General features: G+C 44.7%; 1 protein-coding gene across 1 annotated transcript; it reads left to right on the top strand.

Annotated features, from left to right (window-relative positions):
- The first annotated feature begins 33,930 nt into the window (after positions 1–33,930).
- LOC148161564 (synaptosomal-associated protein 47-like) lies at positions 33,931–54,603 on the top strand. The gene is made up of 4 exons (XM_088020740.1): positions 33,931–34,415; positions 51,359–51,849; positions 53,475–53,550; positions 54,528–54,603. The coding sequence occupies exons 1-4, from the start codon at positions 33,931–33,933 to the stop codon at positions 54,601–54,603; spliced, it is 1,128 nt and encodes a 375-aa protein (XP_087876866.1).
- Positions 54,604–72,089: the final 17,486 nt, after the last annotated feature.

Below are 72,089 nucleotides of genomic sequence, written 5' to 3'. Positions count from 1 at the left end.
GTGTGGACGCGGGGAGGAGCCGCGGGGCCGAGGCGGGGGAGCCGGAGCACAGCGGCGGGCGGCCGGCCCGGACCGCAGACCGCGGGAGCAGCCCCAGGAACCGACTCCGGGTGCGCGTGGACACGGACGCGGGGGCCGCCGAGTGGATCCGAGGCCGGAGAGCGGAGCCCCGACAGCCCCGCGCACGGCACCGCGGGGACCCCACGTCACCGCACACAGAGCCACGGACACCCCACGGTCTGCGCACCCGCCCTTCCTCCGCTGCGTCCCGTGAGCTCGGGCCCCCTCCGCGGTCCCCGCTCAGACGGCTTCTCCTCACCTTCTCCTCCCGCGGCGGGGCCTGAGGAGGCCGGGCTCCTGTCAGCGTGGACGCGGCCCCACGGCCCCCAGAGCGGGGCCTGAGGAGGCCGGGCTCCTGTCCTTGCGGACGCCGCCCCGTGTCCTCTAGAAGCCTCCACAGCGGGTCCTGAGGAGGCCGGGCTCCTGTCAGCGTGGACGCACCCCACGGCCCCCAGAAGCCTCCAGAGCGGGGCCTGAGGAGGCCGGGCTTCTGTCCTTGCGGACACCGCCCCGTGTCCTCTAGAAGCCTCCACAGCGAGTCCTGAGGAGGACGGGCTCCTGTCAGCGTGGACGCCGCCCCATGTCCTCTAGAAGCCTCCACAGTGGGTCCTGAGGAGGCCGGACTCCTGTCAGCGTGGATGGGCCCCACGGCCCCCAGAAGCCTCCAGAGCAGGTCCTGAGGAGGCCTGGCTTCTGTCAGCGCGGACGCGACCCCCAGAAGCCTCCACCTCAGGTTCTGAGGAGGTCTGCCCCTGTCACGACGGCTGCGCAGGCCAAGCTCTGGGCTCCTGGCGGGAGCTGGGGTCGTGCGCCCTCTGCAGGCGGGGGAGGCAGTGCAGGACAAGGTGAGCTCCCCGTTCAATGGAAGCACCTGCTCGCTCCCTGGGTCCAGCTGAAGCCATTAAATTCTGAAAATTCAAGCTGAATGGAGCCCAATATCCCCCCAACTTCTCCAAAAATAGCTAAGAAACAATTAATTGGAAACAATACGGAATGACAACAGTCCTGACTCAAAAAGTGCCCTGGTCCTGACTGAACATGATTCCGACCCAAACTTGATCTCAAGCTGGTCCTGACCCCAGCCCAAGACCCTAACCCTAGCCCCCAAACCCGAACAATGTTCACGATAATCACAAGGCAGAAACCGTGCAAATGTCCATCCATGGTGAATGCATAAACAAAGTGTGGTCAAGGGTTTGGTTCTGGGTTCAGGTTCAGGTTTGGGTCATAGTTCTAGATCAAGATTTGGGTTTAGGATCAGGGTGAGGGTGAGGGTTTTGGGTGAAGGTGAGGTTAATGGTTAGGATGAGAGCTTAGGTATTTAGGCTTATGATTTAGGGTTTAAGACTTAAGGCTTAGGGGATAAAGTTTAAGGTCACATTTGTGTTTGGGTTCTTGCTGGGGTTTGGGTTCAGGGCTCATGACTCAGAGTTCTGGTTCAGGGTTTGGGTTCGTGGTTCAGGGCTGGGATTCAGGACTTGGGTTCAGAGTTTGGGTATGGGGTTCAGTTTCAGGTTTGAGATTCAGGGTTCCAGTTTGGGGCTTAGGGTCACGTTAGCTTTTAGGGTTAAAGTTAAGGGTTAGAGTTCGGTTTAAGGATCACACGTGTTCTTTAGTTGTCATCATGGACACAAAATTTCTATCTGAAGTTTCTAAATCTGAACTCTATTTAGTCTGGATGTCAGGAGCTTGTTCAGAATTTAGGATCACAGTAAGAGTGCTTACCAACAGCATTCTGATCCTAGAGTCTCCCAGTCACCCAGAAGCTGCTTTTTTCTCGGTTGAAACATACCCTTTGCACAGGAGGGTGAGCTGGTGCCAAATCTGGGATGATTTCACAATGGCAGAGGTGTGAAACCAAATATTGTGGAAATGTTCATGGATAATGAAACAGGAGACAAATAATTTTTCCACTCCTGATTCTTCTACAATAACAGAGACCAAGTTCCCATTACAGTCTGATAATGTTCCCTAAGAAGGACTATGATACTCATTACCAATACCACAAAAAGGCCCCCTCCCCTGGTTTAAACTAAGAATCACAGGAGGATACTTCCTATTTTGTTCTCAAAAATACAATTTTATTCTTTCGATGTTCCAGTGTGCAATTTGTAGAGGCATTGCCAACATTTTCCGTTCTCAAACACTCATCCACACACGAATAAAATGCAGGCAACATTGTAATGCACTGCTCATTGGGGTACCAAGAAGAAGGAGGGCTATTAAAAGTAATAAAACTATATCTACTATTAAACTCAGAAAAAGCACTCTTTAGGGGCACTTAATGAGGATCCCTATCCATAGGAACTCACATCTCATCATATGGAACCCACTCATAAATATCATCAACAACAATAGCCTGCCGACCACTGTAGCCCCCCTGCCATTTCCCTATGGGATTGTAATGCATACTCAAACTGCTAGAGACAACGTCAACAGTAGAACAGGAATTGCCCACCCCCGAGGGACCAACTATTACAGTGACATAAAAAATTCCCACTCCCTCGGCATCATGATTCCGGACTTCCAGCTCCATTACAAAGCTGTCATCAACAAGACAGTATGGTACTGGCACAAAAACTGACACATAGATCAATGGAACAGAATAGAGAGCCCAGAAATGGACCCTCAACTCTATGGTCAACTTATCTTTGACAAAGCAGGAAAGAATGTCCAATGGAAAAAAGACAGTCTCTTCAACAAATGGTGTTGGGAAAATTGGACAGCCACATGCAGAAGAATGAAACTGGACCTTTTGCTTACACCACACACAAAAATAGACTCCAAATGGTTGGAATACCTAAGCATGAGACAGGAGTCCCTCAAAATCCTAATGGAGAAGACAGACAGCAACCTCTTCGAACTCAGCCACAGCAACTTCTTCCTAGAAACATCGCCAAAGGCAAGGGAAGCCAGGGCAAAAATGAACTATTGGGATTTCATCGAAATAAAAAGCTTTTGCAGAGCAAAAGAAACAGTCCACAAAACCAAAAGAAAACCGACAGAATGGGAGAAAATAGTTGCAAATGACATATCAGATAAAGGGCTAGTATCCAAAATCTATAAAGAACTTATCCAACTCAACACCCAAAGAACAAATAATCCAATCAAGAAATGGGCAGAAGACATGAACAGACATTTTTCCAAAGAAGACATCCAAATGGCCAACAGACACATGAAAAAGTGCTCAACATCACCGGCATCAGGGAAATCCAAATCAAAACCTCCATGAGTTACCACCTCACACCCATCAGAATGGCTAAAATTAACAAGTCAGGAAATGACAGATGTTGGCGGGGATGCGGAGAAAGGGGAACCCTCCTACACTGTCGGTGGGAATGCAAGCTGGTGCAACCAGTCTGGAAAACTGTATGGAGGTTCCTCAAACAATTGAAAATAGAGCTACCATACGATCCAGCAATTGCACTACTGGGTATTTACGCCAAAGATACAAATGTAGGAATCCGAAGGGGTATGTGCAGCAATGTCCACAATAGCCAACCTGTGGAAAGAGCCAAGATATCCATCGACAGATGAATGGATAAAGAAGATGTGGTATATATACACAATAGAATATTATACAGCCATCAAAAGGAATGAGATCTTGCCATTTGCAATGACGTGGATGGAAGGGAATGCTGTCATGCTGAGTGAAATAAGTCAATCAGAGAAAGACATGTGTCATATGATCTCACTGATATGAGGAATTCTTAATCTCAGGAAACAAACTGAGTGTTGCTGGAGTGGTGGCGGTGTGGGAGGGATGGGGTGGCTGGGTGATAGACTTTGGGGAAGGTATATGCTATGGTGAGCGCTGTGAATTGTACAAGACTGTTGAATCACAGATCTGTACCTCTGAAACAAATAATGCAATATATGTTAAGAAAAAAAAAAAGAAGAAGATAGCAGGAGGGGAAGGATGAAGGGGAGTAAATCGGAGGGGGAGATGAACCAATATTTTACTAAAGAAGAAATGAAAAAGCCACAAGCTATTCTGTTTGCCACAAATTCCGACACCAAAAAGGAAAACACGACCCAGTTGCATTTATCCATGTCCTGGCACCTCAACATCAGTTTTAGATATTTTCCTATATACTTTGTAAATGTCTTTAGTGCAAACAGCTCATTAATTTATGCAAATTAGGGAAACTGATTTATAATATCATCACCTTTAAAGGTATCTTCTATACACTTCTTCCCCCCGCCCCAAGACGCCCACCAGATCTGTCGCTCAGGTGAACGATGATACAATCAACTGTTTCAGGAGCCCAAAGCAATCAGTAATCTTAGCTTCTAAATATGCAGTGATCTCAAACTTCTACCAGTGTAAACAAAAAGACTCAAGTGATCAAAAATCACATCGTTGTGGCACCTGGGTGGCTTAATCCATTAAGCGTCTGCCTTCAGCTCAGGTCGTGATCCCAGGGTCCTGGGACCAAGAGCCCCATGTCGGTCTCCCCACTCAGCGGGGAGCCTGCTTCTCCCTCTGCCTCTGCTGCTCCCCCTGCTTGTGCTCTCTCTTTTTCTCAAATAAATAAATAAAATATTTAAATAAAAATCACATAGTTGAAGAAAAATGTATCAGTATGAAGATTTTTTAACTACAATTTTATTATGCCTTTCTTTCAAGCTACAAGCTCTCTTTAAAATGACATCAAATTACAGTGCATACACACCTATAACAGCTTAGACTTGCTTAGGAGCAAATCATTACATTAAAATAAATAACCTTCTAAATATTTCATAATTTAATTGGCTCTTAAATAGTTTTCCCAGGGGGAAAACAAGCATTCTGTGTTCTTTGAGTTGGATATATAAGTGAACTGCTATTTATTCATTTAAATCCCGAAGAAACCTAAAGACAAAAGTTTTTTTTTTTCTAATCAATACAGATATACATGATCATCATCATTAATACAGTGAAAGGATGAAATGGTATAAACAGTCAATCTCTCATAACTATGGTTGCAAAATAATCTAAATGGACAATGACTGACCCTGACAGTCATTTCAAGGAAAGAAGAACCTAAGTCAAGAAAATGTTGAAGAATATGTACTCTGACAAAGGAGTGAGAAGTATTAACACAAAAATGAGAACTATGGAATGAAAAAGTCATTTTACTTTGTCTTAAAAAAATGGAGGGTTGCCTGGGTGGCTTGGTTGTTAATCGTCTGCCTCCAGCTCAGGTCATGGTCCCAGAGTCCTGGGATTGAGCCCCACATCTGGCTCCCTGCTCCGCGGGAAGCCTGCTTCTCCCTCTCCCACTCCCCCAGCTTGTGTTCCTTCTCTTGCTTTGTCTCTCTCTGGCAAATAAATAAAATCTTTAAAAAAATATATATGGACAAAACTTGGAAGAAGGAGGGAACCTAGACTATTTAGAATTGATGTAGATCTATACCAACATGGACAGTGGTACAATGATTTGTTCTTTTTTTTTCTTAAAGAATTTATTTATTTATTTGACAGAGAGAGAGACAGCGAGAGAGGGAACACAAGCAGGGGGAGTGAGACAGGGAGAAGCAGGCTTCCTGACAAGCAGGGAGCCCGATGTCGGCCTGGATCCCAGGACCCCGGGATCATGACCTGAGTCGAAGGCAGACGCTTAACGACTGAGCCACCCAGGCGCCCTGGGGAATAAGAATGTTCTAAAACGGGTTGTGGTAATGGTTGCAGAACTCTCTGCATCTACTGAAAGCCATTGAATTACACAGTTTAAACAGGTAAACTGTATGGTATGTGAATTATTTTATCAATATAACTGATAAAATATATATAATCTACAAGAAGTAGACAAATTTACAATTATATTCAGAGATTTCAATAACCTTTCTCAATAATTTATAGAACAAATGTACAGAAGATCGGTAAGGATATAGAAAATGTGAACACTATCAACTGTCCTGAACTAATTGGCATTTATAGAATATTCCACCACAAACAGAAGAACATACATCTTTTTCAGGTATACCAAGAACATTGATGAAGATAGAATACATTCTAGGCCATAAAACAAGTCTAAGAAAGTTTAAAATGAATCAAGCTATTCAAAATATGTACTCTGACCATAATATGCAATTAAATTATAACTCAATAACCGAAATATTCCCAACTATTTGGTAACTAAATGACATGCTTCTCAATAATTGATGCATCAAATATGAAATCAAAGGGGAAATTAGAAATTATTTTGAACTAACTAAAAAATGTATAACTAACATAAAATGTGGGATGTCACTACTTGGGGAGAAATTTATAGTGTTCAATATATTAGAAGAAAAAGAAGATTTCAAATCAATGACCTCAGCTCCCACTTTAAGGAACTGGTAAAAGAATGAATTAAGCCCAAAGTAGAAGAAATAACAGAGAAGAAATCAATGAAATAGAAAACAGCAAAAACAAATAGAGAAAGTTAATGAAAGTAAAACTGGTTCCTTAAGAACCAGTACAGCTGACTTTAGTCAGACTAACCAAGGGGGGAAAGGAGAAAAAATTAAAAATTACCAATATTAGGGATTAGAACGATGGCATCAGCACAAATGCAGCAGACGGGCAGTCATTAGAAAGATAATAAGGGAAAACTATGAACAATCTTGTGCCTATAAATCTGACTAGCTAGATGAAAGGGATAAATTCTTTGAAAGATAAAACCTACCAAAGCTCATTCAAGAAGACAGATGGCCCGAATTGCTTACTAAATACCTATGAAAGAAACTGAATTCCCAATCCCATGCCCTTCCACAAAGTGAACTCAAGGTCCAGAGAGCTTTACTGGCAAAGCCTACCATGCAAGGAAGAAACAATAGGAATTTTACACTAACTCTTCCCAAAAGCTGAAACATGGAACACACTTCCCAACTTATTTTATGTAGCCAGCATTATCCTGAGAGTGAGATTAACACAGAGATGTTGCATGAAAAGGAAACTACAGACCAATATTCTTCATGGACATAAATGCACCGGTTTATTTTTAATTTTAGCAAATGAAGTCCAGTAAGATAGGGAAAGGGTAATACACTATAATAGTAGTGGAGTTTATTCCAGGAATGCAATGTTTATTAAACATTCAAGAATTGGGGCGCCTGGGTGGCTCAGTCAGTTAAGCATCTGCCTCAAGTCATGAGCCCAGGGTCCTGGAATCGAGCCCCACGTGGGGCTCCCTGCTCAGTGGGGAGCCTGCTTCTCCCTCTCCCCCTTCCCCTGCTTGTGCTCTCTCTCTCAAATCAGTCAATAAAATCTGGAAATTAAGAAAAGAGTTAAACATTCAAAAATTATTCAGTATAAGCAAGAAGTGAAGGATAAAATGAACCCTGTGGTACTGGATATGGGTTGGAAACAGCAGTATGAACTTCTGTTTAATATATATGCAGATGGATAGATACAGAATCAGTACAGGCATGCATGTCCACGTGGGTTAGGATACATGCCTGCATTGCCTGGTTTTGTCTTATCTACCTCAGGGGGCCTAAAAGCAATGACATCTCAGGAGCAACAAGGATGCCTTGTGTCTAGATCTTGGTTTCCAATTAACATTCTCCAATGTAAGGAACTAGGTCATCTTCGAGAAATGCAGGACTGAGCTAGGGAAAATACAAGATAAGCCTGGAGCATTTTATAATATGAAAGTAAAGATATATTTAAAAAAAAAGGTAGGGTCACATGAAACAGACACAGTAGCCATGTGAAAGCACTCCCAATGGCCAAAGCTAGAAAAAAACAGCAAATTAAATAATACAGTATTGGAGTATCATCCAAAGTATAAAATAAATGTATGTGAGTCTATACTGCAAAAATAATAAATAGGGGGAAAGAGGCAAATACTCCCTACAGAAGAATTCTATTTTTTTTAAGATTTATCTATTTATTTTAGAGAGAGAGAGAGCACAAGTGTGAGGGGCAGAGGGAGAGAATCCTCAAGCAGACTCACCTCTGAGCACAGAGCCTGACAAGGTGCTCGAATCCACGACCCTGAGATCACGAACTGAGCCCAAAACAAGAGTCGGACGCCCAACCAACTGCACCACCCAGGCGCCCCAGAAGAATTCTAAGTAGTATATGTAGATACTACACCTCGCAGGAGCTGACACTTCATCAACACCACCCCCAAGTGTGCGCTAAACAGAGCAACTCAATTTCAAAGAATAAAGGATGGAGAGGGAACTGTGAATAAACCTGGAAAACACTACCCTGCCCAAGGGACCAAGGTTTAGTTTCAGCCCTGATGTCACCTGTACACCATGGACTCCCTCATAGGAGTGAGGAGAAGGGTACTTCATCTCCACGGAATTCTTTGAAAAACTCATAATCCCAATAACCATGAGAAAAACATAAGACAATTCAAATTGAGGGACATTCAACAAAACATCTAACCAGTATTCCTCAAAACTGTCAAGGCCATATAAATGCAAAGCAACACTGAGCAACTATCACAGAGCACAAGAGACTAATGAGACCTGAAACTTAGAAGTCATCAATGTTTTTTTGCCTGGATCAATTATTATTGATTATTATTAATTAATAATGTTATCATATATTAATATTAATATTTATTATAATTATTAATATAATAGTAATGTTATTATTATGGTTAACAAATGGGGTTTTTTTGATTCTGTCATTACTTTTACATTTATTAATTGGCATCATCAATGTTTTTTTGCCTGGATCAATTATTATTATAATGGTTAACAGATGGGGAGAAAGTGTAAATTCATATATTCCTTTATTGCTTAATGAATTATAATCCACTGCTGTCATTACTTATTTTGATGCCCAGGTTGACCCAGACTTGATTAGAGGAAGCCCTTCAAGAAGGCTTTTGTTTCTTTATTACATAGCCCATCATTCTGTGAGCACTTCCCTACTTTCTGATACAAAAAGGTATTCTAAGTTGCTCTTGTTCTTTTCACTGCCCAGCCCTAGAGTCAGCCAATTCTTTAGGTAGTGTTTCCTTTCAGTGTTTTAGTGGAGAGTGCTATTTAGAAACCAAGATCTGTCCATTGCTACCAGGGCATTCACTGCTACTGGGTTCTTTTTTGTGTATTGTTGTACTGTTTAATTCTAGCCACGGCTCTGAACAGTATTTTAGTTACTACACAATATAGATTTATGCGGGGAAATGTGTGCCTTTTGTTTGTATTTTTTTTACTATGGATGTTGGCCAGATCTAGGAAATATATGTACATATATATATACACACACATATGTGAATACATATACACATTTAGGTGTATACATATGATGCGTGTATATATGTGTGTGTACACACGCACGCCATGAGTTCACACAGATATATCTGGTTGCCCTCCAACCCCATCGGGTTCACTCTAGCTCTCCCCTTTCCATATCTGTACCTTCTCCAACAATAACAAACCTGGCTCCGGGTGCCACCAGTATATTTACTCATTTGCTTAATCCCCCTCATGGAGCCAGTCTCTTGCTACCAGGCTGCCTCTTCACAATCTCCTTGTGTCAACCCCAGCCCCACAAGGGCCCCCCAACCCCTAAAATACTCAGCCATGAGAGTTCCAACCTCTGTCCAGTCACCTTCCCACCCTGCCTGAAAGGAAAAAAGGAAGGAAGCTAAGCAGGCAATTCAACCACTCTCTCCATCAACCTTTGTCCCATCCGCAAATATTCCCCATCTCTCTCTCTCTCTCTTTTTTTAAATTTATTTTAGAGAGGGAGAGAAGAGAGAGAGCGCAAGCGGGTTTGCATGCGCTTGTATGAGGGGGAAGGGGCAGAGGGAGAGAGAGAATCTCAAGCAGACTCCCCACTGAGTGTGGAGCCTGACCTGAGCCAAAATCAAGAGTCTGATGCTTAACCGATTGACCCACGCAGGCGCCCCTCCCCATCTCTTTCGTTAGCACCACCACCATCCAGCAGCTCAAAGGAATTCTGGAATCATCCTTCAGTCCTCTCTTTTTCTTGCACCATTTCCTTCTAAATATTTGCGGAGTCAACCTACTCCTCACCATCTCCTATTCTCCTGCCACCATCTCTCACCTGGATTGTTGCAAAATTCTCAGAAGTGATTTATCCACTTCAATTCTTGTTCCCCTGAAAATATTCCATTTTTGGTTCAGCTTCAAACATTAGGATTCTAAAAATGGATTAAATGTGCCAACAATAAGGAAGTTTAGTATCCTTGCCATGCTAGAAATAAATTGCTTTTCAATGGGATATACTCTCCAATAAACTGCTTTTTCTCATGTTTAAACAGTTCCATGCAGTTAGGATAAGAACCTAAAAGTAATGGATCTAAACAATAATACAGCTCCCAAAATGCAACTGAAAAATATCTGTTCATAAAGTAATACTAAATGTGTATATCTGTTTTAAGAAGCCCATATTAAATATGGCAGGATGCAACCTTTGTCTCTTATGCTTAGGCCTTCTTATTCATGTTTATTTAATCCACTAACTTCTTGTTTATTCGATTCAAGTGTGCAATTATATGAAAGGAAAGGAGAAAGGATCATTTATCCAAATAACAGAAGATCTGTCAGTTTCTTACTCTTCCTCAATTGCAACTCCTTTTATCTCAGAGAGTGGTTTGGAAGTGAGTGCTACTCTTTGGAATGGAATAGATGGCCAACCTAGGTGGGTAGAACATGCACTTATAATTTCCTTTTTCAGTACAAGCATCTTATTTTTAGTAAAACTCCAGAACAGCTTCCTTCCTCCTCTGAATGGTGTTGCAACATTTGCACTATTAGACTTGTCATCTTATGAAACAGCCCTTCCCAGACAGTATTTATATCTCGCAGCATGATGACTGGGATCAGCGTTTAATTAATTAGGCGTATTAAACATCTGCAATCACACACAGATTCTATTAACCTGGAAGCCTGCTGGGTTGCCCAGAATAAAAGGAATGCACAGATGTCCTGTGGTATTACCTGATTTTCAAAGATAACATTTTAAGTACTTTTAAAATTTGCTAGAAGCACAATTTGTGAAGTCAGATCAATTTTGCTTTTATACTGACTGAAACATAAAAAGAAAAGAAAAAAGGAATTTGGAGCTCCTGGAATACAAGCTGAGAGCTGTGTATAATATGAACATAATTCCTTACCACACATATCCCTTGCCTTTACCTCAAGATCTAAAATGTTATTCAAGGGAAGAATAGAGTCCTTCCTGAGAGGGCATTTTAAATTTTGTCAAAATACCAAGTGTTTTTCAGTGGTTATGGCAATGGCTTTCTTACCGCATGCAATTTCTCTGAACAGCCACATAAGCCTTTATCAACGCTTTCAGCAGATATTAAACTGAATTACTATAATTCCCTGATGTTTTGTCCTCCACAACATAATTGTGCTGAGTTATATGATTGTTATATGTGTTAGCAAGTGGTCTCCTTTCGGATCAGGCTAGGACTTGAGCAGACAGAAATTTGAGCAGTCATCTATCCATTGCTGGGGTAGAACCAGGTAGAATCAGGAAAACCTTCTTGTAGGTATTGAGGATCAGAATCCCATGCCTCTAAGGATAAAGACTGCAATCTTGAGTCAAGAAGCAGACAATAGGCATGGGCAGAGGAGACTAGACTACACACATTTTTCCCTTTCTCATTTAGGGCAGTTATGAAAATGCTGTATGATAATATCAGCTTTGACCCTGGAGCATCCAATCCATTCTCCACACTGCAGCCTGGATGAGGTTTCAGAACAGATGCAATCATGTCCATCCCCAGATTAAAATTATTCTCTGACTCTCCACGGTCCTCAGGACAAAGTCCAAATTCTTTATCACTGCTTGAAAGTATTTTACCATTTGGCATTGGCCTATATACCTGGCCTCAACTCTTCTTGCCTCTTCATTCCAGCCAAACAGAACAACCTGGGGTTCTTAAACCTAGCCAGGTCGGCTTTTTACCCAAATTATTCATGCCATCTGGATATGCTTCCTACAATCCCACGTCCCTTGCCGGGATAACCCCTATTTATTCTGCACATCTCAACTTTTCTTGACTTCCCAAGCCTGAGTTTGGGGGTTCTCCTCTAAAATCTGTGTTTGTCCTTGTAAGAGCATGGACCACATTGTATGTAATTAAACCTGTTAACTTTTCCATATCCTTGATGTGTTTCTTGTCTTGCCTAATATAGCCTAGTATAATCTCAGTGTATAACAGGTCCTTAGTCAGTGTTTACCGAACGAACAGAAGGATGACTTCCAAACCCAAGAGTGTGCCCATCAGTAGAACCTGCAGTTATAGACATAAGGACCTGTTCTTCATTTCCCATTCAAAATAGTCCAGTTCCTCCATCAGAACGCTGATGTTGAATAAATGATTTGCTGACCAACTCTCCAAAGTTTACCAAAACTAAAGATATTTTCACCTGAAGCCTTGAACTCTCCCTTCTCCCCTTCATTTATCCAAACTGTCTCTGACTTTAAAGGATTTCTAAAGCACTCTCTCCCCTCCATGGAGCCACCCCTGACTATTGACGCCATAGAGTCTGCTCTCTTTTTTTGTTTCCAATCTTCACAGGTTTTCATTCTGCATCTGTATCTTAGCTCTTTATATCCTATTGCTTTCTCATAGTATTATGTTTAGTTCATCCCCGAATTAAACTGTGATTCCCTAAGCACAGGGATCAGTTCTTATATTTCTTATTAAACATATCATGACTCTAGAATAATGCCCACTAAAGTGGCTATCCCTGTATCTCTTACCCTATATCTCTTACTGTATAGTACTTTCTGTTGAAATTTCTGTGTTATTATCTTTGTAGTCATATTTAGCTTCCCCTATTACAATCCAGAGTTTTGCTCTTCTGTGGTCTAATCCGGGTAATGTGTGTGTTACACACAAAATAAGTTTTTGTAGTTGATGACAAGGACGATGATGGTTTGTCTTCAGTAAATATTTGTTGATTACTTGGTTGATTTTCTGTGGCAAATACACCTTCAATCTGAAAAGAGAATACCCATCTTTGTGCCCAGTCATCTGATTAGTGGAGCCCCAGGGACCTGAAGATTTCATGTCCCATTTCTCTTTCACATTTGAGCTTGAGCATCTCCATTTGGATATCCAGGGACCCCAGGGATGGCACCCTCCCTGATAAGTTTCTTCCTTTGGCAGAAGGAACGTCATTTCTACTGTGGAACATTTATCTGTAAAGAATTGTTCTGTAATGAAGAGCACACATTTTGCTTAATGCAAGTCTCTGCATAGCAGAAGGCAACTAGCATTTAATTGCCCCAGCTGCTGATGCTTCCTTGTAATTATCGTATTTCTTTTGAGATTTACAGCTGTAATGAAGACATTAAGAAATGCAATCCTGGAACTCTGCTGCAGTCCCAAGATATTCAGGATTAAGTTGATGATTAATAATATTCATGCACAAGCAGCCCAAGATGATAAACACCATCATCCCTCTATTGTTAGGTTATCTTGGGATCTAAAATTACTTGTTGTACACTGATAATGAAGACTTAAAATCTTCCTCTTCCCATTGTGAAGACCTCACCTTCTCTAGATATATAAGCCCTTCTGTGAAGGAGACAAGCAGATGCAGGACATGCAACCCCATGGAACATGACAGCAATGACAACTCTAACCTTTAATGATGAAGGAAAAATTTCCCAGAAATCCTTGGTTAGTATTAATATCAGTATATTATAATGGTAATGTCTGCTCTGAAAATAATGTTGACATTATTTTATATAGCATATATAGCATTGATAATTGTTTCATTTTTTTTGCTAATTACCCTCTAATCTTTAAGGACCTCAAAACCTAGGTTCATGGTCTTGCCTAAAATGAAGAACAATTTGTACATATCTCCCTACCCCCCCGCCACCAATCATAATATCAATGAGAACAGCAAGTTATTCAAAGGACCCTTCACACTGTACTGTTGGTGTAAAACACAGGATACTGTATGATGTGAATCGAACCCCTCAAATTGAGGAACGTGGCAGATGTGGACATCTCTTTCCTCCAGAGAGGTGAGCCTCAGGCTGCTTACATTGTAATTTGGAACCAGACCCTGAAAAGGTAAGCAGGATAAGCTCTCCAAATTCTCTTTGTTTTCAGGTTAACAACTGCATTTCCCATGTATTCTTGCTAGGGGTATGAGACTTAAAGCAACAGTAAGAGATAATAGAAAGATTATATAGAGCTGGCCTACAACAATGGTGAGTACTGGTTGGTGCAGTGATACTAATAGACTGGCAATGATGGGTGGGAATGATGCATGTGGTATGTTTGTGCTGGCCCAGAAAGTTGAAAAAACCCATACTTACCCAGTACCTACAAAGTGTCAGGCAGCTTAATGTATATTACCTTATTAAACCACCTGTCAGGAAGGCACAGTTACCCCTAATTCAAAATCAAGGAAACAAAGCTTCCAAAAGTTTAAGGAACTGGGACAAGTTCTGAGAACCCTTTCCATGACTGCACACTGTCAGTCTAGAAAACAGAGACATTTCAAGGGGATCATGAGTACACTCTATAACAGAGCTTCCAGTGGAGATATAATGCAAGCCATGTATGTAATTGTAAACTTTCCAGTAGTCACATTTTTAAAAGCAAACATAAATGGGTGGTAATTTTTATATTTTATTTAACCCAGTGTATTGCAGGCATGATAATTTGCACATGTAAAACAACTAACTACTGAGATTTTTTTTTCATCCTAAGACTTCAAAGTACAGTATATATTTTATACTGATTGCACATTTCAATTTGGACCAGTGTACATTTTGGACTTAGACCTCATTTCAAGTGCTCCACAGACACATGCGGTTGGCGGTTACCATGTTGGACAATGCAGCTCTATATTGTGCATGGTATGTTTCACAAAAGGAATATTAAACAACATTAATAGTAAGTGGTGAGAGGTTGCCTTTGCTGGGTTTTATTCATTCACCCATCTGATCTTGGCTAAGCACCCAGTGCACAAGCAACCGTAGGGGATAGGTGGAAAACTAATCATGCTTTCAGGGGATTCAGAGTCAAGCAGGAGAGAGAAGAGAAACAACAAAGAAGAATAAATGGGGGCGCCTGGGTGGCTCAGTCGGTTTGATTTCAACTCGGGTCATGATCTCGGGGTCGTGGGATTGAGCCCTGTGTTGGGCTCCGAGCTCAGTGTGGAGTCTGCTTACCCTTCTCCATCCACTCCTCCCTCCACCCCCTCTAAAATACATAAATAAATACAATCTTAAACAAAAAGAATAATTAGGGTGGGGAGGGCAAAAAGTGCCACAAGAAAAGCACAGGTAGAAAAAATGCTATGGGACTTCAGCAGAGGGAGAGGCTGCTTCTGGCTGGGAGACCAAGGAAATTCTGGGTCATTAAAAAAAAAAAAAAAAGAAGACTAGAGAGCAGGCAGACAGAGTTCTGGAGAAGGGCACTGCAAGCAAAAGCAGCAGCTTGAGCAAAGGCGTGGAGGTGGGTCAAGCATGGAGTGTCTGCGAAAAATGGAGAAAAGTTCTGTAAGCTTGCAGCTTAAAAGGAGTCAAGAGGAGGAGGAAGGGGAGAGCTTTGAGGAGTAGGCGGTGGGCAATCATTATAGCTTATGAGCAAGAGACTGGTTCCATGTTCTGGCAGCACGGTATGCCATTTGGAACAAATACTTGGAGATGGTGAGGGGCCTTCTGCAATCATCTGAGTGAGAGGTACCGAAGTCCTCAATGAGAAGGAGAATGGAAATAAAAAGGAGAAGGCCCAATAAGTAATATTGGAGTTTCCATGGACTGGATTGGCAGCTGTGTAGAATGAGGAGGAAAGAGTCCAAGATGCCAGGGTGCCTAGTGTCGTGTCAGCACCAGGAACAGCAAGCACGTGGAAAAGAGAACAGAGAAAACAGATTTGGGGAGGAAAGATGATGGTCCAGGTTGGGACCTACTGAATTTTACTGATAACCTTTTATTGGATTGATAAATAAGTAAATAATAAAAAACAGATACTTGATCTCTGCAAGCGCAACTTAGAGAGGAAATGAGCTAGCGTTTAGGGAAGTAGGAACTTTTAATTTTCCACATCTGTACCCTCAGCAAGGAGCCTCACGTTTGTGTGTCTCATTATCCTCGAATGTAAATGATGATGATGGAAACTCCGTCTTGGCGTTGAGTGACAACCCAATGAGTTGGGACAGGTAAAAGTTGAGAACAGTGCGTGGTCCACAGTAAATACTCAAGAAATGTCAACTATTATGACTATTATAACAATTCTTCCATTTGGGAGATAAGTCAAGACCCACTGCACCTGTGGCAGTGAAGGTTTCCATCATTTCATTTCTCCGTGGAAGGCAGAATCAGCAAGAGCTTCTTAGATGGACTCACGGCCTAGGATTCCCTACACTCTCTCTAGTTTGCGGACACTTCTAAGAGGTAATTCCGTTTCTATGGTAGAAGAATCAGTGTTGAGGCGCCTGGGTGGCTCAGTTGGTTAAGCGTCTGCCTCCAGCTCACGTCCTGATCTCAGGGTCCTGGGATTGAGTCCCACATCAGGCTCCCTGCTCAGGAGGGAGTCTGCTTGTCCCTCTGCTCCTCTCCCTGCTTGTTGTCTCTCTCTGTCTGTCTGTCCCTCTCAAATAAAATCTTTAAAAAAAAAAAGAAGAAGAATCAGTGTTGGTGGGGGAATATCAGAGTCAAGAGCTGCAGTATCGCTAGAATAAGTGCTTGGGAAACCAGCTTGTACCAACTTGCAGAAGCCGATTGTTAAGTTTTTGAGAATTTTGCAAGTTGGTTGTTGCCATTATTAAAAATGAAATCATATAATCATACAAATAAGTGAATAATATAAAAGTAAGGTAATAAATACTTAAAACTCAGCATTTCAAATTATTTTACTATTATGTATGCTCTTGAGGTTATTCTTACCTGTTTTATCTTTGGGGTGGAAATACAATATAATGTCGTGCTACTCCTCATCTCTTCCCAACATTCAGTGGTGCCACATTGGTAGCTTGAAATCAGCCATAGTGATAATCTTTATACCACAGGATTGGCAAATGCTGCAAATCAGAGCTTAATTTACTATTCTGTGGCCAGACAAAATTAAGGGAATGACAAACTACAGCTCATAAACCAAATCTAGCCCACTGCCTGTTTTTGTATGGCTTATGAGCTAAAAATGGTTTTTATATTTTTAACTGTTGAAAAAAAAAACAAAAGAAGAAAAATATTTCCAGATATATAAAAATTACATTGAATTCAAAGTTTAGAGTCCACAAATAAAGTTTGGCTGGAATACAGCCACACTTATCTGCTTACATGCAGCTTCTGGCTGCTTTCATACTGTGATGGCCGGGTTGTACAAATAGAGATAGTTAAGATAGAGACCTTATGAACTAAAAAACCGAAAATGTTACTATCTGGCCCTTTGCAGAAAACGTTGGCCAATCCCTGGTTTGGACTTCAGAAAGTGGTAGAGGAAATTTAACTAATACAGATTAAATTTTTTAAACATGTCGTGTCTGGTTATTACATTGTGAATAAAAAATTGAGGAGATATTCTTCCAGTTTTCCTCCAGTACTCAAATCATTGACAAGTAAGTTCCGAGATATATGTCTTTCTTGTTTTACTTAGTCTCACTCACTGACTTAAAGGAAAACATTCACTAACATTCATGTAAGAACCACATCTGTTTCTCAGTGGCAACTGTAGATTGGCTATAGGTATAAGAGTTTGGCACAAATTAACAAAAACATTCTGTAAGAATCAATTGATTTACAACAAAGAGTATTATGTATTTTATTATTATTAATAAATTGTGTGCTACATATCCTTTACACCAGTATGGTTTATAATAAACTTATGTCTGTAAATAGAGGCATACTCCCCCACCCCCCAACCCCACCCCACGGAGCCAGTTGTTAAACACTTAGTAGCACATCACTGACTAAGGTCCTTTTTTCACCTCCTCACATTCTTACGTCTCCTAAGAAATAGTGGGAAAATCCCAGCAATTATCAGTCTGGTAATCTACAGTGACAACAAGTTAGGAGACCAGGGACAAGTCGAGTCTAAAATGAAGCTTGGATCGGGGCTCCGCTGAGAGTCTTTAAGACTACGCATAACAACAACCTATTATTCATACTTCAAACAGATTTCCTGAACTGTACTGTTGAATTCCCAACAGAGTTTTAGCTTCGATTATTTTCATTTGGAATTCTTTTTTTTTTTTCATTCTTTGTTCTCCTTTCTCCAAATTGGACTAGAATCCTGCCTTCCAGAACCCCTGAAACATGGAACTCTTTTGATAGTCTCCCACGTGACTTAAAAGCTTGGACATCTCTTAAACCTGGAGTGCTTCCTCCATCTTGCTCTTACCTCAATCAAAATTACATAAACGGAGACCCCAGAAGCTATCACTCAAATTAAATCTGGCCTCTGGGCAAACATTAGGTAAAAGACCACCAGAAGGATGTCAAGCAGTTCTTGTTCTCATTGCAAATTTATCTAACCACACACTCAAAGAAGGGCATGTTCAAGGCCCGATGGCAGAACTCGGGTGTTAATGTTTTCAGCATTTCTCTTCTTGAGACTGAGGGTTGTTGGAGTCACTCACAGAAAATAGACAACTTTCTTTTCTTTTTTATCATACTGCAGCTAATCCAGTATCAGAAATTAGGTGATAATAATAGTAACGTAAAGACAAACGTAATAAAGCTTTGGGTTGCTAGCATCCATAAGAGAAGAATGTATTACCTACTTGTTTTCTAAAGTGAAGACAATGTACACTGCACATTTAAAAACTGCTCATTTCACCTCAGTGTGCTTTCTGAGGAAATGAGTCTCAGATACCAAATCAATGCTTTTATGTAAACATTTTTAAATTGGAGGCCAGGTTAAATTACGACCATAATCAAAATTAATAGCGTAACATTTTTTGAAACATTAGGTGTCTGAGAAAATTATCCCTTGTCTTCGCCATGGGACTGTGTTACCAATTGATTTTAAAACTACTCTGATGATCTCATGGTTATCTTGGGCTGTCATTGACTAACATGTCACATCACACCTTTCATCAGCTAACCATGCTTTTGCCAAATAATGTGAAGTCAAACTGCTTATCTTTTCTCAAACTAAGGAAATGCAGGGGGTGTGATGTTTTAAATTAAGCAAGATTATCATTCTCATAAGGATAGAAGAATTTAAAAATAGTTGTACCAATCCAGAAAGCCTTTATTTGTATTTCATATATTAATTTAGCTCTAAATAATATATTCCATCCTTTTAGAAGTTTCAAATTGAGCAATCACTGTTTGTTTGTTTGTTTTTTCTTCTCATGGATGACTTGCAAAAATAGTAGAAGCTATTTTTTCAATATATTGTCCAAAGCAACAAGATTTCTAGTATGGAAGAAAAAGATTGCTGATACTTGTTTAATGAATTGTTTCCCTGAAATACTGCCCTAAACTTACAAAATTCCTCCTTAAAATTGCTGAATTTATTAGAATGGCGATCCATTTCATAAATGACTAATGGTCACATCCTTCAGTGTGTTGTATACAACAGCAGTAGCTAATGCTTGACGATGGGCTGTGATTATGACCTTTACTATATCACAGTAAGAAATTTGAGTAATTCATTTGTAGTAATAACACTGATTAAATGACACGACGGGCTTGTACGTCGAGGCTTTGCTACATAGGATGAACATTTCTAATTCTAGAAAACAAAGGCATACGTACATCTATAGCCATATGTGTGTGTATATCTTTGTGTATTCATATACGTATAATCTGTAGTGAATTTGATTTGCTCAAACATAATTCGCTTCCCCCAAATTAGACAGACAAAGCAAAAATAAATAAAAGGCCATTGTGGCATCATCTAGTTGTTTGAAGTCTGAGTTTCGCGATTCCTTTTAAGCACCTGACATTTTCATTTTGTTCTAGCAGTCCCATTTTTAGTTCCTCCCTCCTATGTGGCCAGAAATGAAACCTTAACAACGTGCCACATTCCCCTGAAATCTGATTATAAATTGCATCTGTGTGTTTTCTCAGCAGCAAGTGGAAGCTTCATATTGTTTTGTAGAAATCTACACAGCTGGTGCTAAACTGTGATTTTATTCAAACTCTGCATGAGAATTGGAGAATTATAGACAGAGATAATAAATAGGCCTCTAGCAGAAGAGCTAAAAAAGACAAAAGGGCAAAGAAACACAGGCAGAGTGGGATACAGTGTGATCTCGCCTGCAAAGATTGAATGCAAGACTGTTTCCTATCAAAATCCACATCACTAAGCCATAATGGAGTCCAGGTTAACAAACACTGTGCTTACTCTGTGCTGGCGATGATCTAGCTCTGGTGATACCAAGACCAATAAGGAGGCATGATCCCAGCTCTGAGGGAGCTTATAATCAGTGGATTCATACACAGTGTGGAGAGCTAATGATGTACAGAATGCAACTAGGAAGAGCGTTGGGGCACTCGGCCAGGAATAGCATGGGATCAGAAAATGCTTCCTGAAGGAGATGATGCTGGAAATGTGTCTAAAATCACACACACTGCTGCAACGTGAAAAGACCATTGGACTCAGAACCTGAAGAAGATGGTTTGAGTCTTAGGTCTATTGTGATCACCCATTAGCTGTGTGATCTGTCAGTAATCATAGTAGCTAGAAGGTGTCACCTCTTATTGTGTTCAGGAAGCCACTATGCTCTAGTCTTCACATGCACCATCTACCTCGTGGGCGAGACACAATTATTTTCCTTCCCATTTGCAGATGAGGAAACTGCATCCCAGAGACATTGGGTTACTTGCTCATGGTCAAGGAATGAGTGAAGTGAGTGAATTTAAGCCCCAGCTGTCAACTACTGCTACAAACTCTAACCTTGCCAAGACTTGGGTTAGTTTTCTATATAATGGGGCTAATCATGCCTGTCCTATTTGATGTTGCAAAGTCTTTTGAGGATCAAATGAGATAATGTAAAATGCTTTGACAAGTGTAGGTCCAATAACATACAAGGCACTAATTCTTTTTCCAGCCACTGTAGCATTGAATTACCATGTCCTGTTGTCCTGTCAGCACATGCAATGACTATTTTCCCTAGCCCAGAGCTACAAAAGCTCTGTGTGATAGTAGAGCATGTTTAACATGCAGAGGATGTACTAATTGTTGACTTCTCCAACCATGGGACATGTATCCATGGATACACATCATTCCTGCCTAGATCCGCCACTCTCAATATTGTGATATCTGGAGTGTATATGAGTCCCAGGAAACACCATGAGGGGGTTGCTCAAGAGAAGTCTTGCTGAAGGATTCCATGTGAGGGCTATTCATCCACCATCTCCCTCAGACCCGAGCTAGGTGCTGTCCTAGGAGGAGGAGCTAAGAGTCCTGGATTTGAACTTGGTTCCTTTCTAGTTAAGCATCCTAGGTTGAGGTAGAGGAGTTGGTTGGGCACATAGGACTGTGATATGGCCAGATCTGGCAAAAGCTTGGCCTGTGAAGTTGAATGATGAGAGAAGAAGAAGGGAGGAGGACGGAAAAGCTTTGAGGGTCTCTGCCAACTATAATCAAAGGTCTCACCCATGGTCTTTTCCCCAAACGTGGGTGTGGGACAGACACCTCAGAGCTGAGAAATGGTAACTGGAGTCTAAATGCGGACTTTTCCACACTTTTCTCAGAGTTATACTGCCACATAGAGGTCATTACATGGTCACAGAAAATGGGAGGGTGGCAGAGATGGTTCCATCTTCAAGTTATGTTTTGTTCCAAGTGCAGGATGGAGAATCAGATAGAAGGTGATTAAAAATCCCACTTTAAATTTATGTAAATCTTGGCTCACTGTTTATTTCTAGCATATGTGTATTGGTGAAATCTAAAGTTCACAGCAATCCTAGAGCAAAGAAGTTAAATGCAGCTATCAATAGAAGATTCTAATCCATGAACAACAGCCAAACTTTAATATTCTCTGATATTTCTGAGTTAGGTGCTGTAGAACAGTCCTTCTCAAACTTTATAAAGTGCATGTGAATCACCCAGGTGTGTTATTAAATGTATGTGTAGACTCACAAAATGTGGGGTGCTGGTACATTTCTAACAAGCACCCAGACAATGCCTGATGTTGTGACCCATGGACCACACTTTGAGCAGTGAAGCTGTAGGGGATGCAAAGATAAATAAAATAGATGAAACAGTATTTCTGCTCTTAAGGAGCTTGCATTTTGCCACAAGACAGACTAATGTTACATTATTGCTTCAAAGAATCAGTGTAAAGCTGATTCTCAGATTATTTTTTAATTGTAGGAAAATACACATGTAAAATTTACCATCTCAACCATTTTTAAGTGTACAATTAATGTTAACTATATTCACATCGTTGTGTGCAACCGGTTGTTAGAACTTTTTCATCTTGCAAAACTGAAACTACATCCGTTAAACAACAACTCCCTATTTTCCATACATTGAAGACCTAGCCTCATGTGGAACTCCTAGAATATTATCATCACATTAGTCTTCAACATATTGTACTTACCAGGAGTTTTATTTTACACTGAGTCATTCTATTGAGTTTAACATGAGCTGGGAGCAAAGGTAATATCACCAGTGATAACCTAAATCAGTTCATTTTATGTGGACAGAATTTCTCTGCCTTTAAATTTATAAATATTAAAATTAGAATATAATTGAAGCTGAATTCTGTCCCATTCTAGAAATAAATGATAATCATCTAGAAATATATGAATTGGAAAAAAGTCCTTGTCACCTCTTCGAGATATATTTCCAATAAATATATACTTCTTGTTCAATAAATATTTATCCAAACATAAAATACATATAAATACAAACAATTATAATAATCCCTCTACCCAGGAGGTATTTTTCAAACTGCTTTAAATATAATACATATACCATAAAGTTTACTCATTTTAAATGTACAATTCAATGAATTTTATGTTTACAGAATTATAAAACCATCATCACAATCTAATGTTAGAACATTTCTATCAACCTAAAAAAAAAAAAAAAACCCATGCCCATGCCCATTTACAGTCAATTCCAATAACCAACCACAGCCATAGGTAACTACTACTCTACTTTCTATTTGCCATTAAAAAAATTTACAAAAATAGAATCATATAATATATGTTCATGTCTGGATTCTTTCACTGAGTTTTATCCATGTTGCAGTATTTTGGGGACCAAATAATACCAACTATATGAATTTATTACAATTTCAAAAATCCATTCATCAGTTGATTGATACTTGTTGTTTGGGTTAGTTTTACTTTTTGGCCTTTTAAAATGCTATGAACATTTCTGTCAAGTATACTTGGATATTTTGTATATGTGTACCAGTATTTGTATTGTTTGTATTATATGTATTATAGGTGTTCTATTTCCAGAATAAGACAGGATTCAGCACCAATTCTATCTCAATTTTAACATTTATCGATGAGAAAGCTGAGAAACAGTATTCACCTAAACTAAATAAAGAAAAGTGGAAGGAATTTTATAACAGCAGCATCACTTGATTTTTTTGAACCAAGAGATGAAAACATGTACACAACTTCACCTCTGATGGGAATTGCAGGTCATAAAGTAAGTCTACATATAACTTTTTAAGAAACAGTCAAACTGATTACCAAAATATGGCTGCGTCATTTAACATTGTACCAGTAATACATGACGGTTTGAATTTCTCCACATCCTTGTCCACACTTGTTAGTATCTATCTTTTTTTATTACAGATATTCTAGTGGGTAAATAATGACATATTGTGTTCCTTATTTCCATTTTTCTAAAGACCAATTACATTGAACATATTTTCATATGCTTTCTGGCCATTTGTATATCTTTGGACAAATGTCTATTCAAATCCTTTGCCCATTTTTAAATTATATTACATATCTGTTTAGTTATTAAGTTATAATAGTTCTTTATATATTCTAAATACAACTCAGATATAATAATTTGCAAATAATTTATCATAGTCTGTGGGTTTTATTTTCAATTTCTTTTTTTTTAAGATTTTATTTATTTATTTGACAAAGAGAGAGAGAATGAGAGCAGGAACACAAGCAGGGGGAGTCGGAGAGGGAGCAGCAGGCTTCCCGCCGAGTAGGGAGCCCAATGTGGGGCTTGATCCCAGGACCCTGGGATCGTGACCTGAGCTGAAGGCAGACGCTTAATGACTGAGCCACCCAGGCGTCCCTTATTTTTAATTTTTTGATGGTGTCCTTTGAAGAGCAAAAGGTTTTAATTTTGATGATGTACAATTTACCAATTTTTCTTTTATTGCCTATATTTTGGGGGTGGTAACTAAGAAATCATTGCTTCCCCAAGTTTATGAAGATTTACTCATGTTTTCTTCTAAGGGTTTTGTAGTTTTAGTTCTTACAGTTAAGTCTTTGATCCATTTTGTGTTAATTTTTTACTATGGTATGACATAAGGGTCCAAATTCACCTTTTTTGGATGAATTTGCAATTGTTCTATTTGTTGAAAAGAATATTTCTTTCCCATCAGTTTTTCTTGGCAATTTTGTTGAAAACCAGTTCACTGTAAATGGGCTTATTTATGGGTTCTTAATTCTGTTCCACTTTTCAATTCTATCCTACGTAGGTTTGTCCTATGCTAGTACCAAACTGAATTGATTACTGAAGCTCTGTAGTAAATTTTGATATCATAAAGTGTGGGGGGAGCTAAGATGGTGGCATAGTGGGAAGACCCTAGGCTTACCTCGTCCCTCAAACACAGCTAGATAACTATCAAATCTATTTGATAGTTAAAAATCTATTCTTCTGAATAGCCAAGAAATTGACCTGTGGACTGACAAACTGCACAACTAGAGGGAAAGAAGAGGCCACATTCAGGAAGGTAGGAAGTGTGGAGATGGGCTTTAGGGGAGAAATGAATCATGGGTGCTGCAGAGGGGAGGGGGCCGAGGTTGCAGAAACAGGAAAGACAGAGTGGAGCACACAGGGATATGCACAAGGGGAACACTTCCTCAAAGCCATTGGCTGGGTAAACAAGAGGGGCTGATTTTCGTGAGTTTTTGCAACCAGTGGGGCTCAAAAACTGGAGTTTTAGAGGTCCACAGGCTTGGCTAGGATAGAGTCCTGACGGCACTCCCCTACTCCAGGAGAGAAGGCATGTAAGCAATCCTGGGTTGGATGGCACAATCTGAGCATCACCAAAGGCTCATGGAGAGAGACTGTTCACTCTTCTTAGAGTCCATCTGTGAGAAGTGACATTTGCAGAGTTGCCTCTCAGGTGACGAATGATCCAGTGGACACCATCTCCCTCCCCCACCCCTCAGCATAGGCACAGAGATACCTGCTGAGGGTGGCTAACCCAAATACTGGAGCTTTAGCCTGCTTTGCTCCAAAGCCAAAATATAGCAGCAGAGTATAAACAGCACATACCAGACACATTCCTTGGAGCACCAGGCCCTGAACACCATATGGCCTCCCCTTTTTAAGGCCATTACTCTCAGGGACAGGAGACATAACAGGCTTTTCTAATGCACAGAGGAAGACAGAGACCTAGACAAAATGTCAAGACAGAGGAATTCATTCCAAAAGAAAGAATAAGATCACAGCCAGAGATCTAATGGAAACAGATATAAGTAATACGCCTGATGGAGAACTTAAAGCAACAATCATAAAGATATTCACTGGACTTGAGAAAAGCCGCAAAGACCCTTACCACAGAGATAAAGGAGCTAAAAAAATTAGACAGAAATTAAAAATGCAATAACTGAAATTTGAAACCAACTGGATATAATGACCTAAAGGATGGAAGAAGCAGAGGAACACATAAGTGAAACAGAAGATAGAATTATGGAAAATAATGAAGCTGAACAAAAGACAGAAAGAAAAGCTATGGATCACAAGAGCAGACTTAGAGAACTCAGTGACCATATCAAATGTAGTAACATTCGTATCATAGTAGTCCCAGAAGAATAAGAGAGACAAAAGGGAGCTGAAGGTTTATTTGAGGAAGTAATAGCCGAAAACTTACCTTAATCAGGGGATGGAAATAGAGATCCAAATCCACAAGGCACAGAGAACTCCCATCAATATCAAGAAAAGCAGGCCAACATTAAGACACTGTAGTTAAACTTGCAAAATATAGTGATAAAGAAAAAAAGTCCTAAAAGCAGCAAGACATTTCCCTACCTTGCAAGGAAAACCCATAATCTACTGGCAGATCTCTCAACAGAAACCCGGCAAGCCAGAAGGAAGTGACATGATATATTCAACCTGCTGAATGGGAAGAATATGCAGCCAGGAATACTCTATCCAGCAAGGCTATCATTCAGAACAGAAGAAGAAATAAAGAGTCTCCCAGACAAACAAAAACTGAAGCAGTTCGTGACCACTAAACCAGCCCTGTAAAAAAATATTAAAAGGGACACTTTGAGTGGGAAGGAAAGACCAAAAGTGACAAAGACTAGAAAGGAACAGAGAAAATCTCCAAAAACAATGACAAAACAAGTAATAAAATGGCACTAAATATATATCAATCAATAATTACTCTAAATGTAAATGGCTAAATGCTCCAATCAAAAGACATAGGGTGTCAGAATGGATAAAAAACAAGACCCACCTATATGCTGCCTGTAAGACTCATTTTAGACCTAAAGACATATGCAGATTTAAAAAAAAATACTGATTCAAAGGGATAGATGCACCCTGTTTATAGCAGCATTATCAACAATAGCCAAATTATGGAAAGAGCCCAAATGTACATCAACTGATGGATAGATAAAGAAGATATATAGAGAGATATATAGATGATAAATAGATAAATAGATAGATGATAGATATATTTATATAATGGGATATTACACAGCCACCAGAAAGAATGAAATCTGGCCATTTGCAACAATGTGGATAGAACCAGAGAGCATTATGCTAAGCAAAATATGTCAGGCAGTAAAGACAAATACTATATGATTTCATATGTGGAATTTAAGAAACAAAACAGATGAACCTATGGGGAAAAAAAGAGAGAGAGAGGCAAACCAGGAAACAGACTCCACTATAAGGAACAAACCAAGGGTTCCTGGAGCAGAAGTGGGCAGGGGGATGGGTAAAATGGGTGATGGTTATGGAGGGTACTTGTAGTGATGAGCTCTGGGTGTTGTATGAAAGTGATGAATCACTGTATTATTCAAATAAAAACTCAAAACACAAAAGAAACAAAACAAACAAAAAAAATGTCCTTCCCCTTTGTTCTTTTTCAAGATTGTTTTGGCTATTCTGGCTCCCTTGCATTTCCATGTGAGTTTAGGATTAGCTTGCCGATTTCTGCAAAATAGTTGTCTGGGATTTTCTTAGGGATTATGCTCCATCTATAGATCAATTTGGGGAATATTGCCATTATAACGATTCTAAATCTGTCTGCGAGTATGGAATGTCTTTCCGTTCATTTAGGTCTTCTATAAACACTGTCAGCAATGTTCTGTAGTTTTTGGTGTACAAGTCTTGCACTTATTTTGTTAAATTTATTCCCAAGTGTTTTGTTCTTGATGGTATTCTCATGACATTCTTAATTTCATTTTTGAAGCGTTCATTGCTAGTGTTTAGAAATACTATCGATTTTTGTATGTTGATCCTTTATCCTGCAACTTTGATGTACTTAGTAGCTTTGTAGTAAATTCTACGGTTTTCTATATATAATGACCTTGTATTTAGAAATTTCAAGTTTTTAAACACTTTTAACTTTTATGGCTATTGCAAAATTTTAAAATTAGATTTAAATTTATGTACCTATGATGCAAAGAAGTTTGATAGGTGATCAAGAAAAGACTTTCCAGAATAAAGCAATATTATATTGGGATAAGTTTTCATGAAGAACTATGGAAATACAGGTTTAGGAAGAAAAGGAAGGATGCAAAATTTTGTATTAAAGAAAAGCTTGTTCATGTAGTTATAAAAATTGATGAAGGATATCAAATTGCCTGGTATTTAGGTTCACACTGGCTACATTTAGAAGGGTTATGTAGCAGTTTTATTTTAAAACTCTCAATTTACTATCGAACAATTTGCATATTTTGCAACTATTTAAATCATCAAAATTTTTAGGTATGGTCTATCTAAAAATGAGGGAAAAGGTACAGTCACATGTTTCCAGAATTCTTTTAGGGAGTATACGAGCAAAATAATTTAAACCCTTGTATTAACGTATACCTTCCTAACAGGTGTTTCTCTTTGGGATGACTGTTACCTTTCTTCGAGTGGGGGAAATTCCCAAATGGCCCCTAACTTAAAAGCCTCACCCAGTGATCCCACAACAGTCCTCATCATTAACTAATTTTGACTGAGGTAAGTACTTCATGTAGAATTAAGTCACTGCCGTCCCTCAACAAGTCACTTAGGTAGGCGTAAGTGCTCAGGGCACCCTAGGTATAGTTTTCTAAAGGCAAGTCTATTGAAGAGTATAAAGTGTCATCTATAGCATTTTAGTCATTTTAAAGAAGTTTTGGAGCAAGGTCAGGCATGTTCACTTTGATCCTCCCTTTTTAGCCCCACAATCATAAATGGTATCAGCACAGTTGCTCTTTATCCTGAGGAGTCAGGAATGTAACATGGGCAGTACTGCTGCGCGCACACACACAGACACACGCACACACACACCTGGAGACTTTTACCATCGGCGGCAACCGTCTTAGAATACATGAGTAACAGAGCCTGGCTTCCAGGAGAGTTGGGAGAATCAGCCCTGGTGCTCGCACGTGCACTGTGTCCAGGGTGCTCCCTCCAGCCGCGCCCGCTCTCGCGGCCCACCGCTCTTTCCCAGCCCCTCCGGCGGCCTTGGTTCGCGGTGGGGACAAAGACACCGCGCAAGCGCGGGCGCTGACGACGCGCGCGAAGGCCGGGGCTGGGCGTCCGCGCGGAGCGGCCGCTTCACGGGATTCTCTGGGAGCCTTCCGCCCGCGTCCTCCAGGATCCGGAGCTGGCTGACGTCTCCTCACACACCATCTAGAAGGTCAGCGTGGGAAGGCCTGAGGCGGGGCCGCGGAGGGTAAGCCACCCGAGTGGGCGTCACGCGAAAGCCGGCCTGCGGCTCCCCGCCGCGAGAGCGAGGGCTTGGAACGCTCTGTGAGGCCCAGCGTCAGGGCGCGCGCGCGTGCGAGGCGCTGAGAACCTCGGGCCGGCCTCGGCCCAGCGCTTCGTGGAGGCGCCGCGTCTGAGGGAGCAGGCCGCTGGGGTGCGGCAGCCGGCAGCCAGGCGGGGAACTCTCCAAGGGGCGCCCAAGCGCCCGAGGCCTGGAAGGCACAGGTGGGGCGGCGGCCGGCGGGGAAGGACGCGCGGGTCGCGGGAGCGCCTGGCGGGGCGGGGGGAGGGGCAGGGCCGAGACGGCCGGAGCCCTCCTCCGAGGGTCAGACGTGACACTTTCGTTGAAGGAAGCCATTGCGAGAGGACAGTTTGAGAAGTTGTTCTCCCAGCCCCCGTTGTATATTTACGGAACCTAACCTTCGATCTCCGCGCCCCCTACGCCCTTCACTCCATTTACTGGCTGACGCTGCCCCCCCACCCCTTTGATCGTGCACTTGGCACCTTCCTGTCCGCCCTTCTTGCTGCCTCGTGCGCGCTGTTTACTTGGCTTCGGAAAATGGCTGTGGTTTTGCGCCCTTACAGCTTCGTGAAAGTTCGGAGTCTTTAGAAAATGTCGGCAACCAATAGCAATTGTGTTGGGAACGGAGAGCGCACGGATTTTGCTCTTTCGAATACGTTTGTTCATGTTCCTGAGGGATCCAGCACCGCAGAGGCTCTCTCCGACCTCATTTCTATGTCTGGAAAAAGTTTCTCTTGGAACGTGCACTGTTCCGGGACGCGGCCTTATTGCGTTACGGTGGGGTTGGCCCATTTTCCCACGAACTGAAGAATCGTTTTACTCCTTCACTTAGGGATCCTCGAAATTTACTTTATTGCCTTGTAATTTAGTGGATTTGCGTTCAAGATTGTTGCTGCTTCTGAAATACAGGTTTAAATATTTAAGAGTTCCACAAGTTTTCTTTGAAATGTCCAGAGGAAAAACCAAGAAAAAGGAATGTAAGAATGTCCCCAGTTAGGAAGGGAGCTATTCTTTTTATTGCTCTCCTTTTTGCAATAACAGACCCCATTTGGTGACTTTATAGGAAACCGGTTGGAAAGAGGAAGGTTTTACGTTGGTTCTTTCTCACCGTGGGCTTTCTGAAACGTCGTTTGTGTAGTTCCCCTGACAAGAATGGGTGGGACGCTATTGCAGGGGTTGCATACCGGTATTTGGAGAAGTTCCGTCTTCTTTTTTTGTAAAGGGCCAGGCAGGCAGGCATTAGAGCACCTTTTGTACTAGAGACTACTTGTGATGTTGACCTTAGCTTGATAGTTACTGCTTTTAGGCTTTATGGGATTGAACTAAGATGTCAGGTGTTTGATTCAGAATTTTACCTTTGCTCCTGAGATTTACTTTTAAAGCTTACACGTATGCACATCCACTCATAGTTGTGTCTGAAACAAACAGGTTTTACTTCTTTTATTAGAACGTGTCGAAAAATAAATGCGCTATTTGTATCTGGAACCAGAATTTGGGTTCGGATTTAAGAGGATTATACTGGTGTGGGTACTGTTTTATTTAATACTATAGATTGACCTTCCAAAACTTCCTGTTCTCAACTTTAAAAATGAAAGGATGTGAGGGGCGCCTGAGTGGCACAGTTGGTTAAGCTGCTGACTCTTGGTTTCCGCTCAGGTCCTGAGATAGAGCCCAGCCTCCAGCTCCATGCCCAGCTGGAGTCAGCTTAGGACTCTGTCTCCCTCTCCCTGTGCCCCTCCCCACCTTCAATAAATAAAATCAATCTTTATTTTTTTCTTTCTTAAAGACTTTACTTGAGAGAAAGAGAGAGAGGGGGCAGAAGTTGGGAGAGAGGGGAGAGGGAGAAGCAAGCTCCCCACTGAGCAGAGAGCCTGATGCTTGTCCATCCCAGGACCCCAGGATCATGACCTGAGCTGAAGGCAGACGCTCAACTGACTGAGCGACTCAGGTGCCTCTTGATCTTTAAAAGAAATTTTAAAAACAAAAATTAAGATATGTGGAATCATGTAATAAGGGTTTTTGTCTTTTCAAGCCACTTGATAAGGTCTTAACTGTAATTAGGGATATGACAGGTATTATTCATATTTTTTGTTTTGTTTTTTAAAGTACTATTTTGCAGTTCTTACCCTGTGAAGTGCATTTTCTCAGTGACTGCTGAGAATATATCAAATCCTGGAATAAATCCCAAAGTAAAAATACAGAATTTTAGTACAGACTTTTACTTTCTGTGCAGAAATTCCCAACTACATTTCACCTCATTTCCAGGTGTTTTTCTCCTGCTAAACTTTTTCTGTCTCCCAAGATGGAGATGCCAGCAAGAAATGCTATTCAGCAACTGACCCATGGAATTACACCACGATCACCACTTCCCAGCACTGCCCCCACACACTTTTCTTTTCAGTAGGCAGCCCATTTCCTCCAGTGACACATTATTTCAGGAAATCTTTCAGCACACTATGTAACATAAGCTTTGAAATGTGGGTATATACAAGATCAGGTGTTGAACACCTTTTCACGTGCCATTTAAAGATCCTCTTTTGTGAAGTACCGTCATGTTTTTTTCCCATTAACAGGAATAAGAGGTTATGCCTTTTTAATCTTGCTAGAGTTATTTTAATGGAGTTTTGGGAGGGAATAGGGCTAACTGTATGTGAGTAGCCTGCCACCTTTAAGTAGAATTGGGTAACTTTAAAGCTTCATCCAGATAATTTTTTCTCATTTCTGTCCTCTCCAATGATTCAACCTCATTTTTTTTTTAAGATTTGTTTATTTATTTGAGAGAGAGTGTGGGCATGAGCAGGAGGGGCAGAGGGAGAGGAAGAGAGAATCCAAAGCAGACTCCTTGCTCAGCACAGAGCCTCACTCAGGGATTAATTTCACGACCCTGAGATCAAGACCTGAGCTGAAATCAAGCGTCCGATGGTTAAGTGAGAGAGCCACCCACGCACCCTTCAGTCCCAACTTGGGGCTCGATCCCAGGACCCCGGGACCATGACCTGAACCAAAGGCAGACGCTTAACGACCGAGCCAGCCAGGCACCTCAGTGTCCTCCTCTCTTTGAATTCTAGCATATTTCAGAGCTGCTGTTGTCCTTCGGTCTTCAGTCATTTGAGTGGTGGGTAAATAGGCCCAGAGGGTGAAGGAACTTTCTATGGTTGTAAAGCATGTGGCAGAACGGAGCTCCTCAGACCCTGCAGTGCCACACTCTATTGCTCTGGAGCATGTGTGTCTCATCTCGCTTGGAGCTCTGGAGTCCCCCTGGGGTACAGGCTCTTGTTAGTAGGGACTCAGCCTCTAGCTGCAGCAAGCTCCCCAACACTGGACAGTGGTGAACAACACAGGCCCTGACTCTCTCTGTGGGTTGGACACAGTTGGTGGTGCTCGGGTGGCTGAATGGCTGGAGGGTCCCTTCCGCCGGAAGGACCAGGGTCAGGCCCGGTGGCACAACGGCCTGGCGGGTCTGTGCGGGGGACGTCACAGGTCTGTGCCAGTAGAGGTCCCAGGCCAGCAGGCCACAGTGGTCTGTGTTTGTTTCAGTGTTGGGTGAATGTCCCTCTTGCTGGGGAGAGAAGTCTGAGCAGGACACGTTTGGTTTCTGGTTTCCTCTCTCCAGTGAGAGACCTCGTCCCAGAGGAGAGGCCGCCGTGCTGCCCCTGTGCCCCAGGTGGTCGTAGGACAAGTGTGAAAGCTCTCAAGGAGGTAACTCGGTGCTGTGTTCAGCAGGTCTGAACTGTGGGTTGGCTGGCCCTTCAGAGAGCCCTCCTGAGGTCACACGGCGAGCCTGCTGTCTGCCGACTCTCCAGGCACTTGGATTCCGTGTAATTAGGACGCTCCATGCCATGCAAGCTCTTTTCTTGTCTTGCCCAGCCTTGGTTACTTGATGTGGCATCGTGGAGAAGTCTGGGTCTTTTAAGTATAACTCAGTGAACAAATGCAGAGGGTTTCTGTGGACGCTGAGCTTCAGGAGCCAGGGACGATGTCAGTGTTGGCACCTCGGTGCCTGCCGCCCCACATGGCCTATGGGGCCTCGAAGCCATGGCCAGGATTCAGAGACTCCCACACTTCTCAGTATCGTAAGAGATAATAGCAGTGATTTGTTCTCCCGTGTTTACAAACGAGGTTATGCCGTAACCGTGTGTGCGCATAGCGTGGCGGGGGTGTGTGTGGAAGACAGGCCCCAGCTGGACCTCTGCACACAAGGGAGGTGCACAAGGCATTCCCAAGTCTAGCTGTAGCCAAGTCCACGTCATGTACTTCTGGTTTGACCTTGCACGAGGTTCTCCTCCTTTCCTGGATTTGTGGGCTTATCTGGTCAGTGAGAAGGGCGCACGTGGTGTTCTGTCAGGATTGCCTCACATCCACCATGCCTGACTTCCCAAACGTTGTTAGCAAATGCAAAAGCCGTAGATGTGAACAGCGTACCTTCACTACTTACAGCCGTGTAAAACCGTACGTACAGATACGTATGTGGAGCTAGATAATTACGTAGGACTTGATGAATTTGTGGGCCATGCAAGAAGGGAAAGGTCTGCCTGTAGGATTACTTCCTTTATGATGAAGATTTCGAGAGGAGAGTGTTAGTGTAGGAACATGAGAGGACTGTGTATTGGTGGGGCTGTCACAGCAGAAGTGGTGTTCTTGTGAAGGATCCTGGGGTGGCAGTCGCATCGAGCCGTGGACCCTGGTTCGGGTGGGGTGGGCCTCCATCCTGCCAGTCCCGGGTGGTGGGAGTCCCCGGTGTACTCAGCACCCCGAGTGGTCCTCCTGTCTGTGGTCCAAGTGTGCTGACACACGCTAGCCCCACCCATCCGCTAACCTGTCCCTCTCCTCCAGAGGCAGAGTGGCCGTGGAGCAGACCAGCCCGGGAGCCAGATGAGCAGAGAGGTCTGTGTGCACTCCTGGCCTTGCTCCTACTACTTAGAACTGGAGAAGCGATGGGTTCCTGCAAAGCTTTCATTACCTTCTCACTCCCTGAGATCTGCAACTGATAAAACCGGGGAGGCCCTGGTCAGCTTCTCCTTGTCTAGTGTGATTGAGATCAAGAAGGAGGCTTCTCACTTTGTCTTCAGTTCTATCACCGTCCTGGAGAAGGACCACCTCAAGCACTGGTTCAGCTACTTGCAGCCCAGTCGGAATGCAGTCTTCAGCATCATCGAGCATTTCTGGAGAGAGCTGCTGCTGTCTCCATCGGAAGCACCGCTCCCTGTGACCAAGGGGAAGCAGCTGACTGGTCTGATGGCCTGTTCCCAGAATCGCCTGGAAGAGACAGCCCAAGTCCTCCACCATCAGGGCGAGCAGCTGGGTAGCATCACCAAGGGCCTGGACAAGATGGAATCTGACCTGGACATGGCTGACAGGTACAGGGAGCGTTTCGGACACACGGGTCACGCCCCTGCCGTGCGCAGTGATGCCGGGTGGGCGTTGGTGAGGGACACATTCTGTGCCTGGTGCAGAGCTCCAGTCTTGTGTGAATAAGGAAGGCTACCTCGTTTCATCCTGTGGGGGAAACAGGCCGAGGGGCCAGGTCACACAGATGAAGTTGCTGTTCTGCACGGCCATGTGGTTGCAGGGTTTGAGCTGAAGCTCAAACCAGGGTCCCCAAACCAGGGACCCCCTCCAGTCTTCTAAACAGTGGTGGCCCCAAGGAGCTTTTGTTTATGTGGTTGTGTGTGCCAATATTGCCGCATTTCTTTAAAAACTAAGAAATTAAAAAAGTATTTGTCCGTTGAAAAAGTACGATAATGAACCCATGACCTAGTAACGGAAGTCACTTTGTCAATGACAAATAGCTTTGATAAAGCAGACATGTTTAGTGGGAAGAGTGGGCCATGTTAGAGATGGCCGGGTCCTTCCACCGGCTTCTGCAGCCTGCCCCCCACCTCCCCTCCAGGTTATCCTGTGTCCCGGGACCTCTGGGCCACTCCCCATACATGCAGGAGAGCGAGGGCGAAAAGCCGAGCAGTGTCGTGGTGCTGTTGTGAAGAAACAGACCCCCCTGGAGGGTCCCAAAGACCCCAGTTTGCCAAGCACTGCCCTGACTCTAAGTCGTGTGCAGTGTGAAAGGGATTTTAGCACCTGGGAGGGCTGCCTCAGAGCTCATGACAAGGTGGCGGCCTCTCGTGTTGGGCCCTGAGCGTAGGCAACGCTATCTCACATCAGGGACACGTGCCCGCTGGTGCCGGGAACCCTTGGCCCCAAGTGACCCCAGTCTGCAGTTACCACCTGTGGCTATCTTGGGATATTCTTTCCTAAGTGCCTGCATGGTGAAAGACCTAGTGCTGCAGGGAACGGCCCCAAATCTTGCCCTTAAGAGGGGTGCCTGTGGTAACTGAGGTGGAAGGTGCTCAGACCTCTGTGAGTTTTGGTCCTGGGAACATAGCTGAGCAGTTTCTGCCCTTCTGTGCCATCATGGGGCAGAGGAGGTCATGCGACTGAGTGGTGGGCAGGAGTGATGTAGGTCACTTCCAGGCCTGGTCTCTGAAAGCCTCCCATCCCACACCATCTGTGTGCTGTCTTCCCCTCACCTGCTGGTGGCATGCAGAGAATCCTCCCCAGGACTCAGACGTGAGCTGGAATTTGGGTCGCCACATGGCATCCCAGAGCAGGCCCGACCCCAGCCCTCCAGTGGGGGGCTATGTCAATATTAAAATAATAAAAATCTAGGTTTCAATGATCAGGTTAATAAGAATTAAAAAAAAAAGAATTAAAGGAAGAATACATAGTACCAGCTGGAGGATAGTGAATAAGCACTTTCACACACTGCTATTTGGGAATGTCTGTTGGTTAATCCTTTTGGAAAACAATCTGGCAATTTAGAAATGTTCTTTTAACAAAAGGCCAACTGATGGGGCCCCTGGGTGGCTCAGTCGGTGGGCGTCTGCCTTTGGCTGAGGTCGTGATCCCAGGGTTCTGGGATCGAGTCCCACATCGGGATCCCTGCTCAGTGAGAAGCCTGCTTCTTCCTCTCCCGCTCCCCCTGGTCGTGTTCCCTCTCTCGCTGTGTTTCTTTCTGTTAAATAAATAAAATCTTAAAAAAAAAAAAAAAAACACCACAAAAGTGAGAAGATGAACCTGAGGCTAGAGAAAATGCTTGTAGTATCCACTTGTATTCTCACCCGGGGATTCATACCCAGCTAGAAAGAGAGCTCATATGCCAGAATGAGAAAAAGCCAGTTCGGTAGAAAAATGGGCAGGACCATTGTTTGGAGTGTAGGCTCGGCTGCCGTCACGGAGATCCTCAGATCCTGTGGCTTACAGAAGCTGGGAAGCTATTTCCCCCCGCCCTCCCACAGAGGTGCAGGGGAAAGTCGGCGTCCCAGGCAGGTCGAAGGCTCTGCTCCGGGTCACGCCCCGGGGCCCCGTGTTGGCTCCGTGGCTGCGTCAGAAGCTGTTGGCAGCACTCTTCCCAGCCACTGGGAAGGGGGCACAGGGAGGCCAGTGCACACGGCCTTGTTTTTAAGCAGATGAGCCCAGCCCACGAAAGGGAGGTACTGGCACCCCAGTAATTAGAGAAAGGTAAATTAAACCAACAAGTACAGATGTGGGACAACACCGACTGATGGTCAGGGTGTGGGTCGGGACGAGACGTCTTGTGTCGCTGTCACTGATGGGACCTGGCTCGGCCCCTGGCAAGACCTAGCTAAGCCGAAGGTGCACAGACCCCATGACGAATCCCAGCGTGTGTGGATGGGCACATTCACTGAGGCAGCTGTAGTCAGTTGATCCTCAAGGGGATGCAGTAATTAGTCACTACTGTGTAGTTTTTGGAAAGAGGTGAGGTCCAGAGCCGACGGCCAAGGAAGAATTCTTGAGATGTCTTCAGTGCAAAATGGTGGTTTTATTAAAACGGGGACAGGACCCGTGGGCGGAAAGAGCTGCTGCTGGGGGGTATGAGGAGCAAATGATGCTGTACTTTGGGGTGGGGTGGGGAGTAAAGGGAGGTTCCAAAAGGATCTTCATCTGCTAAGGACGACATGGGTTACCAGAGCCCTTGCTATTGTCAGACCAAGGTGGTTTTTCCTTGTAGCCAGGCATTAACAGTAACGCAGTATTTGTCAGTAGGCTGCAGGTTAGAAGGACAAAAGATTTTATCTACCTTTCCTTCTGCCTTTGTTTCCCACATCACTGCCAACTCGGATTCAAGGCACTGATTCCTGTTAGATCTGCACAGACTGACTTGGATCCACCTCAAAGCAATGTTAATAACACAAAACCAAGTTGAAAGTAGATGTGTACAAAAGCAACATTTATAAGAGTTTTTAAATGGGTAAAGTAGCAAAAATGCAGGGAGCACTGAACTGCAAAAGCCCAAGCTGGAGGGGCATGCACAGGGCCACACGTGCCGCGGTTCCACAGCGAGCTCCCACAGAGCCGCCATCGAGTGCTCCTCGCGGGGGTCTCCTGGCTCTTGGGGGTCGTTGGCACAGGTGTTCGGTGAGCATGTGATGCAGTTCTGCTTTTCAGTTTTAAAGTGTGTTCCTTCTGGAACGCCCGTTGTCTGGTTATCGGCCGTCCTGGATTGATCTTCTGATAGCGTTTTCATTTTTTCCTTGTCTTTTTGTTCTACTATTTCTTGAGTTTCATCTTCCTCCTACCCTTCCATTTTTGTGATATTTTTAATTTCTAAGATTTATTTTTTAATCTCCAAATGTTTCTTTTGAATAGCAGCCGCCTGTTGTTACTTTGTGGGTTACTGTCCTCTTATCTCTCAGGATTTTCTGGAAAGCCTCTTGTAGGAAGGGCCTGGGGTGTGCCTCCCGGCTTGGGGGAGGCCTCTGCTCCCATTTCCTGCTCGCAGCTCACCACGCCCCCTGCAGTGGTGACCAGACGGAGGTGGGGCCTAGCAGCACCAGGTGGGTTCTCCTTAAATGAACTTCCAGTCTGTTGGGGTTTGAGGCCCAACTTCACGCCTGTTTTCAGAGGTCCCTGGAATTCTGTCTTTTTCCACACAGAGGGTTCTGAGGCAGGGATAACTAGATTCTGGGGTGGCTGGGCCAGGCAGTGGCCCTTGGCCACTGAAGACAAGTGGGGATGGTCACCATAATGGACAGCAGAGCCAAAGCCGTGATCAGAATACTCTGACCCCGAGAGACTTGTGCTCCTGGAGGAGAAGTAGATGGGCAGTTGACCCAGTTCTTTTTTTTTTTAAGATTTTATTTATTTATTTGACAGAGAAAGACATAGCAAGAGAGGGAACACGAGCAAGGAGAGGGGCAGGGAGCCCGATGTGGGGCTCAATCCCAGGACCCCAGGATCACCCGGGTGCCCCAGTTGACCCAGTTCATACTTTGACCAGGTCAAGTGAGCAAGCCTCTAACTTGAATTAAAAAGGAGTCATGGCCCCTGAATCAGCTCCCAGACTTGAAGACCGAGTTTGCAGGTTCGAAACCCCTTGAATGATGGGGAAGCTGGAAGGACCCCAGTTTGCTCCTAAAAGTTTACACCTTTGGGAGCCCCTGGGTGGCTCAGTTGGCTAAGCATCTGCCTTTGGCTTAGGTCATGATCCCAGGGTCCTGCGATCAAGCCCCACATCAGGCTCCTTGCTCTGTGGGGAGCTCACTCCTCCCTCTCCTCCCCACTTGTACTCTCTCACGGTCTCTCCTTCTCACTCTCTCAAATAAATAAATAAAAGCTTTATTATTTAATTAATTAAAGTTTACACCTTGTTCTTTCTCCCAGCCTTCCCCCACGGGACTTGTGGCATTTAACCAGGGTGGCCGTGCACTGGGGAGCCAGAAGCCACCAGACTTTTTGGGACCCCTGGATGCTGGAACTGACCCGATGGCAGCAGACCAGTCAGAGTAGGGCTTCTGGGGGTCAAGGGATCAGTGGAGCTCTAACTGAGGTCTGCCTCGTAGTGTCACAGTGGGCCCAGTAGGCCCCGAACCCATCCCAGTCCTGGAGCACATCATCCAGCAGCAGGCAGAATCGCACACTGGTTCCCTGACCTGTGTAGTGAGGGCTGTTCTGGTGGCCAAGCCAAGTGGCAGCCTCTGGACTGCCTAGAATAGTAACCTCTTCTTGGAGGGATTTCTGAGATCAGTGCCCCCATCAAGGACTGGAAGGGTGCATGGATAGTGAGCCCTGCATCATCTGCACTCAGCTCACTCACTCGACGGTGCAGAACAAAGATGGATTGTCTTAAACTTACCAGGTGGTACTCTTAATTGCAGTTGCTGTTCCCGATGCTTGAGCAAATGAACACATCCTCTGGAACGTGCTCTGCAGTGGTCTGTCTGGCAAATGCTCTTAGGAAGGACCACCAGATCAGCTTGCTTTCAGCCGCCAGCAGTGCATTGTATCGTCCCACCTCAGGGGTATACCAGCTCTCCAGCCCTGTGTCATGCTTTATGTCACAGGGCCCTTGACTGTCTCTCCCTTCACAGGATAGCATGCTGGCCCATTTCATGGGGGATACCATGCAGACTGGCTCAAGGAAGAAGTAGCAGCTACTCTAGATGCACTGGAAAGATGTTTGCTTGTCAGAGGTGGGAAAGAAATCTGACAGAAATTAGATACTTTCATCCTCATTGAAATTTCTAGGGATCCAGTGGAGTGGGGCTTGCTGAGGTATCTTTTTATGGTGAAGGATAGATTTTGCATCTGGCTCTTCCTATAACCAAAAGGAAGACACACTTGGGGTGTCTGGGTGGCTCAGTCGCTTAAGCGTCCAACTCTTGGTTTCAGCTCAGGTCATGATCTCAGGGTCATGAGATTGAGCCCCACATCATGCTCTATACCCAGTTGGAAGTCTGCTTGAGATTCTTTCCCTCTCCCTCCCCCCTCTCCTCTTCCCCCCCACTCACACACATGCTTGTGCATGCGCTCTCTCTCTGTCTCAAATAAATAAAATTTACAAAAGTAAAAACAAAACTAAAAGGAGACATGGCGCCTAGTGAGCCCCTTAGCATTTTGGAAGCGACATACTCTTCATTTGGGTGTGCTACTCTGGCCAGTTACCAAGTGACTTGAAAAGATGCTAGTTTTGAGTGGGGTCCGGAATAAGAAGGCTCTGTAGCAGGTCAAGGTGCCACCTGGGCCACATGATCCAGCAGATCCAGTGGCGCTCCAAGTATCTGCGGTAGACAAAGGTGCTCTTTGGAGCCTTTGTGGACCTTTATAGGGAGTCACAGTGTAGGATTTCAAAACAGAGCCCTGCTACAGGAGATCAGGCTCTAGCAGGCCCTGAAAGCCTAGGCTAGGTCACATGGCCCCCACTCCTGCCATACAGCCTTTTCTCTCCCAGCCTGCACCGAGGGCACATTCCCTACCTGGGGAACACCCTACAGTCAGTTGACTGAGGAGGAAAATATGGAGCATGGTTTACAGATGGTTTTGTGCAATATGCAGGCATGACTCAGAAATCCTCCCAGTGGGCTGAACTTCAAGCCATGCACCTGAAAATTCATTGTGTTGGAAAGGCAGTCTTGTGCATAAAGTCTTTCGACACACTCTCAGCCTCATAAGAATGGGTTTTAGGCCTGGAACACATAGCCTGTGCCAGACTTATCCCCTAGTAGGGAAATGGCTTTCCCTGTTACAGGCTCAACCAGTGCTCTTTTGTTCTACAGAAGCATGCATGTGAGTGGCTCTCAGGCACACCCCCAGTCTTCTGTATTTCAGACTCCATAGTTGGGGGGTGGGGGGTTGGTCCTTGAGCTGAGGCGTTAGAGGGATGTACATAAGCCGGTTGTCCTGCATCGGCTGCCAGGGGCACCTGATGTCTCTGAGGTACCAGTGCCTACATTGGACCTGATTTTGTTCCGTCTCTTCTCCATGTGAGTAAAGCTGGATAAGGCATTGCTCCATCCAGTGCTTGACCATGTTGTGTTCTGTGGTAACTCCAAGATGGCTGTGGGCAGACGTGTTTGGAGGCCCCTGAGATTGGTGACCGTTGTGTGGTACTCTGCTCAACAGTTTCCTTGGAAGGAGGAACGGCTAGAGGCTCAACTGCTTACTGATTGGCTGTGGCCGGTGGTTTGGCTGGATGTTTGGGGAATGGCAGAAACATGATTGGAAACTTCATGACAGGGAGGTCTGGGGTAGAAGTATATGGATAGACTTCTCTGAGTGGGACAAAAGGCAAAGATGTGTCCCATGTGAACGCTCACCAGAGCCTCTTCAGCAGAGGAGGATTGTGATAATCAAGTGGCTAGGATGACCTTTTCCCTGGATCCCAGCCAGCCTGTTTCCCCAGCATCTCCTGCAGTTGCCCAGTAGGCCCATGAGCAAAGTGACCACGGTGACAGAGATGGAAGTCATGATGGGTCTCAGCAACATGGATTTCAACTCACCAAGGCCAGCCTGGCCACGGCCGCTGCTGCACACCCAAACTGGAGACCAACACGGAGTCTCCAGTATGGCTGTGTTGTCTAGGCTCCTCAGCCAGCTACTTGGTGGTTGGTGATTGATTACATTGGACTGCTTCTTACTGTGAATCTCTTGAATGTGGCAGGTCGCTTGTCTCTTCTTGCTTTCAAAACTCTGTTTTTGTCTTTGGGTTTCAACACTTTAACTATGATGTATCTCCGTGTGGATCTTTATAAGTTTATTCTTCTGGGGGAGTTGTTGAGCTTTGAGTCTTTTCCAAACTATTTTTGTGAACCATGTCTTTCTTGTTGTGTGTGTTCATTGAAATTTCTCTTCCCTTGTGTCTCCATTCTTAGATATCTGGCTCCCATGAAGGGAAAAGGAAATAGGGCTTGTCTCTTTGAATTCTCTAGCTGGAAAGCTGCTTCAGTTCATGGTGGTTGAAACCCCTATGCTAGCCTCTCTGCGATCAAAAGCAGCAAAAGGGCCCCATAGAACTCGAAGAAAACAAATGTGTGTGTGTGTGTGTGTGTGTGTGTCTGTGTGTGTGTGTCTGTGTGTATACTAAAAATCTGGATTATACGCTTCCTACTTCCTGGAATTCCGTATCTCTCTTTAAATGAAATGAAGACAAATTGGCAATCTGGTTTTGATATCAGGAGTTTGCTGGAATCTAGTTGTAAGTAGTTTGGTTGTATTTCCATTGGCATCTGTGAGTAAATAGTGTGGCCTTGGTGTTGACGTGTTGGAAAATGGCACTCTTGAATGACAGTTTGGCTCTTCACAGTTGAGCCCTATGTAGCTCAGGACTTTGAGGATGTTTTCCATTGTCTTCCTAGTGTATGTTATTGCTAAGTTGTGTAGGATTGTGGCTACTGTTTTCCCCCTATCCTAGATATTCTGATGTTTTATTCTGAGGTGTCTTTGTAGATTTTTTTAAAACAGTCTTCTCATTTACATACCATAAAATTTACTCATTGTATGTAACAATTCAATGATTTTTGGTAGATTTACAGAGTTGTGCAGACATCACTATAGTCCAATTTTAGGTCAGTTCCATCACTCCCAGAAGTTGCCTCAAGCCCTTTGGCAGTCACTGTGTTCTTGCCCTGCCCAGGTCACCACTGATCTACTCTTTCTGTGTAGATTTGTCTCTTCTAGAGAGGTCACATATGCATCATGTTTTTGAGGTTCATCCTGGTTGTAGGATAGATCAGTACTTTTTTACTACTTATTTGTTCTTTTTTTTTTTTTTAAAGTAGGCTCCATGCCCAACATGGGGCTTGAACTCACAACCCTCAGAGCAAGAGTCCCATGCTCTACTGACTGAGCCAGCCAGGCGCCCTGTTGCTTTATATTTCTGGCTAATATTCTGTTGTATGATCTATCATATTTTGTTTATCCCTTGACCAGTTTTGATGGGCATTTTGTTGTTTCTGCTTTGTTACTATTATGAATAGTGCTGCTTTGGACGTTTGTTTTCCTTTCTCTTGGAAGGGAAGTTGCTGGGTCTCTTTAACATTTTGAGAAACTGACCAATTGTTTTCCAAAGTGGCTGCACCATTTTACATCCCCACCAGTAATGTATGAGGGGCTCCAGTTTCTCCAAAACCTCACAACACTTGTTATCTATCTTTTTCATTATAACTCTCCTAGTGGGTGTGAGGTGGTGTCTCACTGGGTGGTTGACTTTCATTTTCCTAGTGATAATGAGCATCTTTTCATATGCTTTTTTTCCATATGTGTATTTTGTTTTCAGATTCTTTGAGCATTTTTTATGTGGTTGTGTTTTTATTATGGAGTTTATAAGAGTTCTTTATAGAAGTTGATAAGAATTCTTACAGAGTTCTGGATAGAAGTCCCTTTATCAGGTACATGATGTTAAAATATTTGCTCCTTTTCTGTGGATTGTCATTTTCTTTTCTTTTTTTTAAGATTTATTTATTTATTTTAGATATGGAGTGGGGAGGGAGAGAGAGAATCTCAAGCAAACTCCGCACTGAGCACAAAGGCATGAGCCCAGGGGGCTCAATCCCACAATCCTGAGATCATGAACAAGAGCCAAAATCAAGAATTAGACACTTAACCAACTGTGCCACCCAGGTGCCCCCATTTTACTTCTTTGAAGATATTTTTTAAAGCAGAGAATTTTTTTTTCTCCAAGGAATCAAACACAATTTATTTTCGAATTAAATAAGACAGATTGAGGGGCACCTGGGTGGCTCAGTTGGCTAAGCGCTTGCCTTCGGTTCAGGTCATGGTCCCAAGGTCCTGGGATCGAGCCTGCATTGGGCTCCCTGCTTGGCGGGAAGCCTGCTTCTCCCTCTCCCACTCCCCCTGCTTGTGTTCCTGCTCTCGCTGTGTCTCTCTCTGTCAAATAAATAAATAAAATATTTTTAAAAAAAGATTGAGTAAAAGAAAGTTTTACCTCAACTTTCCCAATAGACATTTTCTCCTCAGACTGCACGTTATCAATTTTAAGTCCCATCAGTGGCCTTCATAATATTCACAAAGGATGTCCAAATTGTATCATTTGGTTGAAGATTCAAGTTTGAAAATAACAATCTTTCCACTTTTTGTGCTTTAGAGAATTTTTTTTACACTAATCTCTGTGCGAAATGTAGGGTTTGAACTCATGACACCAGGATCAAGAGCCACATGCTCTATGGACTGAACCATCCAGGTGCCCCACTTTTGTGCTTTAGAACAATTCTCAAAACACATTATGATGCTCCCAGCTCATAACTGTTCAATTATTTTTTTCTTCTCAAAATAGCTTAGAGCAAGAGATTCATTTACTTATGTAATATATATATACATATATATATGTATATATATATTCAAAAACAGAACTTATCCAGTTTCTCCCATGTTCATGGTGGGAAAAACTAGTGCAACCCAACAGATGTAGCAAAACATCTGTGTCCTGTTTTGGCTTCTTTGTTTTAAGGGACCAGAGAAAATCCTTTGTTGTTTTCCTTGTGGTTTCAACATTACAGTACCAAATGTCCTTTTCTTCCCCCCGATCTTGATCCAGCATCCAACATTGATCTTTTATATTCAAAAAAATGAGCTTTCCAGAGCTTTGCAGTTTCCCTTCTTCAGACCCTGCCAAGCAGACTTCCCTCCCTGGAGCATGTGGTCTGACCGTGGCAGACGACTATGGCACACGTGCACCCGGGCCCACTTCGTGGCCACACCCTCGACTCCTCCTCCAGATACCAGCATCCCAGGGCCTGACTGCATCTCTCATGCCTGTGGCCCAGACCTGGCTCGATGCAGGCCTAAAAGATTTAAAGTGTATCTGTTTTTCTTTCATCATTTGCCTTTGGTGTCATATCTGATTCATTGTCAAATCCAAAGTCACAGAGGTTAACTCTTTTTTAGTCTTTCTGTTTAGGTCTGTGATCCACTTGCAGTTCATGGTATGAGAAATGGGCCCAACTTCTTTTCTTTTTATGTGGGTATCCAGTGGTCTCAGCAATATTTCAATTCAGTGTTTTCCCATTGAATTGTCTTATTGTCCTTGTTGGAGACCAGCTGACCCTACACGTAAAGGCTTGTTTCTAGACTGAGTTCTATCATTGATCCACGTGTGGACCCTATGGCAGTACCACACCATCTTCATTTCCATAGCTTTGTAGTAAGCTTTGCACTCAGGTAGTGGGAGTCAACCACATTTATTCTTGTTTTTCAAGATTGTTGGCTAACCTGGGTCCCTTGCATTTCTATATGAATTTCAGGATTAACTGGCCGGTTTCTGCACAAGAGCCAGCTGGGATTTTGATAGAAATTGGACTGAACCTGGAGCAGTTTTGCCATCCTAGCAATGTAATTATTAGTGTGGTGTAAAAACACTTAAATCTGCTGTTTTATTTTTGTGCTACTTGTTACCTCTGTTGCTCATTTCTTTTTTCCCCCCTGCCTCCTGTAGGTTACCTGAATATTACTTCATAATTCCATTGTGACTTACCTACACTGTTGTGAATGTATGTCCTTACATATATTCTTCACCGGACACTCTAGGTATTACGTTGTATATGCATAATTGGTCACAGTGTGCTGGTGTTGACATTTTTTTAAAAGATTTTATTTGTTTATTTGACAGAGAGACACAGCGAGAGAGGGAACACAAGCAGGGGAGTGGGGGAGGGAAAAGCAGGCTTCCCACAGAGCAGGGAGCCCGATACGGGGCTTGATCCCAGGACCCTGAGATCATGACCTGAGCCAAAGGCAGCCGCTTAATGACTGAGCCACCCAGGCACCCCTGGTGTTGACATTTTACCCAATTGAGCGGTGTGTAGAAACCTAACCACTGTCTTTATGTCTGTTTACCCTACCAGATTCATATAAATCCTCTGTAAGTTAATTATCTTAACTTCATTTTCCTATTTGAGAACCACAGCAATTTTGTAATTTTTACTTCAAGTGCCATACATATTTTAGCCAGCTCAAAAGAAAAAAGCAAGTGCATTTTATTTCCCTATATTTGTACTCTTTCTGTTTCTCTACCCTCCTTCCTCATGTTCTAGGATTCCTGCCCTTATCAGTTCATTTCTGATCCATCAACTTCTTCAAGACATTCTTTTAGGGCAGCAATTTCTTTGTGGGTTTACTTCCTCCGAGAATAACTCAATTTCTTCTTTATTCCTGAAGAAAAGTTTCACTCATTGTGGAATTTTGAACCGACAGTTCTTTTCTTTGAGCACTGAAAACCATTGCGCCACTTCTTTCTGGCTCCATGCTTTCTGACGAGAAGTGCGCTGCCATTCAAATTGGTTTTCTCTTGTAGGTGAGGTCTCTCATGCCACTGTCAAGATCTTTTCTCTGTTTAACATAACTTCATGGTAATTTCTTTGGTTTTATGCTGTGCGGGTCTGATTAGGTTTTTTTTTTTTTTTAACTCTATGGGCTTATTTATGTCTTTTTGCCTAAATTGGGAAGTGTTCGGCCATTATTTGTTTGAGTCCTTTTCCAGCCCCACGCTCTTTCTCTTCTCCTGCTGGAGTGGTGGTGATGAGTGTTCAGTCTTTTGTTTTGGACCCTTGGGTTTGTTGTCATTGTTGTTTTTAGTATTTTCTCTCTGTTGTTCAGATTGGGTAATTTCTGTTATTTGATCTTTAATTTCACAGATTCTTTTATCTGTCATCTCAGGCTGCAGTCTACATCTACCCATTTTTTTTTATCATATATTGTATTTCTAAGTTCAAAAATTTCCGGATACTTTATTGTGTCTTCTGTTTCTCTGCTAAGACTTTGTGGTTTTTAATTTATTTCCAGCATGTCCATAATTGCTTGTGGAAATACTTTTATGATGGTGCTTTAGAATTCTTGTCCAGTAATTCCATCAGTTTCATCCTGGTTTTGACATTTGCTTCTATTTTTTATTTAAGAAGAGATGTTCCTGCTTCTTGGCATGGTGATTCATTGTATCCTGGACATTTTGGGTATTAAGACTCTGAATCTTGTTTTTCTGTTTCAGCAGAGCTTTCCCCGACATGGTGCCCCAGGAGTAAGAAGCTGTTTCCTATTGGGGCGCCTGGGTGGCTCAGTGGGTTAACCATCTGACACTTAATTCGGCTCAGGCCGTGATCTCAGGGTGGTGCAATGAAGCCCCACGTTGGGCTCCATGCTAGGTGATGAGACTGCTTGAGATTCTCTCTCTCCCTCCGCCACTCTCTCTCTTTCTCTCTTAAAGGAAAGAGGGAAAGAAGGGAAGGAGAAGGGAAGCTGATTCCTCTTACTGCCGTGTGAGGATGAGAGCCCCAATTCCCCACGTGGCCCTTGTTTGTGCCTTGGGATAGGAACAGACACCTGTTGCTGCTGGCTGGGAGTGGGATTTCAAGCTTCCTCATAACTGTGCCCTAGCTGGGAGAATTGGGGGGGTCTTGTTACCGTCCCCCTCCACTGAGCCAGTAAGGTTTCCCTTGTTACTGATGGCTCTTCATGTGGCCTTCCCTACCACCATCCCACTTAGGGGAAGGAGTCCTCCTGCAGCCAGGTAAGGGTGGATGTCGAGGCTCCTCACGTACTTTTTCTGACACTGCTCCAGTTGGGGAAAGCACACCACAGTATAGCCAACTGAGGGTGGACATCCATGCCACCCTTTTTTTAGTTGAAGTATAGTTTATACACAATGCTCTGTTAATTTCAGATGTACAACATAGTGATTTGACAAATTAATGTTATACTCACCACCAGTGTAGCTTCCATCTGTGTTGGTATTACAATACCATTGACCATATTCCCTATGCTGTACCTTTTCTCTCCATGATTTATTTGTTCCATACTGGAAGCCTGTATCACCCACTCCCCTTCATCCATTTTGCCCCTCCCCCAACCCTCTCCCCTCTGGCAGCCATCAGTTCTCTGTATTTATGGGTCTGTTTCTGCTTTTTGTTTGTTCGTTTGCTTAGTTTTTTAGGTTCTACATATAAGTGAAGTCATGTAGTGTTTGTCTTTGTCCGTCATTTCAATTAGCATTAATACCCTCTAGCTCCATCCACATGCTTGCAAAAGGCAAGACTTCATTCTTTTTTGTGGCTGAGTAATATTCCACTGTGTGTGTGTGTGTGTGTGTGTGTGTGTGTGTGACATCTTCATTATCCATCTAGGGAGACCCTTGGGTTACCTCCGTATTTTGGATATTGTAAATAATGCTGCAGTAGAGATAGCGGTGTAGATATCTTTATCACTAGTGTTTTTATTTTCTTTGGGTAAATACCCAGTAGTGGAATTACTGGATCATATGGTAATTCTGTTTTTAATTTTTGAGGAACCTCCTTAACTGTTTTCCAGAGTGGCTGTACCAGTTTGCATTCCCATCAGCAGTGCAAGAGGGTTCACCTTTCTCTGCATCCTCACCAACACCTGTTGTCTCCTGTGTTGTTAATTTTAGCCATTCAGACCGGTGTGAGGTGATATCTCAATGTGGTTTTCATTTGTATTTCCCTGATGATGAGTGATGTTGAGATCTTTTCATGTGTCTTTTGGCCACATGGATGTGTTCTATGGGAAAAGGCCTATTCAGATCCTCTGCCCATTTTTTAATTGGATTGTCCATTTGTTTTGGTGATGAATTGTATAAGTTCTTTATATATTTTGGATATTAACCTCTTATCAGATATATCATTTGCCAATAATGTTTCCCATTCAGTAGATTGCCTTTTTGTTTTGTCAGTGATTTCCTTTGCTGTGCAGAAGCTTTTTATTTTGATGTAGTCCCAACAGTTTGTTTTCACTTTTCTTTCCATTGCCTAAAGAGACATATCCATAAATATGTTACCAAGGCGGATGTCAAGGCGATTTTACTGTATATGTTTTCTTTTAGGAGTTTTATGGATTCAAGTCGCACATTTAATCCTTTAATCCATTTTGAGCTAATTTTTGTGTATGGTGTAAGAAAGAGTCCTATTTCATTCTTTTGCATGTGGCTGTCTAGTTTTCACACCACCATTTGTTGAAGAGACTGTCCTTTCCCTGTTGTATATTCTTGCCTCCTTCGTCATAGATTAATTGACAGTGTAAGTGTGGGTGTATTTCTGGGCTCTCTGCTGTATTCCTTTGATCGGTGTGTCTGCTTTTGTGTCAGTACTGCGTACTGTTATGATTACTACAACTTGGTAGTATATCCTGAAATCTGGGATTCTGATACCTCTACCTCCAGCTTTGTTCTTCTTTCTCAAGATCACTTTGGCTAGTTGAGGTCTTTTGTGGTTCCATACAAATTTTAGTATTATTCTAGTTCTGTGGAAAATGCTCTTGGTATTTTGATAGGGATTGCGTTAAATCGGTTGATTGCTCTGGGAATTATGGACATTTTCACAGTATAAATTATTCTGGTCCATGAGCATAGTATGTATTTCCATTTGCTTGTGTCATCTTTGTTTGTTTGTTTGTTTTTAATCAAGGTCTGATAGTTTTCAGAGTACAAGTCTTTCATTTCCTTGGTTAAATTTATCCCTAAGGTATTTTATTATTTTTGGTACATTCGTAAATGGGATTTTTTTTTTTCTAAATTTCTCTTGTTGCCACTTTGTTATGGGTGTTCATATTCTTAAACTACTTCTTGCTTCAGTTTTGGAATGTTGGGTGTTTTGAGTATTTTGTCTATTTCATATAAGTTGTCCCATTTATTGGTGTAAAGTTGGGTATGATATCCCCTAGAAGGCTTTCCAGGGCTAAAAGAATCTATGGTGATGCCTCCCTTTTTATTCCTGATCTTGGTAATGTGCATTTTCTTTGCTTTATTCTTTTTTTTAAGATTTTATTTATTTATTTGACAGAGAGCGAGAGAGCACAAGCAGGGGGAGCAGCAGAGGGAGAGGGAGAAGCAGCCTCCCCACAGAGCAGGGAGCCTGATGCGGGGGATACCAGGACCGTGGGATCATGACCTGAGCCAAAGCCAGATGCTTAACCGACTGAACCACCTAGGCAGCCCTCTTTGTTTTATTCTTGTTCATGTCTTGTAAGGGTTTAATTTTTAAAAATTACTTCAAAGAACCAACTTTTGGCTTTGTTAATATTTTCTTTTCTTCTGTTTTCAGTTTCATTGATTTCTGCTTTTCCGTTCTTCTACTCTGGGTTTAATTTATAACTTTTCACAACAGAAGCTTAAATCACTGATTATAAACCTTTCTGAGAAGTTTTCAAGTACACACATTGAGAACTATAAATTTTCCTCGTGACTGCTCTATTTGCATCCTGCCATTTCCTGCATATTGTCTTGTTTCATTCACTTCCGATATTGTCCAATTCCCTTTATTTAGAATTGTACTTAATCTCCAAATATTTGAGAACTTTCTATTAGTCTTTTGTCATTAATTTCAGATTTCATTTCTTTGGGGACAGATGGTATACTTGAAATTTATTGAGACGTGTTATACTCTTTTCTTAAAGTTCTGAATATACTTTAAAAGAGTGTGTATTCAGCGGTTGGATGATGTTTCCATAAATACCAGTCAGCCAGAGTGGATTAAATAGTGTTTATATTCTTACTCATCATTTTTGTCTTCTTGCTGTGTTAATTATGGAGAGAAATTTGTTGAAATCTTCAACTGTGATTGTCTATTTCTCCTTTTAGTTTTGTTAATTTTTGCTTAATGAATTTTGAAATTGTGTTAGATATACATGTTTAGTATTAAGTCTTTTTGTCAAACTGACTCTCTTATTATTATGTATTGTCTGTCTTTATCCCTGGTAACACTCCCTGTCTTAGGGTTTATTTTCAGCACAATATGTCTTTTTTCCAGTCCCTTTGCTTTTGATGTTTCTGTGTCCTTATATTTCAGTGTTTCTTATAAACAAGACATAGCTGTGTCTTGGTGGTTTTTTCTTTAATCCAGGCTGACAGTCTGCCTTTAAATTAGAGGATTTAGTCTATTTACATTTAGTATAATTACTAATATGGTTGAGTCTAACTCCACCATCTTGATATTTATTTTCTGTTGATACCATTTGATCTTTGTTCCTTTGCTTTTCTTTCCTGCTTCCTTTTTTACTTTTGCTACAAGGTAGATCTCTTTGTATTCATGGGTACGTTACAGTGGTGCCACCCACTGTGGTAGCCACTAGCCACATGTACTTAAGTTGAAAATTCAGTCCCTCATTATATCAGCCACACTCTGGATGCCCAGTAGCCACACATGCTTGTTACCACGTTGGAAAGGAGAGATTACGGCAGAAAGTTCCAGATTGAGGTCAGGATTTATTTTGAGTAGAATTACCCAGGGTCCAATGTGAAAAGGGCATCGTTCTAGTCAGAAGATGTGTGTTCATGTTTTGTGTTTACTACTGATGGGCTTTGTGTCCGTAGGCCTACGAGATCCTGCTCTTAGCCTCAGTTTTCTTTTCTAAAACACACGGATAGTAATTCCTGCTCTTCCGCTTCACGGAGTGCTTGTGGAAAAGAACACTACAAAATGGTTAACAGTCTTCAGGAAAACATTAAAACTCAGTTGACTGTGTTTCTGTGTTTTGTTTGGTCTTTTAGGTTGCTGACGGAGCTGGAGTCCCCTTCTTGGTGGCCCTTTAGCTCCAAGCTTTGGAAGATGCCAGCAGAAACAAAGCCCAAGGGCGGCACCTCAACGGCTAGTCCCAAAGCTCTTGAAAAAGAAGGGGTAGTGGTCCAAATTCCTGCTGTTATCTCCCAGGGAACAGCATCTCATGTTAAAGCAGGAAGTCTTACCATCCTTGTGTCCGGGTTGGAAATCCATGACTCGAGTTCTTTGCTCATGCACAGATTTGAAAGAGAAGATATAGACGACATTAAGGTTCACACACTTTATGAAATTAGCATCCTCCAATGGTTCATCGGGAAGCCAGACATAGCTTATCACCTGATATCCGCCAAGATGCCCGAGGCTGTCCCCATTTTGGAGGTGCAGTTCAGCAAGAAGATGGAGTTGTTAGAAGGTGGCTTGACACCGGGAAGTGCCAGCACGTCTTCCCCAGCAGAGAAGGGCTGCTATGACTGGCAGGTGGGTGAGTGCGCGTCGGTCTCCAGGGGCGCGGCCTGTGGTACACCGTTAACGTGCTGCGTCGCTGATAGCATCTGCTGGTTCTGTGCACCAGTGCAGACTGTCCGTTTGTTTGTAAATGAGAACACTTCAGACCGTTTTCCTCAATACCTGCAACCTCAGACTGTGTGAGTCCCGGAGCGCGGGTGTATCACACACTGGACGGCTGTGTGGGTTTCCCCTGAGCTCAGCAAGGCTCGGTGGCACTTTCAGAACAGAGGAAGGCTCCACGGTAGACGATTCCCCCTTTCCTCTGTGTGACTCAGGGCACCTAGCTGCCCACCCTGGTGGGTGTCCAGTCCCTCCACCCCTGACCTTGGCATCAGTCTGGGTCATCCCAGCCCGCCTTCCAGGGACATGTTTAGGAATCAGAATCTCTGAAAACTGCAGCATAGTTTTTGTGGGTTTGCAGGCCTCCACTGTTGGTGAGGTGTGCTGTCCTCTGAGTGTCTCTGGGGAGCACGGAGCTGGGCATGGCCAGGTGTCGCAAGGGTCCCAGGTCGCAGGCCCAGCCCCAGCCTCGCCCACAGCAGCCTGGGGTCATCTGACTTCTCAGATTTGCCGTCCTGATGGTATCCGGTGGCATCTTGCTGGTGTCTTTATTTTCATGTCTGACGTGGAGCATCTGACGCTCCTTATTGCTTTTGGGCTTCACATGTTTCTCTGTGGATTGCCTATTCTGTGGTTTTTGTTTTTTTATTCTGCTGTGCTGTTTGTTTAGTCCATGTTGTAGGTATGCATCCCTGTTGGCTTTAGAAGCTACCACCTCTGCCAGACTGTCATTCTCCTTTACAGAAATCCTTAATTGGGTATATTCCCCTTGAGTTTGTTTCTGCACCCATCTTAAGAAATCCCAAAGTCATAAAATACCTTATTTTCCCATAGGTGATCTTATGTCTGTGTTACTGTGATTTTTCTAACAGGCTAGTAGGCTTTCCTTATTGACTTTGATTGCTGGATGTCTGTTACAATAAGAGATATGTTTGCTTCTTTTTGTTCTGAAGTGATTGATTTCAGTGCTAATATGTAACCTGGTTCCCTAACACAAGAATATTTTGATGTTATTCTACACGGCTTCACGTTTCAAAAGAAATTTACCTGAAAATAGATCTGTCCCATAAGCACCAAAATTTTGGAAGTGTTAATGTAAACAGGTAATTTTTTGGCATTTCCAGATTTTTCTTTGGCCCTTCTCAAGGCAGGACTGGGAAGCCCGTAAAGGGGCCGAGAAGGGTGGGCAGTAGAAGGGAGCCCAAGACCCTGATGAGGGAGGCGTCAGGCCAGGCCGTCGGTGCCCCCACCCTGCGGTTTGCCCCTGGGGGGCTGGGGCTGGGCAGTGAGGGGACCTGGGGCTGTTAGGCCTGACACAGAACGCCTTCAGCCATTGATTCTGCTGATGGAGAACTCCCCGTGCCAGGCACAGTGCCGGGCCCCCACAGTCCCTCTTGTCATGGAGCTCCACAACATTCGTGGGTTTTCTGTGTACCTGGTGGTTTTGGAGAGAGTGTTGCGTGCCAGTTGCGGGATGCCAGCACACTCTATGCAGGGGATAAGAGGCTTCCTGGGCCTGCTCTGACCCCGCATGTCCAGGTGCAGACAGGGCTGGAGAGGAGCAGGAAGTGCGTGCCAGGGCCTCTGTGGCCGTGGTCCAGCAGCAGGAGCCTAGGTGAGTGTGGATTCCACGGGGCCCGCCATCAGGAAGGGCACAGGCCAAGGCTGTTGACCACAGGCTGCACGTCTTCCTCCTCAGGGAAGCCTCACATAAAGTCAGCTGGTGCTGGGCCTTCGCCACATCCAGAGACACGTTCTCAGCAGCACCTAGATTCAGGATGTGTGGCCTCGCCTGTCAGTCACAGATGGTGTGTGTGTGTGGAAGGAGTGGGACCACCTCCACGATGACAGATGGGTGTTCATCCGGGTGTTCACTTTAGCCTCTGGGGTGGAGGGGTTCCCACAGCATGTCTGCATCTGCATGGAGCAAGAGGTGCCATGCTCCCTCGGTGAGGCCACCCTGCCCCAGGAGTGGGTGAGGGCGCAGGTGATGAGGAGGGGAGGCGGGGGGGGGAGGCCAGCACGTGGGCTTGGGAGCAGAACAGCAGGACCGCGTCTGGCTTGCTGGGGACTCCGCGGGAGGCCTGGGCGGGCCCTCTCTGTCACCTCTGTTTCCAGCACCTGTGTTTTCACTGTCCCACGGTGGAAAATGCAGAAGCGGTGGGGGTGGTAACCGTGACTTGACATCTCAGAAATTTACCCCATCCTCCAGAAGCCGTGTTGGTAGCTGCGTGGCCAGCAGGGGGCAGTGTCACCACAGGACCGGGTTTGCCTTGCGTCAGTGTGGGGAAGAACTTTCCAGAGACCTCTGCAGTCCTGTGCAGTGTAGGTGGCCCGGGCAGCGACTGGCCCCGGTGGTCTCCTGGGCTTCAGGGGTGGGAATGACACAGGTGGCCTGCGTTCACCCTGGGGAAGAGCAGTGGAAAATGGCTGTTTTCTTGCACAGCATCTTTAGGGTACCCTTTACATCTTAGCGTGGTTTCAGACTTGAGGAAGAGCTGGGAGGAGAGTCCCCGTGGCTGCCATCCTCACTGTCACAGCTGACGAGCCTGTCTGAGCTCTGTCTAGATCCCCTCGTGCTTGCCGTTGCAGGACACCGTCTGGAGTCCCGCACGACGGGTGGTGTCTCCCTGGGCTCCGTTACTCTGAAGGTCTCGACGGCGCGTAGGAGGAGTGCTGAGGTTTTGTACACCGTCTCGTGATTGCACTCTTGTCTCATGTTGTCTCATGGTCCTGGGGTGATGGTTTATGAAGAAGACTTCAGAGCATGGCCCATGCTTAGCAATTGATGGTATTTTGGGTAATTTTTGTCTTTGTTGTTTGCCAACGGCCACGTTTGAGAGAAGCCTTCTCTGACCACCTCATTTAAGAGACAACACTCGCCCTCGGGTGCTGTTGCCCTCTGATTGGCTGCCGTGCTCTCACACTGGGACAAGTACTGCATCTGGACAGGACGCAACTTGTCTCTTGATGACCACATCTCCAGCACCCAGAACAGGCCCAGGCATCCAGGAGCACACTCATCTGCATGAAATAGTACACATCTGGGACCCAGACTTCACCGTGCCCAGGCCGCAGTCCTTGAACCTGACACTCCCCCCTGACCCACGGCCTCAACTCAGACCACTGAGGCCATTCACAGCACCAGCACATCAGGCCTGTCATGCCCCTAAGCTCTAAGCCTAACCCCAGGTTGGCTTTTGAGCATCTGTTCCCAGAGCCTTGCTCCAAAGCACCAGGTATCCGGGACACCCAAGCAGCATCAAGGGACTCGGGCTGCCACCCAGAAGGAAACCGCACCACTGTGAACTCTGGAAAGCACTCAGAGCAGAACTCTGAACGCCCATCCCTGCGAAACTGCACTTTCTGTGCCGCCTGGCGGCAAACCCTGAGCCTGACTCCCAACCTGATCCCACCCTCAAGACACACTGCCCATCCCAGCTCGCCACCGTTCCCACAGACCAGGAGTGCCGTGCACCTGGGCCCTAACCCTAACCCTAACCCTAAACCTCACGTGGCTTCTGAGAGATCTCTCCCTAGGTCCCTGGCTCCATGCCCCAGGGATTTGCGCCACCTAAGCAATACTGGAGGACACAGACTGACACCACAAAGCAAAATGCACCATTTGGCACTTCTGAAAGCACTGAGAGCAGGAGAGCTATGCCTGCCGTACCCCTGGGCCCTAACCCCGACCCTAGGTGGGCTCCTGAGTGCCTTGTTTCCGCAGGTCTCGCTCCAGAGCCCCACGGACAGGGCACACCTGAGCAATACCAGAGGACTCAGCTTGCCACCAAGAAAGAAACCCCGCTGGTTGGAACCCCGGAAAGGATTCACAGCAGGAGAGCGCTGCATGCCCACCCCAGCGAACCCACACTTTCAGCCGTCCCCTGGCCGAAAAGAAGAGCAAGACACTCACGCTGACTAAAGACACTCACGCTGACCCACACCCTCGACCCTCACCTCCGGGAACCTCAACGCAGCGCTGGCACATCAGGCATCCCGTGCCCCTATGTCCTAACCCTCACCCTGGGTTGGCTGCTCAGGGGTCAGTCCCCAGAACCTGTCTCCAAAGTCCCAAAGATTCGGGACACCTGAGCAATATCGAGGGACTCAGGCTGCCACCCGGAAGGAAAACGCGCCATTGGGAACTCGGGAAAGCATTCGGAACAGAACTCTGAATGCCCAGCCCAAGGAACGCACAAATTTTGCGCCTTCTGGCAGCCAACTCTGAGCCTGACACTCAACCTGACCCACGCCCTCAAGACAAACCCCCGAGAAGCAAGCCACAGTGCTGGCACGTCGGGCCTGCCGTGCCCCTAGGCCCGCACCCTATCCCTCGCTGGCTTCTGAGGGCTATGGCCCCAGAGGCCTGGCTCTAAAGCCACAGGGATCGGAGGCACCTGAGGAATACCAGAGGATGCAGCCTGTCTCCCAGAAGGAAAACGCACCATTGGGAACTCAGGGCAAAGCTTTCCGAGTAGGAGAATCCTGCGTGCCCATCGCAGCGAAATGCCACTTTCAAAGGCCCCCTGCCCACAAAACCTGAGCCTGAAACTCATCCTGACCCACACCCCCAACTTGGATCCCCCGTACCCCAAAGCTTGCCCCAGAGTGGCCAAATCAGGACTCCAATGACCCTAGGCCCTAAGTCTATCCCTAGTGTGGCTTCTAAGTTTCTGTATCCAGAAAGCTGCCTCCAAAGCCCCAGGGATGGCAGTAAGTGAGCGACATCAGAGGACTCAAATGCCAAAAAGAATTCAAACGCACTACTTGCAACTCCGGAGAGTGTTCCGAATAAGAGAATTCAGAATGCACATCCCAGCCAACGCACAAATTTGGTGCCCTCAGGTGGCCAACCCTCACCCTGATACTAAACCTGGCCCACTCCCTCAAGACAGACCCCCCAGAGCAGGCTACGGTGCTTGCACGTCAGGCTTGCCATGCCCCTGGGCCCTAACCGTGACCCTACAGAGGCTTCTGAAGGGTCTGTCCCCAGGGGCCTGGCTCCAAAGCCCCAGGGACTGGGGAGACCTGACCAGGGCCGGAGGACTCAGCCTGCCAATAAACAGGAAAAAGTGCCATTGGGAACTCCGGAAAGCTTTCTGAGCAGGAGAACTGTGTCGGTCCATCCCAACGAACCCCGAGTTCAACGTGCCCAGGCCACAATCCCTGAGCCTGACACTCCCCACTGACCCACGGCCTCAACTCAGACCCCAGGAAGCTCATCACAGTGCCGGCACATCAGGCCTGTCACACCCCTAGGCCCTAAGCCTCACCCTAGCTTGGCAACGGAGTGGACTGTCCTCGGACCCTGGCTACGGAGTCCCAGGGGTGGCTGTAACTGAGCAACACTAGAGGACTCAAACGTCAAAAAGAATTCAAACACACTACTTTCAATTCCGGAAAGCATTCAGAACTGGAGAAATCTGAATGCCCAACCTAGCCAATGCACAAATTTGGCGCCCTCTGGCGGCGAACCCTGAATCTGATGCTCAACCTGACCCTCGCCCTCAAAATAAACCTCCCAGAGCTGGCTACAACCTTGCACGTCAGGCCTGCCATGCCCCTAGGCCCTAATGGTGACCCTATGGATGTTTCTGAAGGGTCTGTCCCCCAAGGGGCCTGGCTCCAAAGCCCTAGGGACTGGGGACACCTGACCAGTGCAAGAGGACACAACCTGACACTAAAATGGAAAACGTGCCATTGGAAACTCCGGTAAGCATTCCGAGCAGGAGAACTGTGCCGGTCCATCCCAACGAACCCCGATCTCAATGTTCCCAGGCCGCAATCCCTTAGCCTGATACTCCCCCCTGACCCACAGCCTCAACTCAGTCCCCAGGAAACTCATCACAGCGTTGGCACATCAGGCCTGTCGTGCCCCTAAGCCCTAAGCCTCACCCTAGGTTGGCTTCTGAGCGCTCTGTCCCTAGAACTAGCTCCAAAGCCACAGGGATTTGGGACACCTGACAAGTATCAGAGGACTCAACCTGCCACCTCAAAGGAAAACGTGCCATTGGGAACTCCGGTAAGCATTCCGAGCAGGAGAACTGTGCTGGTCCATCCCAACAAAACCCAAGTTCAACGTGCCCACACTGCAATCCCTGAGCCTGACACTCCCCCCCGAGCCACAGCCTCAGCCAGACCAGGGAAGCTCATCACAGTGCCGGCACATCAGGCCTGTCATGCCCCTCAGCCCTAAGGCTCACCCTAGGTTGGCTTCTGAGCGGTCCGTCTCCAGAGCCTGGCTCCAAAGCCCCAGGGACTTCAGACACCTGACCAGGGCCAGAGGACTCAGCCTGCCACTAAAAAGGAAAACGTGCCATGGGGAACTCCAGTAAGCATTCCAAGCAGGAGAACTGTGCCGGTCCATCCCAATGAACCCCGACTTCAGCGTGCCCAGGCCGCAGTCCTTGAGCCTGACAGTCCCCCCCGACCCATGGCCTCAACTCAGACCACTGAGGCCATTCACAGCACCAGCACATAAGGCCTGTCATGCCCCTAAGCCCTAAGCCTAACCCTAGGTTGGCTTCTGAGCGTCTCTCCCCAGAGCCTTGCTCCATAGCACCAGGTATTCGGGACAGCCGAGCATTATCAAGGGATTCGGGCTGCCACCCAGAAGGAAACCACACCACTGGGAACTCTGGGAAACGCTCAGAGCAGAACTCTGAATGCCCATCCCGGCGAAACTGAACTTTCTGCACCGCCTGGAGGCAAACCCTGAGCCTGACACTCAACCTGACTCCCGCCCTCAAGACACACTGCCCATCCCAAGCTCGCCACAGTTCCCGCAGACCAGGGGTGCCGTGCACCTGGGCCCTAACCCTAACCATCACGTGGCTTCTGAGAGGTCTCTCCCTAGGTCCCTGGCTCCATGCCCCAGGGATTTGGGCCACCTGAGCATTACAGGAGGACACAGACTGACACCATAAAGCAAAATGCACCATTTGACACTTCTGAAAGCATTGAGAGCAGGAGAGCTCTACCTGCCATGCCCCTAGGCCCTAACTCCAACCCTAGGTGGGCTCCTGACTGCTTTATTCCCACAAGTCTCGCTCCAGAGACTAACCCGTACCCTAACCCTAACCCATACTGTAACCCTAACCCGTACCCTAACCCTAACTCGTACCCTAACGCTAACCCATACCCTAACGCTAACCCGTACCCGTCACCTAACCCCTAACCCCTAACCCGTACCCCAACCCGTACCCTAACCCGTACCTTAACCCTAACCCATACCCTAATCCTAACCCGTACACTAGCCTGTAGCCTAACCCTAACCCGTACCCTAAACCATACCCTAACCCGTACCCTAACATTAAATCCTACCCCCAAACCATAAATCCTATCCCTGATGCTATCCAAAACTGTAACCAAAACCCTGAACTTTAACCCCTTTCTTCTTTTTCCCTGGCCTGGAGTTTCCTTGTTCCCAACCATGTGCATAGTCTCCGTTCCATGGAAAGTTCATCCCCCTAAAATATTTCTGAGTCTCAGTTTTCAATCTGCACAGCTCAGTCCCATTCAGAATGGTTGCCTTAGGTTCTAGGGCTTACCTGTAATTAAAGCTCCCAGGTGTACCCATGAGGATTACTCCTGCAGCCCAAGTCGTCTCGGTCCTGGAAAGGCAGTCCACTCTCCTTCAGTCTCAAAGCACATTTTTGTTGGATAGGGTAAGTTCTTGTGGGCCCAAGAGCCCCCTCCCAAGACCCAGCCTTTCAGGATTCTTGCCCTGTTCCAGGTTCCTGCCTATCTGGACCTCCATATTTTGTGCATAGGCGGTAGGTACCTCCCCAGCCTGCCAATGTCAGCTGGGGTCTCTCAGGCCTGTGGAGGACAACCTGGTCCCAACCCATCTGCTGGTCACCTGGCTGTTGGGATCAAAGCCCCACAACTATTTCTTTGGCAGCAGTTTTAATGTGACTATCAGCCCCAGGACCGTCTGCCTGTTCGATCCCCAGCTTCGTCAGTCCTCACAGGTGTCTACTATACGGAGATAACATGTTATCTAACATTTAATCCGCTGCACTGGCCAAGGAAGCCCACTCTCCTCCAGCTCAGCCTTCAAAGGAAATAGGTACATTTGAGTTAGTACAGGCTTGGAAATGGATAGATTCCACGTACCCCCAACTGCCCGCTCCTGAAACCAGGCTTCTTCTGAACTTCTCGCTGTACAGATCCCTGGGTACATCCCTGTGTGGGACGTGTGTGTGCAGTATGCAGTGATCAACCAGTTTTGTGTGTCCAGGACCCTACAAGCCAGTGGAGGTCCGACCTCCACAACAAATTCACCTTCTGAAAGGAGGGGGCACACCCCTGAAAATCGTTGCGTGGTGGTAGATTTCCACGTTTGGACTGATTGCAAACTGGGGATGCTGACTTGCACAGCAATCAGTGCTCGCAGCTGTTTCATTGAAGGGTACCCCAGCGAGTCTGTGGAGCCCCATAATGGCAAGGATGTGCAGCTTCCTCCAGCTGGGCCTTTAGGGGGAATATGTACATTTGGACTCATCAAAATGGTGCTGCTGTAATTTCTTATCCTACTTTAGTGCTTCATATAGAGATTTTCAGACATAGACACAGTGACCCAGCCCGACAGCACGTGGTAAGAGTTACAAGGGCCTTGGCTATTTAACAAAACCGAAAGTGACAACCAAATAATGCAGCACAGGACTTGCGCGTCCTTGATGAGGACATAATCAGGAGCAAGTTATTCAACCAAACCAAATGCAAATTTGTTTTTACAATTTTCATGTGTACTTTTAGTCTTTGCTTCATACAGCCACTGATAACTGAGGAAACTTTCAAGTGCAGGATGTCTAAATATTTTTTAAAGATTTTTATGTATTTGAAATAGAGAGTGAGCAGGGGGAGGGGCAGGGGAGAGGGAGAAGCAGGCTCTCCACTGACCTGGGAGCCCGGCGGGGCTCCGGCCCTGGACCTGGAGATCCTGACCTGAGCTGAAGTCCGAGGCTTAACAGACTGAGCCACCCAGGCGCCCTGGGATTTCTAAGTATTTTACTAAAGAAGACACGAAAAGGCCACAAACTACAAATGCCTACACCAAAGAGGGAAACACGGCCCAGCTCTGTTTACCCGTGTCCCCGCCCCTCAGCACCGCAGGAGGCCCGCCCGCCGCCCGCCGACCCAGCGGCCAAGCAGCCCTACCCAGGCCCGGCCATCCCGGGCACCTCCCGCCCTCCCTCCCGGCACCGCGCTAGCCAGCCCGTACCGCGGAGGGGTCCTTCAGGCCTCGGGCCGGGCAGCCCTCCTGCGGGTCCTTGTGCGGTTGCCTAGCAGCTGCGAGGACGCGAACGGAGCCGGAAGCGGAGTGCGGCGCCCAGAGAACCCGGCTGGGCGGAGGGCTCCGGGGCGGGACCGGGGCGGAGCGGGACCGGGGACGGGGCGGACCGGGGCGGGGTGGGGCGGGGGACGGGCGCCGACGGGGACATGGCTGGCCGCCGGCGGGCCCACCGGGGGAGTCCGGGGTCGTACCTCGTTTCCCTCAGGTGGCAGGCCCAGCCTTGGGATCCACCGTCCTTGGGCCCCGGGCGGGAGAAGCACGGATCGCTGGGTTCATTCCGCGGTGTGGGGGGAGGGCAGTGCAGCCTGACGGGGAAGGTTGGTTCCCAGATGTGTCGGGTGCCCAAAAGATGTTGGTCGAATGAGAGAGGCCTTGCGAGGTGGATGTCGGAGCGCCAGCTGTTGACGGTCTTCGAGCCTGGAGTTTAGGTCTGGGTTTGGCTTTGGAGCAGGTCCCTCTGCTCCAGGGGGAGATGGAAGGGGCAGCCCCTCGCTGTGCTCACCAACCACCTACCGCTTGCCATACACGGGTCATGAGATGAGGGTACCTGGGTCAACAAGGCTCAGCCCTACCTGAGCAGCGGTACCGTCAGGGAACTCTGGGTCCTGTGGCCACATAGCTGATGAGGGTAAAGCAGGGGGTGTGTTTGAACCCAGACAGACTGACGAATCCTGAAAATACTCATGCCTGCTTCATCAGTCCCTGTTGCAGCCCCAGCAGGAAAAGACAGCGTCCTTGGTCTTCCTCACCCAAAGTTCCTCCCTCATGGTCCTGTACCCTATGCCATCTGTCTTTGCAACCAGAACATAGGACCATCTTGCACTTGAAACATGTGCACACAGTGAACAGATGAACAGGTATGAGACTGTTGCTTGTTGCAGCAACTGCCCAGCCAGGAGCCCGGGGGTTTCTTTCTGGAGCCTGCCATCTTTAATCCTCAAGTGGCTAATCCAGCATTTAGGCTTGATCTGGGCCCTGACCAGAGTAGGCAGTTGACCTGAGGCCATCGAGATCTCTTTCTCAGGAATTCACAGATGGACATAAGCAATTCTGGTTGAGGGCAGACTCCTGCCTGGGGTTGGCCATGTGGACTGAGCATCAGATGGCCACGGTACAAAACTTCAGACTGGGGTCATTCTTCCAATGCACTCAGACCCACACCCCTCCTTCTGAGTCAGCTCACCTCACAGAAGTGCTCCAGGGCCCACCTGCACTGATTTAATAAGCAGAGACTCTGAGTGTGAGATCCAGACCATACCTGGCTTGTCACCCCAGATCGCCTTGTTCCAACTTCAAAAATCAAGATTTAGGAAACCACAATTGCCACTGACATACGAGCAATTCCACCTTGTTGGAGGGTGACAGAGGGAGGACAGATATGCTGGGGGAGGGTTTGGATTGAGTCGGGGAGGGCAGGTAGGAAGAAGTCCAGAAAGAATTATATACCTATATTTATATGTATTTATTTCATCTTTGTTTTCTTGGGAGTAAAGGGCTCACTGGGTCTGTTGGGAGTGGGGTTGGATCAGGAGGCGGCGGTCTGTTCTGGGAGATCTGTGGTCTCCATTTCCTAATACCCCTTTGCATTAGAAAAGGTCTTCCCCTTCAAGATCTCTGTGAGTTGCTGTAGTCGCTTGGCAAAAGAAAGTACTTGGGGAGCTTTAGTGATAGGTGGGGGAGGGGGTGGGGTTGGGGCCAGGGGTTTGGGTCGAGGTCGAGATGCAGGGGGGCTGGGAGGAGGTCGAGGAGGGCATTGGAAGTACCAAGGAGGGCGAGCAGAAGGGCGGGCAGAGGGTTGTCTAGCCGGGATTGCTTGAGAAGTTGGATGGGGAGGGGTGGGTGATTGAGCCATGTGCAAGGCATTAGAACCGATCTTGGAAGCAGTCCAGTTCAGATAGGGCCAGGTGGCCATGTAGACTCCGGGGCGCTTAGTTCGGGCACAGCCTACCCCCCAGCTTGTGACTCCCACGACTACATAGGTGTTGGCCACGTTGTCTCTGCACATGAGAGGCCCGCCGCTGTCCCCCTGCCCAGAAGGACACAGAAGTCACTCTCTGGGCCACTTTTCCCCTGCTCAGGAGGGCCATAGGCTCTGGAAGGACAGTTTGTTCAGTCACATGTCTTCTTGCTGCCATGAACACAAGTGGTGGTGGTAAACTTTGAGTTGGTATCAACAGCTTCAGGTGGATGTGAGAAGGGGATGGATTGTCACGGGTCTCCTTGCAGTGAGGAGGGAAGATAAGTGACCCATGTGTCCACGTATGAGGCTGTATGCATGCATGGGCATGTGTGTACAAGTGGATTGAAAGGTTTTGTATTCTGGTGAGGAGAGGTAAGCATTCTCTTCAAGGGTTGTGTTCGGGTGATATGATCTCTGTGTCACGGTGGGATAAAGCTCTCTGTGTGGTGACTGGTTCTTTGTAGGGGCCCCAGGTATCACCTCCCATCCTCACTGCTACAAGATGGGACCAGGGTGGGCACCTGGGTGGCTCAGTTGGTTAAGCGACTGCCTTCGCCTCAGGTCATGATCCTGGAGTCCCGGGATCGAGTCCCGCATTGGGCTCCCTGCTCAGCGGGGAGTCTGCTCCCTCTGACCCTCTCCCCTCTCATGCTCTCTATCTCATTCTCTCTCTCAAATAAATAAAATCTTTAAGAAAAAAAAAAGATGGGGCCAGGGAAAGGGTCACTGAAGCAAGGCCCTGGAGGGAGAGGAGTTCAGGGATTCACAAAAGAGGTGTTGGCAGGGAAAGGGGCGCCCAAGGGAAGTTACCTGGCAGGTGTCGATCTTGCCTTCAGGGTACCCTGCACACACACATTGAACGAATGCACCCGTTGTACCACTGGGTTACATAATTTGAGGTCGATGAGGTTCACACGGGCCTCCTGCAGTGTAGGTGCGATCCTGTAGGCTACAGCCAGGCGGCTCGGTGGTCATCGATCACAGAAGACACGTTTCGGGAAAGCCCTGCCTCCTCCCTCCACGGAACCCCCATCATCCTGAAATGCTCTACTTCAACCTAAAATCCATGAAAGTCAATGCCCCTGGCCTCTCCTCAGACACATGTGAAGGATGTGGGGTGTTGGAGGCATATGCAGGTGAAGAGGAGGGGCAGTGCATGGAGGATGAACAGATGTGGCTACAGGAATGTGTGTTGATGCCAGATGATTATTCACAGCTACAGCCAGTATGTGTCACCTCATTTACACCCCACAGTGACCCCCTGTGTTAAGCGCTGTGACTCACCTTGCCTCCAATCAAGAGCCTGGAGCACCACTTGCCCAAACATGCTGGTAGGGATATGGTGTGTCTTGGATTTGGACCAAGGTTTTCCTCTCTACACTCAAATCCAGGACACACATTTCATTTCCCCACAGTACGGCTCTAAGTCCCCCTCATTGTCCCCCGTTAAACCCCTCAGCTCAGTTCTGGACAGGATCTGCTGGAGTTGGGCAGATGAGTCCCTCCCCACGTGCCTCCCATCTGTTTTGAAGTTATAAAGAAGGAGGAGTCTTAACTTCATTCTTGAAGGATCATTTCCTGGATGTAGAAATCCTGGTTGACAGCTTTTTAAATATGTCATCCCACTGCCTTCTGACGTTAGGGGTGTCTGATGAGAAAGTGGCTGTTTGTCTTATCAAAGATTTTATCTTTAAGTTTCACCAGTTTGCCTATAATCTGTCTCAGTGTTGACCTCTGGGTTTATCCTGCTTGGAGTTTATTAAGCTTGCTAGGTGTGTGTACTCATGCCTTGCATCAAGTTTGGGAAGTGTTTTGGGTTTTTTTTTATTTTTTTGTTTTTAAAGATTTATTTGAGAGAGCCTATGCAGACGTGTGTGTGTGTGTGCACCGGGAGAGGCACAGCAGACTCCGTGCTGAGCACAGAGTCTGATGTGGGGCTGGATCTCATAACACTGAGATCATGACCTGAGCTGAAATCAAGAGTTGGATTCCCAATCGACTGAGCCATCCAGATACAGCAGGTTTGGGAAGTTTTTAGGCATTATTTTTTCAAATCTCTCTCTTCTCTTTACGATGCATATATCGGTATGCTTTATGTTGTCCCACACGTTCCTTAGGCCCTGTTCATTTTCTTTTTTTCTTTTTTAAGTTTTTCTTTTTTTTTTAAGATTTTATTTATTTGGTTGACAGAGACACAGCCAAGGAGGGAACACAAGCAGGGGGATTGGGAGAGGGAGAAACAGGCTTCCCACGGAGGAGGGAGCCCGATGCGGGGCTCAATCCCAGGACCCTGGGATCATGACCTGAGCCGAAGGCAGATGCTTAATGACTGAACGACCCAGGTGCCCCGGCCCTGTTCATTTTCATTCTCTTTTTTTTTCCCCTCTCCAACTGGGTAATTTCAATTGCCTTATCTCAAGTTTGTTGATCCTGTCTTCCGCCTGCTTAAGTATGTTGTTGGAAACCTCTAGTGAGGTTTTTTTTTTTTAACTTGCTTTTCAGCTCCAGAAGTTTTGTGGGTTCCTTTTCATAATTTCCGTCTTTTTATTAATCTCATTTTGTTCATATATCATTTCCTGATTTCCTTTAATTATTTGTCCATAAATTCCTTTAGCTCTTTGAACACATTTAAGATAATTCCAATGTCTGTATTTCTTCTGGGATTGTTTCTGTCCAATTCTTTGTTTCATGAGAATGGGCCATATCTTCTCATTTCTTTGTTTGCTTTGGCTTTTTTTTTTTTAATGAGAATTAGGCATTCTGAGTATCTTAATGTGGTAACTTTAGAAATCAGGTTCTCCCACTCCTCAGGGATTGCTGGTTTGTGCTTGTTTGGGGCTACAGTCATCTGTCTGTAACTTTTCCGAACTGTTTTTGCAAAGTGTATAACCCTTGTTGTGTGTGGTCGCTGATGTTTCTGTTCTGTTATATGTGGTCAGACCACAGTGAACTGACAGAGATTTCCTTAAGTTTCTGGCTCCAAAAATGGAAGGAAAAGCAAAGGTGTTCCTAGCTCTTGAAATCACTGACAGATGCCAGCAAGGCAACCCTAAAGCCTGAGAGAGCTGAGACCTAAATGTGCAAAATATGCAACCCAGACTTTTTGAGGGCAGTCTTTCTACCGCCACCCCTGGCCCTAGCCTGGTTCTGGAGCCCAGGTCACGAGGTCAGCACAGCAGGCCCGAGGGATGGGTGGTGGCAGCTGCTTGCCTGTGTCACTCTTCCACCTGGGACCAGCTCTCCGCTTTCACTTAGTGCTCTTCTGCTTGCTGTGTGTCCAGTCAGGTTCCAGAGTGTGGAAACAGTTGATTCTGATCAATTTTTTCTGGTTTACTGGCTATATCAGTTGGGGGTTGACCTCCAGAACTTCCTACTCCACCATTTGGTTAACGGCCTCAAGGTTCATTTTTTTCCCAAGCATATTCAGTTTCTTGGACACCATTAATTGATGAAACAGTTCTCGACCCCATTGAATCATAGTGATGCCTTTGTTCTAAATGCCATGACCACACGTTGGCTGCATATATTTTAAGGGCTTATTTAGTGTCTGTCTTCATCTGCTACAATGTAAGCTCCGTGAAGATAGGGATCTTCATCTATTTAGTTCAGTGTTATGTCATGGCACCTAGCATAGTGTCTGGCACGTGGTAAGCGCTCAGTAAATTTAACTAGTTTATACTAAAATGACTTGTCTATTCTTCTGAAGAACATTTATGATGTTATTTTTATGATATTAAAAACAATGCCACAGTGAATATTTTTGTGCTTACCATGTTGGGTACACACCTAGGCCTGCGGGGAAATTGCCTAGTTTTAGGGTTAGCTCAAACTTTAAGATACCCGTATTGCTCACCAAAATAGTTATGTTACGTGTGCACTCCTGCCAGGATGGTATAAGAGTTTCTGTTGCTCCATAAAATCCCCAACGTTTGATGTCATGTGACTTTCTGAATTTTGCCAGTCTATATAGGGCTGTGAGTGCTACTTCATTCTGTTTTAATTTGTAATAAAATGATTAAATTGTTACATTAAAACATTGAGCATCTTTTTTTTTTAGATTTTTATTTATTCATGAGAGAAAGAGAGAGAGAGAGAGAGGCAGAAGTAGGCTCCCAAGGAGCAGGGAACCCAATGCGGGACTTGATCCCAGGACCCCAGGACCATGACCTGAGCCAAAGGCAGATGGCTCAACCATCTGAGCCACCCAGGCGCCCCATTGAGCATCTTTTTATATATTTGTTATCCATTCATCTGTTCATATTCTAAGTACACAGGTTGTTTGTGTGTTCTCTTCTCAGAGCCATTTATATTTTCTGTATATTAATTCTTGTCAGTTGTCCGCATTGCATATATCTTCTCCCTGTCTGTGTGGTTTTTGTTTGCTTTTTTTTTCTTAACTTTTCATTTTGAAATAATAGAGATTCACAGGATGTTGCAAATAGAGTACAGAGGGCTTGTGCACCCCTCACGAGCTGCCCCAGTGATAATATCTTAGGTAACTGTAGAACATCAAAATCAGGACATTGGCATTGGCTTAGTGCATGTATAATTCTGTCATTTTATCACATGTGCAGTTTTCTGTAACCATCGTTGGAATCAAGATACAAAACTTTGGTCATGCTACCTGCTTCTAGTCACACCCACCCCACCTCACTTCCCACCACCACTGACCCCTGTAACCACCAATCTGTTCGGCATCTCTATAATCATGTCATCTTGGCAACATTGTATAAATGGAATTATACAAAACTCCACAGAGTAATACCCTTAAGACCCATCCAGGTTGTTGCGCTATCAATACTTTGTTCCTTTTTGTTGCTGAGTAGTAGTCCATGGTGTAGACGGCCACAGTATGGTTTTCTAGACTGTTCCAGTCACCTGTTAAGTGACAGTTCGGTTGATTCTGGGTCTTGGCTATTACAAAGAAACTGCTGCGAACAGGTGTGTAGATTTTTGTATGGACATGAGTTTTCATTTCATGGCTTAGTCATACAGTGAGTTTATGTTTCATTTGTTAAGAAACTCAGATTTTTTTCCAGAATGTCTGTTTTCCCACCAGCAATGTATGAAAGGCATGGTTTTCCTACACCCCTGCCAACGTTTAGTGTTGTTGCTATTTTTTATCCTAGCCGTTGTGACAGGCGTGTAATCATAGCTCATTGTGGTCTCAGTTTCTATTTCCCTGGTGCTTGGTGGCGTGGAACACCTTCTCCTAGGCTTATTTGCCACGTGTACATTCCTCTTTGGTTAAATGTCTCTTCGTGTCTGCACATTTTCTAAATGAGCTTTTTTTTTAACTGTAGAGTATTGGTAATTGTTTACTTTCCCAGGAACTGGTCTTTGTTCGATGTGCTATTTGCAGACATGTTCTTCCCATCTAGAGTTGTCTTCCCACTGTTATAACAGGGTTTCTCATAAAGCAGAAGGTTTTACTTTCCATGAAGTCCAGTTTGCCACTTGTTTCTTTTACGGATCATGCTTTTGGTGTTAACAAAATCATGGACTCTGGTCTTCGCCAAGCCCTGGCTCCAAAGCTTCTTTTTCCTGTTTTCTTCTAAAAGTTTTACATTTTTACATTTTATACTTAAGTCTGTGATTAGTTTTGAACTAACTTTTGTTTAAGTTGTGAGGGTGTAGAGTAAAGGGTTATTTTCTTCCTTAAAGATATTCCATTGGCACCATTTGTTGAAAAGGCTGTCATTCCTCCATTGAATTGCTTTTGCACCTTTGTTAAAAATCAGTTGGCCCTACTTCTGTGAGGCTGTTTCTGGATTCTAAATTCATAAGGTGTGTGAACCGTAATGTCGTCTATATCTTCTCTTTCAAATCTGTGCATGAGTAAAGAACTCGAGTCATGGATTTCCAACCTGGACACAAGGATGGTAAGACTTCCTGCTTTAACATGAGATGCTGTTCCCTGGGAGATAACAGCAGGAATTCGGACCACTACCCCTTCTTTTCCAAGAGCTTTGGGACTAGCCGTTGAGGTGCCCCCCTTGGGCGTTGTTTCTGCTGGCATCTTCCAAAGCTTGGAGCTAAAGGGCCACCAAGAAGGGGACTCCAGCTCCGTCAGTAACCTAAAAGACCAAACAAAACACAGAAACACAGTCAACTGAGTTTTAATGTTTTCCTGAAAACTGTTAACCATTTTGTAGTGTTCTTTTCCACAAGCACTCCGTGAAGTGGAAGAGCAGGAATTACTATCCGTGTGTTTTAGAAAAGAAAACTGAGGCTAAGAGCAGGGTCTCGTAGGCCTACTGACACAAAGCCCATCAGTAGTAAACACAAAACATGAACACATGTCTCCTGACTAGAACGATGCCCTTTTCACATTGGACCCTGGGTAATTCTGACTCAAAATAAATCCTGACCTCAATCTGGAACTTTCTGCCGTAATCTCTCCTTTCCAACGTGGTAACAAGCATGTGTGGCTACTGGGCATCCAGAGTGTGGCTGAAATAACGAGGGACTGAATTTTCAACTTAACTACATGTGACTAGTGGCTACCACAGTGGATGGCACCACTGTAACGTACCCATGAATACAAAGAGATCTACCTTGTAGCAAAAAAAAAAAAAAAAAAAAAAAAAAAAAGAAGCAGGAAAAGAAAAGCAAAGGAACAAAGATCAAATGCTATCAACAGAAAATAAATATCAAGGGCACCTGTGTGGCTCAGTTGGTTAAGCAACTGCCTTTGGCTCAGGTCATGATCCTGGAGTCCCGGGATTGAGTGCCATATCAGGCTTCCTGCTCAGCAGGGAGTCTGCTTCTCCCTCTGATCCTCTTCCCTCTCGTGCTTTCTATCTCTCATTCTCTCTCTCTAATAAATAAATAAAATCTTTAAAAAAAGAAAAATATCAAGATGGTGGAGTTAGACTCAACCATATTAGTAATTATACTAAATGTAAATAGACTAAATCCTCTAATTTAAAGGCAGACTGTCAGCCTGGATTAAAGAAAAAACCACCAAGACACAGCTATGTCTTGTTTATAAGAGACACTGAAATATAAGGACACAAACATCAAAAGCAAAGGGACTGGAAAAAAGACATATTGTGCCGAAAATAAACTCTAAGACAGGGAGTGTTACCAGGGATAAAGACAGACAATACATAATAATAAGAGAGTCAATTTGACAAAAAGACTTAATACTAAACATGTATATCTAACACAATTTCAAAATTCATTAAGCAAAATTTAACAAAACTAAAAGGAGAAATAGACACAGTTGTAGATTTCAACAAATTTCTCTCCATAATTAACACAGCAAGAAGACAAAAATGATGAGTAAGAATATAAACACTATTTAATCCACTCAACCTGACTGATATTTATGGAAACATCATCCAACCGCTGAATGCACACTCTTTTAAAGTATATTCAGGACTTTAAGAAAAGAGTATAACACGTCTCAATAAATTTCAAGTATACCATCTGTCCCCAAAGAAATGAAATCTGAAATTAATGACAAAAGACTAATAGAAAGTTCTCAAATATTTGGAGATTAAGTACAATTCTAAATAAAGGGAATTGGACAATATCGGAAGTGAATGAAACAAGACAATATGCAGGAAATGGCAGGATGCAAATAGAGCAGTCACGAGGAAAATTTATACTTCTCAAAGCATGTATTTGAAAACTTCTCAGAAAGGTTTATAATCAGTGATTTAAGCTTCTGTTGTGAAAAGTTATAAATTAAAACCAGAGTAGAAGAACGGAAAAGCAGAAATCAATGAAACTGAAAACAGAAGAAAAGAAAATATTAACAAAGCCAAACGTTGGTTCTTTGAAGTCATTTTTAAATATTAAACCCTTACAAGACATGAACGAGAATAAAACAAAGAAGGGTGCCTGGGTGGTTCAGTCGGTTAAGCGTCTGCCTTTGGCTCAGGTCATGATCCCACGGATCCCCCGCATCAGGCTCCCTGCTCTGTGGGGAGGCTGCTTCTCCCTCTCCCTCTCCTGCTCCCCCTGCTTGTGCCCTCTCGCTCTCTGTCAAATAAATAAATAAAATCTTAAAAAAAAAAGAATAAAGCAAAGAAAATGCACATTATCAATATCAGGAATAAAAAGGGAGGCATCACCATAGATCCCCTGGAAAGCCTTTTAGGGGATATCATACCCAACTTTACACTAATAAATGGGACAACTTATATGAAATAGACAAAATACTCAAAACACCCAACCTTCCAAAACTGAAGCAAGAAGTAGTTTAAGAATATGAACACCCATAACAAAGTGGCAGCAAGAGAAATTTAGAAAAAAAATCCCATTTACGGATGTACCAAAAATAATAAAATACTTTAGGGATCAATTTAACCAAGGAAATGAAAGACTTGTACTCTGAAAACTATCAGACCTTGATTAAAACAAACAAACAAACAAACTAAAGATGACACAAGCAAATGGAAATACATACTATGCTCATGGACTGGAATAATTAATACTGTGAAAGTGTCCATAATTCCCAAAGCAGTCAACAGATCTGTACCTCTGAAACAAATAATGCAATATATGTTAAGGAAAAAAAAAAGAAGAAGATAGCAGGAGGGGAAGAATAAAGGGGAGTAAATCGGAGGGGGAGATGAACCATGAGATATGATGGACTCTCAAAAACAAACAGGGTTCTAGAGGGGAGGGGATATCCTGTTGATGGGTATTAAAGAGGGCACGTTCTGCGTGGAGCAGTGGGTGTTATGCACAAACAATGAATCATGGAACACTACATCCAACTAATGATGTATGGTGATTAACATAACAAAAAATTTAAATTAAAAATAATGATGTGTGGTGACTAACATAAGAATAAAAAAATTTAAAGAAGAAGAACAAAGTTGGAGGACTCACACTTCCTGATTTCAAAACCCACTACAAAACTACAGTAATTAAAACC

The sequence above is a fragment of the Eumetopias jubatus genome, unplaced genomic scaffold (assembly GCF_037043125.1).
Source record: "Eumetopias jubatus isolate StellerSeaLion01/CBP00866 unplaced genomic scaffold, mEumJub1_p1.0 scaffold_149, whole genome shotgun sequence".
NCBI lineage: Eukaryota > Metazoa > Chordata > Mammalia > Carnivora > Otariidae > Eumetopias > Eumetopias jubatus.
Note: the sequence above shows the minus strand (reverse complement) of the source record. Positions and strands in the feature narration are given on the sequence as shown.

Coding starts and splice junctions, on each gene's coding strand:
- LOC148161564 (XM_088020740.1), top strand. CDS start 33,931: ATGAGCAGAGAGGTCTGTGTGCACTCCTGGCCTTGCTCCTACTACTTA. Junction 51,850..53,474: donor CTGCTATGACTGGCAGGTGG/GTGAGTGCGCGT, acceptor CCGCATGTCCAG/GTGCAGACAGGGCTGGAGAG. Junction 53,551..54,527: donor GTCCAGCAGCAGGAGCCTAG/GTGAGTGTGGAT, acceptor TTGCCGTTGCAG/GACACCGTCTGGAGTCCCGC.